Genomic DNA, 72089 nt, shown 5'->3' with positions numbered 1-72089 from the left:
CAGGATAAAAATTAAGATGTACCATATGTGCAAAGCAGCAAAGTGTCTGTGTTTTTGTGTGTGTGGATCATCACCTTTTATTTAAGATGATAATGGCAGTGGGAATTAAGGAGTTTTTATAAGTGCTTTTCATGGCTAGAGGAACTTTATGACGGCAGCCCGATGGAAGTCACTGGAAAGATTTGTGCAGGGGGTGAGTGGGATCTTTTATAATGTGATTTGTAATGTAGATGTCCCAAAATATCTTACGTTGCTCCAATAAATGCAAATATGCAAGAGAGTGATACTAAAAGGTTTTTAATATTAAACTCATTGAGTGAATGCAACTACTGTAAGCCAGAATGCAGAGGGCCCCAAGCCACAAACTGGCGACTACCAAGTATTACTGCAGGCTTTTTCCTCTGATGCTAACCTGCTCTCACTAAAAACTAAGCACCAGCGCTGGGGAGACCGAGCGTTTTCAGTAGCTGCTCCCACCCTCTGAAACTCCCTGCCAAAAACCATCCGTGACCGTACTCACCTGCTCGTCTTTAAAAAACTCATTCAATATGTGACTGCTTTAAGTTGTTTTGTGTTATATTTTTCCTTGTTCTTTTAGTTGCTCCCAATGTGAGACTGTGTTTTTAAATTGTGTTTATTGACCTGTGAGGAGGTTTTGAGTACACGCTCTATGAATAAAATGTACTATAATTTATGGAAACTATTGATTCTGTAGCAGAGTATAGATATGTTTTGCAACAGAGAAGTGCCGATCAAGCCTTGAAAGTTGCTCTGAATGTCTTTTTTGCAAAGGTTTTGGAATTACATCATAAACCCTGTGGTTCTTCTTCATCTGACATGGAGCAACATCTCACTCCACACAAGATAATCCTGATAAACACTGACCTGCAACAACAGTCAGATGTAAAGTGGAGTTATGGCGTCCTCTGCTGTTCTGGGCTTCACAGGAATAATTCCCACTGTGTTCAGCTCTGAAGTCAGTGATGGTGAAGATCTGTCCTGATGCTTTTGCTGAGTCTTCATTCTCCTTGTGCCAGGTAATGTTAGCTGCTGGGTTAGCATCACTGCTGCAGGTCAGAGTCACTGAACTGCCCTCCACTATCTCAGCAGAGGGACTCACTGACACAGAGGGAAGTCTTGGAGGATCTGCAGGAGAACATTGAAAAAATAAATTAATATTAGCATGGGTGATTTTGCAGGACTTTTGGATCATGAAAAATTAAATCGATCTGCTTGACTTACACTGGACATCTACTGACAGAGACGATGATGTGATCGATCCATGTTGATTCTCAGACTTGCAGTAGTAGATCCCTCTGTCCTCAGAGCTGATGGAGGTGAAATGATAACTTCCTCCATGTCTCTGAGGCAGTGTTTGGTTCTCCTTGTACCAGGTAATGTTAGCTGCTGGGTTAGCATCACTGCTGCAGGTCAGAGTCACTGAACTGCCCTCCACTATCTCAGCAGAGGGACTCACTGACACAGAGGGAAGCTTTGGAGCATCTGTATAAGCGTAAACGAAAATTAATTAATTGCAAGATGCATTAGTGCTACGTGCTGCCAGTGTGAAATATTATAGGTGAAAAAATTTATTTTTTTATCATTAATTTCACTCACATTTCACATTTATAAAGACAGTCTGGGATGTTGCCTCGTTCAGCCTATTCTTAGCAGTACAATAATACTCTCCAGAGTCAAAGGACTGGATGGAGCTGAGAAGAAGCTGTGGGGCATGCTGTGTTTGTTCACTGAGAGAAAGGTCTGGAGATCCACTCTTCTTGTACCAGGTAATGTTAGCTGCTGGGTTAGCATCACTGCTGCAGGTCAGAGTCACTGAACTGCCCTCCACTATCTCAGCAGAGGGACTCACTGACACAGAGGGAAGTCTTGGAGCATCTGGAGGAGTCGTGTTAACAGAGATTGGCAGGTTAACTTGAGAAGAAGATAAAACTGAATACAACTTAAAATCTGGAGCTGCTCAGTGAATTACAGGAAGTACTTTTGATCAGTAAACTATTGCAAAGACTGGACAGATTAAATCTGTTTGTTATCTTAAAATAAGCTGTTTTTACTCACATTTCACATCAATAACAGTGTATTTAGATGTGCTCCTCCCCAGCTTGTTCCCAGCTGTGCAGTAATACTCTCCAGAGTCAGAGGACTGGATGGAGCTGAGGACAAGCTGTGTCTTTCTACTGGTAGGGTTTAGGTTCCGATTTCCACTCTTCTTGTACCAGCTATAAGTAGCTGCTGGGTTAGCATCACTGCTGCAGGTCAGAGTCACTGAACTGCCCTCCACTATCTCAGCAGAAGGACTCACTGACACAGAGGGAAGCTTTGGAGCATCTGGAAGAGACGTGTTAACAGAGATTGGAAGGTTTACTTGAGAAGAACATAAAACTTAAAATCTCCTGGAGCTGCTCAGTGAATTACAGGAAGTACTTTTGGTCAGTAAACTACTGCAAAGACTGGATAGATTAAATCTGTTTGTTATCTTTAAATAAGCTGCCTTTACTCACATTCAACATAAAAAACAGTGTATTTGGATGTGCTCCTCCCCAGCTTGTTCTCAGCTGTGCAGTAATACTCTCCAGAGTCAGAGGACTGGATGGAGCTGAGGACAAGCTGTGTCTTTCTCCTGGTAGGGTTTAGGTTCCGATTTCCACTCTTCTTGTACCAGCTATAAGTAGCTGCTGGGTTAGCATCACTGCTGCAGGTCAGAGTCACTGAACTGCCCTCCACTATCTCAGCAGAGGGACTCACTGACACAGAGGGAAGTCTTGGAGCATCTGGAGGAGAAAAGGCTTAAAGATTAGAATATATAGACAATCTATTTTAATTATTATTTTTGGTTCTTTTAGACTCTCTCTGTTATTTGTCTGTTAGATGTCCAGAGTGCTGACCACTTCCTTATTATCTTTCATAAGACTCACTGACACAGAGGGAAGTCTTGGAGCATCTGGAAGAGGACACGTATTTGTTTTAAAAAGCTATGGACATTTCAATGTTTATATTTTCAATCCAAAGTTGGGCTGACTTAGAATCACATATTTAGACAAACAGTAAGGTGGGTTATGAGCCTGTTTCTCTGCCTAATTTTGGAACATGAAACCTTATTTTACAGCTGTGACAACCATTCCTCTCTACATTTTGGCTCCAGGGCGGCAAAATTCAAATCAGAGTATAAAAGAAAATCAGTAAATCATCTGCACCTGAATGGATTAAACTTCAACCTTTAAGTGACTTTATTACTATAATCTCTATATTATTTTACAGTCATCAGATGAAGGTCACTTTTTTAAATTAGCCTTTTTACTCACATTTCACATTAATAGAGATGGATTTAGATGTCCTACTCCCGAGCTTGTTCCCAGCCATACAGTAATACTCTCCAGAGTCAGAGGACTGGATGGACCTGAAGACAAGCTGTGTCTTTCTCCTAGTAGGGTTTAGGTTCCGATTTCCACTCTTCTTGTACCAGTTATAAGTAGCTGCTGGGTTAGCATCACTGCTGCAGGTCAGAGTCACTGAACTGCCCTCCACTATCTCAGCAGAGGGACTCCCCGACACAGAGGGAAGCTTTGGAGCATCTGGAGGACAAAATGTATATGCCGACATTTCATTAAATCAAAAAGAAAAATCACTTCGAGAATATTTTATATCGTGAATAGAGTAGTGCATCTGGTGGAGAAACACTGCCAAGTTTTAACTTTGAAATTATAAGTTTTTATTGTAGAAATGAATATTAAGTAGTCAATAGTTGAATAAGTAAGAGTATGCTAGCTCATAATAATCTATTATCTTGTAAATTAGATGATTTATTAGTGACACTGTGGAGTAAACTCACACACTGCAGCAGAGCGCTGCTCCTCATGTCCTTTCACAGCACAGGAATAGTGGCTGTTACTGTTAACAGAGACTCTGATAGCAGCTGTTTCTTCAGACCTCTTCTGTTCATTATTGTACCAGACATATGAAGGATGATCAGCTACATTACACTGGCTGTGACACTTCAGCTCTAGCTGGTTCCAAGATCCTTTCACCTGCACCTGGAGGTCTGGAAATGTCAAGAAAGATCTGAAATAATTGAATGCACATAAACAGACATACACAAGATTCACTGTCATGTTTCCTGAATGCTGAAGAACTGTAACCAAATATTCCATTTAAATGATTACCTGTAACAGACAAAGTGACTCCAGGTGAACCAGAGTATTTCCCACCTGGTTGGTTTATTATGAACCTGAACTTATACTCAGCCGCGTCGCTCTCTCTCAGGTCTCTGATTCTCAGGGTGCAGTTGTTGTCATCATGGCAATTATACTCCACACGACCTGTGTAGTCAGAGTCTGTTTCCAGATCCACAGGTCCCTTATTAGTCTGTTTAGTAAACCAGAATCTTGTCTGAATTTGATCATAGTTTGACGGGTATGTGTAGTTGCAGCTGATGTCCACTGTTGATCCTTTCAAGGCACAGATCTGAGTAGAAGTGTAAGTCACTCCCCAGCCATCCTGACCCTGTATCACTGTAACACAGATCATATTACAGACAACAATCAGACTCATAACAGAGGAAAGAACATTTTACAGAGGTTCTTTAATAAAAAATAAATAAAAGTCATGAAGTCAAAGCATCAAAAGTTACTTCATGACTTTTCCCAGATCAAACAGTTGTAGTGGACTTCTTTAGCAGGCTTTGTCTTTGAACCCCACCAAATACTTGCACCCCAAACTGTGGTAAATGCTACATATGGAAACTGCTAGATGACCAAAATATAAAAAAATATAAAAAACATTTCCCAAAAAACAACTTAGCTCTAAATATTCTAACTGCAATTATCTATGAATCTGTAATGACAACATATTAATGGGAAAATGTTGTTCTCCTATGGTCATTTCACTTTTATGCACTTTTATACCCTTGCTATTAATTACATTTGTGTGACTGAAAGAAAAGGTCAGAGAAATGTAGAAGAGACATTTGAGCATGCTTTTTCACACTCTGCTGCTGCTGCACGTTATATTTAGATTGATAGGGCCAATTACTGTAAACCACAGAGCCATGTACAAGTAAGAAAATGATTTAGCAAAGTTTGGTTCCCATTTTTGACCTCTTAAGTAGATGTTATCTTGCTCTCTTAAAAAAAGACATTCAAACATTTGCATTTATTGACTCACTCATATGAACCACAAACTACTCCAGTTATAGTTAATTCAAACAAGCATTAACTGATGCACAAAACTTTGATAGAGTGGCTCAACACCTCAACCCCACAAACGCATAAGTCAGGATTTCATTCATACACAGGAAAAACACTTGTGCACCACCTACAAGGACCACAAGTGAACCCTTTAGTTCATATACACAAACAAAATAACCTGCACTTCATAAATAATGCTGCATCCTGGCACAACTTCCTCACAAAGGAAAATCAAGATAAAAATCACAATATTCACATAGCAAGCAACCAAAACCACTAGCACCAGTCAAACGTAGTGAAAAGAACCCTTCATACCCCATTCACAACTCCTTTCAGCCACTTCAAATGCACCTCGGGCCAAAAAGAGGAACTCATAAAAGCCTTTTTATTTTCACAGCTAAATCCATTTTTTTAAAAAGCATAAAAACCTCTCAATGCAATTTTAAAAACATGCTCTTATTTATAATGTTTAAATGTTACGTAAATCTGTGTTTGTTGTTTTGGAGGCTCTAAAAAATTTTTAATACGTTTTTGAATCTTTAATTGCGAATGTTCAGCTAAAAGGATGCAGGGAGATGCTGCAGGTGTGAAAACATTCAACAGATGAATGAAGAACACATCTCTTATTGTTGTTTTGTATTATTGTCCTTTTTGCAGCTTTTATTCTATTGATCATGTGTAACTACAGTGTGGCAGCTTCTCACCCATCTGCCTCCTCTGGAAAACACTTTGGACCAAGTATGTCTGTGTACTTAAATAGAGTGTATTAAATGTAAATATACAGTACCTGGTACAGAGAGAAGGAAGACAACAAATCCAGTTGCTGCTGCTGTTAAACTCATTGCTGCTCCTCTCATCTCTGTGTGACTTCAGGGAAAATTAAACGCATCAGCACATGAATTATCTAAGTAATAAATATTAATCATATCAAACTATTCTGCTCACAACAAAGAGAGATGTCGTCTTTAAGGCTGATGTTCCTCTGTGATCAGCATACTAAGCAGAAAACAGAAGTCGAGCTGTTAAAGTGGACAGACTTCCTTCCTCTTAATATAATCAATATGCATGAAGTCAGTAATAGTCTAAGGAGAGAAAAAACAGCAGTTTAAACTGAGTTCTCGGTTTAGTATTTAAATAAATGCTCATATCTAAAAGTATTCTGGTGTTTAATTTGCATAATGACGAGCAGATGCAGTTAAAGTTCAATTAAGTCAAATACATTTGGTTGATTTATATTGAAGTGTTTCTCATTAACAATTAAATACCTTTCCTTGCCTTCAGAAGGAAGTTATTGCCACCTGCCTCTATAAATGCTGATATAGTGTACTTTGTTTGCATCTGTACCTGTGACCGTTTCTGGATTTAACCATGTAAAATACTCTTATTTGAAGAAGTGATACTGCACTGAAAGTGGAGCATCATCTCAGTTTCACAGACCTGCACACAGGGAGTCTCTTCACTAAAGGGCTCAGGCTGGCACAGTATGTGCAAAAAGTGTCCACTTTTTTAAAGGTATTTTATAGCTATATTTGATCGTGGAGATGTTCAGAGTGAAAGGGTGAGACAGAGGGGAAGACATACGGGAAAGGGCTCCGAGCCAGATTCGAACCTGGGCCGCCGCTTGTGAGGACTGAGCCTCTATTGTATGTGCTCTACGAGGTGTGCCAGCTTTCTAAGTGCAGATACATCTGTCAGTGAAGTCACAGTGAAGTTTAATAGCACTTATCGGCTATATTGTAATATATTATATATTGTATACTATATTGTCAAGTCAGATGTGCCTGTGAGACTGTCAGTTTGCACACACACACACACGCATTTTTTGAAGAGACCAAATTGTTTTTGACCAGTTTTACTGCTGAACAAACTGCTACAGGACTTATTATTCTCTCATTGCATTTCTTAGCTCCATGTTAAACCTGGAAATACTGAGACTGTTGGTGAAACAGCGACTCCATGCGGCCACTGATCAGATACTGGAGCTGTTTGTCAGAACAGCACACTATGAGGAGGAACTGTGTGATTTCAAAGAAAAAGAGCGACAACACAAACTACTGGATGCAGCCTTCAACCCTAGAGTGATATTACACAGATTAGGTTTGTACATTTTTAATGGCATTCTCACTCATTATGACAACTTTATGGGCTTTAGTCACAGTTTTCATGTAATTCATAGTCGTTAAAAGACTGTTTACAATTTTAGCCAAAATGTCATAACACTGATTGTAGTGAGGAACCTTTTCATTGTTTGTTTTTCTGCTTTAGATTTAGCTTTGGTGAAATTTCGGTGGGATTCATATGATAAATGGTGTATCTTCACATCTTTTTTATGGACTCTGGCACCTGTTATACATTCAGAATACATGTCCTGATCATTGAAAAATTTAAATGTGCACCTGAAAAACGGTTGTTTACTTTCTGGATTAATTTTGAATAAACTTAATTTGAATTAAATAATATGAGTATTTGTTAGCAATTAGTATTAATATTGACCAGAAACAGAATATAGGATAAAACTGAAAAAACTAAGATGCTAACTAAGATAATACAATTATGACTTAATAACTATAATACAATCCAAAGTTTAGAAAGAAATATCCACAGTTGTTACATAAAGATTTTAAAACTAAAAACTTTCTACTTTCCTGGTAAATGGGGCCAACAATTTTCTGTAGTATGTTAGATGAAATGAACTGCAGGTATCATCACTGATCTCACTAACAGAAAGCATTGGTGGCAAAAATACCAGTGTGAAGTCACAGTTGTCCATAATGTGCTCCCTGCAGATGTGCAGCAGCTGGTGGTGATTAAAGAAGAGGTCCCCCCTGACTGGAGCTCCAGCCTGGACCGAGAGGAACCAGAGCCCCTCCACATAAAAGAGGAACCGGAGGAACTCTGGACCCTTCCGCTGGAGGAGGAGGCTGAAATCACCAGAAGAGAGGACCGGAGACAATCAGAACCAGCCAGGAACCTAGATCCAGATCGTCATTCACGACTGAATACTGATGAAAAGTCTTCAGACTCTTCTGAGACTAAAGTCAGTAATGATGACTTGCAGGAAACTTTGTCAGTTTCTGGAGCTGCAGAAAGTAAAAATAGTTGTAAGGAGACTAGGGCACCTGAGTCCGAAGCCCCTGTCAGAAAAGACGGACCCAATGCTGGCAAAAAAAAGTCCTTTAGCTTCTTCAAATATAGTAAACAATTTAAATTTCAGGGGTTTCTTCAGAGACAAATGATATGTGATTTAAGAAAAGGTCCTCCAGCGGTTAAGTTAGTAAGAAATGTTTGAGTACAAAGCAAAAGGTAAATTCACAGAAGAGACTCCACACAGGAGAGAAACCCTTTGGTTGTCATGTTTGTGGCAAAAGATTTAACCGCCAGGATCATCTGAAGGTACACATGAGTCCATACAGGAGAGAAACCAATTTGTTGTGACGATTGTGGCAAAAGATTTAACCAGCAGGGAAGTCTGAAAAGACACAATATATTCCACACAGGAGAGAAACATTTTGGTTGTGATGTTTGTGGCAAACGATTTGCACAGAAGAGTCATCTGAAGAAACACATGCATGTCCACACATGATAGAAATGTTTCTGTTCAGTTTTGTTAGTGAAGGACTAATTCACTATGTACAGCATTTTCTGTTATTTTTGTCTTTCTTGTGATTCTTTTTTGTGTGACTAAAAAGTTGGCAACACTTATTTCCCCTTACTTTTAGATCTTAAAGGTCCCATAGCTTTATATAATTTCCTAGAAATAAAGTGATATGCAACTGTCCTGACACCATCATGATTTTCACACCTACATCTCAGAAATGCTGTTAATACAAGAAAAGGAGGACCATCTTAACTGAAGTGCTTCTTTTGAGCATGCAATGCTGTCCCGTGTTTTGGTGAGTGACCTTGTTAACTGGTGACTCAGCTGAATGTGTCGTGGTTGCTCGTGAAGGTTTTGAGTCCAAAAGTTTTAGCATCAAAATAACAGAAGTTGTATTTGAAGTCCACTGGGTACACTGTGAACAGGAATTTGCCAGTGGTCAGGCTTTCGATGCTTACATCACCAGAGAGGTCACTGTAGTTTGTCTATACAGTCTTCTGTGCTTTGTGGACTTTCTGAAGGCCGATGACTTTGTTCCTGGGGAGTGTTGAGGGTGGCACTGCAGGAATATGGGGATGAATCTCTGGTGACTTAAACACACAGATGATATTACAACTACAACAGCAATTTGACTAGAAAAAAAGCAAGCAAGCAGAACAAAGAAGTGAACTAGAAACACAAATATTTACGAGTCAAATATGGCTCTTTGCCACCATCTAGCAACAGCAGTCAGAAACTACAACTATATCAACGAAAAATACATTCTTTAATCTGTTCTGTGTTCTTCTTAATTGACACTTCACTATAAACTTAGTATTTCAGAGAATTTCTGTATTTTTTTCTATTTAAAGTAGGCTACATTAACATGTACACAAACAATAGATTTTACACAGGCAAATAAACTCATATTTCCACTACAGAAATAGAAGCAAGTTTATGTTTAGCTCCTGAGTAACTCAACAACTAGCTAACAAGAGACAACTGTGACATATTATCACCTTATAGCATTACATATTTTATGTTGTTACTGAAGAAAGTAATTCCATGCTTACATTACACATCCAGCAGACACGAGGCAACACTGGAGCTGTGTGTCTGACTCTTTAGCTCTTTCACGATTCTTAAAACAAATATCTGGATCTTCAATGTTCAGATGAGACTTTGGGATGTGACGGAGCATCATGGATGTGCAGCAGACAAATCTGCAGCAACTGTTTGATGCTTTGATGTCAATATGGAACCAAATCTCCGAATAATATTTCCTGAACCTTGTAAAAACTAAGCCATGAAGAATGAAGGAAAAAGGGGGTCTAACCCGGTCCTAGAGTTTACCTAGTAAAGTGTCTTTAACTGTTTTACTCATTTGGAATCTATTCATTTGCATACTTTGTATATTCATAATTAGTATGTTTTTCTCAGTTTTCCCTTTAAGTTTCGCTCATATTTTAGCATTTATTGTTATTTTCTCCATTTTGTAGAAGTCTTTATTTATAGTTATTGTCACTTTTTAGCACACTGTCTTTAAGTCAGAGGCAGAGAAGCACCTGCAGTTTCTTGCCACCTCTGTAGTTAATAAAATCCTCGTGCAGCAGGTGGTGTATCACTAATTAATACCACCTGTAAAGCTTTGGCCTGATGAAGGCCCGAGTTGGCTAAAATAGGCTATGTCAGTTTTGTATCGCTGGCAAATAATTGTAACGTTTTTAAATAAACTCACCACAAAATAAAATACTTTTTAATTTTTTTGCTACCATTAAATCTACCTGAAGTGTATTTTTCCTGAGTGTTAGCTTTAAAAAGAGACCAAAATTACGCATTTACTCCCAAATAGCAGAGCAGAGCAGATTTCATTTCCGCTAAATCGTTGCTAAAATAGTAACATAGCAAGTGAAACAGATCCAAAAGTATTTTAAAATTAACTAAACTTTGCTGGAGGTCTGAGCCTCGACGCTGGTCCGGTCAGTCTGCTGTGGGGCGAACCGGCGGTCCAGCCCGGTGAGGCGTCTCCATGAGCAGCAGGAGACCGTCGGGAACGAGCTGGAGAGCGGCCTCGGAGGCTCCTGAATCCCCGCTACAACTCTGAACCCGAACAGGACCCTCACCTGCTTCTACCTTCCCTCTTGGCAGCCACAGTCCGGTGTTTGAGTGCAAAACACCGAAAACTAACTGGGCTGTGGTTCACCAGAAGCTGCAAAGAACTGCATTTAAAAAATACATTCTATCAACAAACTAACACCTAGATTTAAAGACATTGATAAGATAAGTGGATTTTGTAAAATTGAAGAGGAAATGTGTATTATGACGTAATGTATATTAAAACTGGGCATGCATTCTTCTGGGGAAAAAAGAAAATACATTTTGTCACGCAAACCACGCACGCAATTAAATGAGAAGCCAATGATATGCTGCATTATTATGAAAATAAATATTCAAAAGATCGTCAATTTTTTTTATCTTTATAGGTACATTTCGTATCCATAAATCTATATTCTCCAAAAATCGCCTATCCTTAATAATATTCAGGATCGAATACAAAATGCTTTTTGAATCTATTAAAACTATAACTAATGATAAATGTATACACATATCTATTATAATATAATTATTTAGAAAAACTTGAGTTTGTCTTTTGCCCTTGGTAACTACTTCAGTTTATTTTCATTATTAATTTGATTATTTATTTTTGTTTATTGTTTATTTATTATTGTTTCTGCACCTTATTTGTATCTATTCAATTTGTTATGGAGGGAGTGTGTGTATATATATATGCATATGTATATATATATGCACCTTTAAAATAAACACAAAATTATACAAACATATACATTATTTTGTTGTATTTTGCACCTAAATGTTATTTTCTGAAATCTTTTAATCCTTAGATTTTCCTTTTTTTCCCCTTGCATGTTTTTAAATACAAATTACAATTAGTATTGCTGGAGGAAGCCTGACATCTGAAACTTTCTTTCTTCTTGGTAATTGTGCATATGGCAATAAAAAACTTGAAAATTAAATAAGGTTAAAAAAAAAAAAAAGACAAATGGAGCATGAGAGTTCGCTGTATTTTAACTTTATTTTATCATTAAAATACATGATTTACTATAGAATGCTGATATATTAAAAAGCTGGTTAAATGCTCAGTTTCCCAAATAATCCAAAAGCAATTATTTATTAGTAATTTCATCTTTTTTTCCTTTCTTTTTTTTTACATACACTACATAAATTTTATGTTTCATGGTTGCCTTGATGCTTCACTTGGTCATGTCGGTCCTCAGGAATGTCCTCTCAGTCTTTCTAACCTCATTGTGGCGACCTGCTTAAAGAAGCTAAACAAAACACTCTGAATAAATAGTAGATCCATGTTGTGTTCATTTTGTGACTGTGCTGTACAGCGCAAATAATTCCCCCCTGTCTTCTTGACATCTTGCTCTGTGAAGGGAAAAAATAAAAGCATTTACACTGACAGTTTCTGAACCTGTGTGTATTTTTTGACTGTATTGTATTCAAATGTTCTCACCCTGCGTCGCTGCTGTCATTGCCAGTTTTTACAGCAGTGTATTCAACCTCATCCTCCTCCTCCTCCTCCTCCTCCTCCTCTTCTTCCTCTATTTGCCTGTGGGGCTGAGATGGTCTGATGTTGGAGTAGAGAGCATCTTCCAGGTTCGGAGAGAATCGGATGCTGGAGTAGTGAAGGTCATCCTGCTGTTCTGCTGGATGTATCCGTGCTGCAGCTGACGGGATGTCGTATACTGGACACAAGTTTAGCTGATGATGGGAGAAACAAAATTACCTTTTTAACTGCCATGGTGCACAAAATGATGTTTCAGTACCTAAATACCTGTTTTATTTACAATTTCTTCACTAGGTACTGAGAGATTTTGGGAGCAATTTTTTGATATGTTGTGAAAATAATCAAACTTCTGAGCAAACAACTGGGATCCTGAAGTGCTTCTGTTTTGTTTTTTTGTTGCAATTTCTCCTGCTCACCAGCAGAGGTCATTCAAAGACTGTTCATGCCTCTTTATTGAAGCAAAGCAATCAGGAAGTGTCCGGATTCGGCAGGGTCATTTACATAGGGGCATTTATAAGATTAAGATTAATTACGTTATTAATCCCACAATGGGGAAATTCAACCTCTGCATTCAACCCATCCTTTTTTACACACAAGTGAACACACCATGCAAGGAGCAGTGGGCAGCACATTACTGCGGCCGGGCAGAAGAGCAACCTATAACAACAAATTCACTACCATCACATTTGTATAGCAGTATAAAAGGCATCTAAATAATCTTGAGGGAAACTCAGAATATGTAAATCACTGGATACCACAAGGGAGTACATTTTAGATTATTTTGTGCATGATTTGGGTAAACGAATTATGTTTTATGCAAAAACTAAAAAGATAGGAAGTGAAGATATTAGTCTAACATTTTCCAGATTAACATGTTTTTCTTTTGCACAGGAATCTTTTCCTACCTGTGTTTCGTTGTCGGGTTTCTCTCCCACATTGGACTGTTGCGTAAAGGACTTCTTTTTTCTGCATAGGACAATAAGAGGGAACAAGGTAAACAATCAATTTTCTAGTCTCCCTATCTCTCCATCAGAGACAAACATTCACTCATTCACCACACTGATGTGGTTCAGGGTTCAGTGTCTTCAGACGAGGAGCCATTTGATTAACAGATGACCTCTCTACCTCCTGAGCCATGCCACATGCAGAGCAGATGCATTAGGGAAGATAATCATAGTGACGATTGCTCACCTAATCCACAGGAAGACAGCCAGGACGCTGATAGCCAGGAGGACCGCAGAGATCGATCCTGCAGCTGCAGATGTCCATGCACCTGATAATCAGAAAGGAAATACTGAAGCATCACAAGTGTGTATGTTTGGAGATTTGCACAACTTCAGTATCTTCAACTAGTTTAAAGATATTTCTATCATTATGTAACATTACTAAGACCATACGAGCATGAAAAACTGAAATGTTTTAAAAACACCAACGCTGAAAAAATAAAGTCATTTAAATGATTAGGTCAAGAAAGATGTCTTTTTGATTGCAAAATAATGAGACAGAATGAATGAAAAGTTTTAGTAAAAATCTGTCTTTCTTTCTTGTGGTTTTGAACTACATAATTGTTGTCTTCCCTTCATTGTCAGTGGACCTCTGGACTATTAACATTGCATATTAGCTGTGCAGAAAGTTGAGCATATTGTATATAAATTTAAGAAAAGAAAAAATGTTTGACTGATAAGGTCTAATGGGTCCATTGGTAAAGGGTTGGTTTGAATTGTGTAAATTTTGTTTACTGAGTCCAATAATTCCATCCATTATTATTATTATTATTATTAGCCAGAGGCGGGGTACACCCTGGACAGGTCGCCAGACTATCGCAGGACGGACACATAGATACAGACAATCACACTCCCATTCACACCTACAGGAAATTTTAGAGTAACCAACCTAAGTAATTATAATTTTAAAAAAAACAAAATAAAAGGACATTTGAGTATATTTTGTTTATTGTCAAATGAATTGTTCAGCACACTGGGGGCTGTAGGCCACTGTAAAACTTTGGGTGTCGTGCTCAAGGACACTTCAACATGTGGACAGGAGGAGCCAGGGATTGAACTGCCAACCATGATTAAAGGATGACCACTCTAGCTCCTGAACTACAGCCACCCAAATTATTTAGTATTTAAAAACTTAAAACTTGCACCAAAATGTCCTACAGGTGTTCAGGTTCGTAGAGATCCTTTTCATAGTTTTACTTTGGTAAGTCAAGCATGTGTGAAGGACATCGACAGTAACAGTGAATTTACAGGTAAATGTAGGTGAATCGAAATAACTTACCTGCTAAAAGAGTCAGATGTAAAGTGGAGTTATGGCGTCCTCTGCTGTTCTGGGCTTCACAGTAATAATTCCCACTGTGTTCAGCTCTGAAGTCAGTGATGGTGAAGATCTGTCCTGATGCTTTTGCTGAGTCTTCATTCTCCTTGTACCAGGTAATGTTAGCTGCTGGGTTAGCATCACTGCTGCAGGTCAGATTCACTGAACTGCCCTCCACTATCTCAGCAGAGGGACTCACTGACACAGAGGGAAGTCTTGGTGGATCTGAAGGAAAACACAGAGAGATAAATTAACATTAATATGGGTGATTTTGCAGGACTTTTGTATCATGAAAAATTAAACCGATCTGCATGTAGAGGGAAGCACCGGAGCATCTGGAGGATATACTGTATTACATTTTATAAAATTTTGAGGTCAAAGCAGAAAGTTGTACTTGTTAAATCCATTATGCACTCAGCGGACGTATATGAAGTACAAACTTTATACAGCTACTCTAAAAGTCTGCAGCTGGTGTGAAAAGTGCTGCTTCCTTATGAAATGAGATTGCTTTTTGCAAGCTTATAGTAACTTTATAAGATCCATAGTCTCCTCATTAAAATATACAAAGTGAATTATTATGTTTTCCGCTTACACTGGACATCTAAGACTAAAGACGTAGAGTTGATCTGTCTGTATTTATTCTCAGACTTGCAGTAGTAGATCCCTCTGTCCTCAGAGCTGATGGAGGTGAAATGATACATGCCTCCATTTCCCTGAGGCAGTGTTTGGTTCTCCTTGTACCAGGTAATGTTAGCTGCTGGGTTAGCATCACTGCTGCAGGTCAGAGTCACTGAACTGCCCTCCACTATCTCAGCAGAGGGACTCACAGACACAGAGGGAAGTCTTGGAGCATCTGGAAGAGACGTGTTAACAGAAGTATTTATGTATTTAGGAAGACTGTCTCTTCAACACTGAGCTGCTCAACAGAATGTGAAAAAGCAGGCTAAATCTTTTACTCACATTCGACATCAATAAATACAGATTTAGATGTCCTCCCCAGCTCGTTCTCAGCTACACAGTCATACTCTCCAGATTCAGAGGACTGAATGGAGCTGAAGACAAGCTGGGATTCTTCTCTGGGAAGTTTTTCTTTATTCTTGTACCAGGTGTAGGTAGCTCTGGGATTAGCATCACTGCTGCAGGTCAGAGTCAGTGAACTGCCCTCCATAATGTCACCTGAGAAGCTCTTCAACACCTCGGGAACCTTCGGAACATCTGGAGATAATGTTAACATACATTAATATGAGGGTATGAGGGACATTTGGTTTGTTTTTGTTTGTGAGGGTGGAACTCACACACTGGTAATGTGCGGTAACCCTGGTAAGCACAGGAATAACTGTCTGCAGGATTGACGTCTCCTCCATAAGAAGGAGATGTTTGTCCCTGAATCAAAGAGTCGTTCTTGTACCAAGCGAAGGGAGAACGGCCACTGAGAACACAGCTGCTGTGACAGATCAGCTTTGGACCAGCAGCAGACCAGATCACCTGCACCTCTAAATCTGGATCTGTGGACACGGAACAGGATTGTTACATACCACAAGGATGTTTTTTTTGTAAGTAAAAAAACAACAACACATATACACTTAACTGCAACTAATCACATTTTTCTCATCTGAAGTGTCTGAAGTTCTTTACTGGAGTGATAATTTTCTATAAGGAAGCACATCAACTAATGCTGATTACATAAAGTATATTCCAACAGTATATTACATTTAGCTGCATTAACATCTGATCAGTTTGTGTTCATCAGTACCTTTGACAGTCAGAGTTGTACCAGGTAAACGTCTCCTCCATTCAAAGGTTCCTGATTTGAATTTGAAGTGATACTCGGCTGAATCACTATATCTCAGCTCAGAGATTCTAAGAGTGGATCGTCCTACCATTGTTTCAATAACTTCAACACGACGTTCATACTGGTTGTCCTCGGGGTGTTTGTTAGACCACCAACGATCACTACGTTCAGGACTGAACCAGAACTTAGATGTATATTCATTTCTGTTGTACGTACAAGAAATGTCCACTGATGAGCCTTTGAAGGCACAGATGCTTCTGTCAGCGTAAATCACTCTGTGGCAGTCTAGACCATCAACACCTGAAAAAATATAAAGTTATTGCTTATCATTATGAAAACTGTAGTCTTTACAGCAATTATTTACAGCTGATTGCACTGCTGTGGGCAAGGTCGCTCGTCTAAAAAATCAGTGAATACATGGTTTATTTGTACCAAACTACATTGTGAAGAAAACTCACAGCCTGAAGAAGAGTGGTATTTCTCATGTCTTTTTAGGGCACAGTGATAACTGTCCTGTTTAATGTAGTCTCCATAAGACGTGCTTTCCGTTACACTCTTTTCATTCTTGTACCAGATGTAGGTAAGATAATGACCTAGATAACAACTGCTGTGACACTTCAGATTTCGCCAGGAAGACGGCATATATGATTTGCTTGTCTGCACATGAAGATCTGAGTTTGTGAAAAAAACAAAGATATAATTTTAGACTTAGTCATACACACATGATAATAGACACACACAGATTTACAGCAGTGATTTTGGAAATGTTGAGCTTTTGGAGCAAACTTGCATAGTTTCTAGCAAATATGTTACCTGTGACAGTCAAAGTGACTCCAGGTGAACCAGTAAATCTCCCACCTGGTTCCTTTGTTATGAACCTGAACTTATACACAGCTGAGTCGCTCACTGTCAGGTCTCTGATTCTCAAAGTGCAGAAGTTGTTTTCACAGTGATACTGCACCCGACCTACGTACTCTGGGTGTGTTCTCAGATCCACAGGTTCGTTATCCTGCAGTTTAGTAAACCAGAACATCCTCTCAACTTTAGTATAATTTATTCTGGATGTGCATGTGTAGGTGCAGTTTATTTCAACTGTTGATCCTTTTAGGGCACAGATCTGAGCTGTAGGAGTATAAGTCACTTTCCAGTCACTCTGACAATGTGCCGCTGTAACACAGAGCACATCAGAAACCACAATCAGACTCATAGAAAAAACGACAACTGACTTATATTATGTGGAGGTGCTTGGTAAAAAAGTACAGCTTCACAAATCTTATTCATTGCAGTCAATGTCACATAAGCTTCTTTATTATACACATTTTAAAGCTTGATAAAATATTTTACTTTGGGCTGAGACAATAGTAGTAACTTGTGTAATATGGCTATGGTTATGGTTAGATATTGTAAGATTTTAGCTTTTTACAAATCATACACATTAACTATAGTATGGTATTGCTATGCAAGGTTATGATAAAATATGGTTACAGGTAAAGCTATAATATGTAACATTTCTGCATTAAAATGTCTTAAATATGGACTTATGTTATATGTTTTCTCTAGTAAAATACTTACAATATTGTAATTTTTTCAAGTTATGAAACCCAGAGTTTTAATCAAGAACATGTTGTGTAGCAACAAAGTACCATGCAGTGTTCAGATTAAGTAAAATTACTAATACCACACTATAAAATTACTCCACTACAAGTAAAAGTCCTGCATTCAAAACTTACTGAAGTATCAGCATCAAAATGTACTTAAAGTATCAAATGTAAAAGTACTCGTTATGCAGAATGGACCCACTCAGACTGTTTTCATATATTCCAAATATATATTGGATTATTATTATTGATGTATTTTTGAAAGCTGCATTTCAATTTTCTCAAGGTACGGCTAATTTTATCTACTTAATATACTGTCATGAGGTTTAATTTAAAAGAAATGTCTGATCACTTTAAATTGATCATGTTTTTATATTAAATCTCGACCTGAAAAGTAAGAAGTTAAATGTAGTGGAGTAAAAAGTAAAATGTTTACCTCTAAAATGTATTGGAGTAGAAGTATAAAGTAACATAAAATGGAAAAAGTAAAGTAAAGTACAAATACCTCAAAATGATACTTAAGTACAGTACTTGAGTAAATGTACTTAGTTACATTCCAACACTGGTCTCATGATCACGCGCTACTTCACAACATCATCAAAAATTCTGTTTTATTGTTATTGTTTTGCTAAACGGCAAGAAAACTCCATGAAAAAACAACCATTAACAGAAGTCTGTGACAAGCTGAGGAGCAGGAGTTTTTAATTTTTTTAAATTTTACGTATGGACAATGTAACGCCATTAAATATAACAGTTTCTTTGTGAATGCTTTTATCAGATTGTCTCATTTTTGCAGGTAGTACTTAGAGGAAACATGGAAATGTTCCTGTGTTTCAAAGAAAGAGGTGACAGTCTCCATTAATTATATTTGTAATGTTTAAAAAAAACAACCTGCTGTCTCTCTGTAAAGTTAGAGAGGCGACAAATCAGGAAAGAAAAGAGTTAAGGTTCATACATTTCTACAGATAATATCTAGCGCAATAAAAAAGGGGCATCACAGAGTTTGAAGGAAAAGGGTATAGAAACTTAAATGCACCTTTTTTCCTTCACAGAAGAACAACCAGCTTGTTATTATTAGATGCGTGCAGTATGTAAAAACATTGTTGGTTTCCTGTTTGTGGTCGGGTCAGAAGAATGAAAGTACACAGGACACGGATGTGAAACTTTTTTTTGGCAGTCTCTAGTAGTGTTAACTAATAGAAATATAATCTGAATCTCACTGTCTGGATTTTATACTTATATGATTTTTTATGTAGTTTCTCTCTAAATGAGGCCGTTTTTAATCTTTGATTTTTCAGCATTATATCCATCTCTCATTCACTCTTAGAGATCAGATGACCAATTACACACCATATAGCTCTAAATTAAAGAAACACTTGACTACTGGGAACTTTTTCATTGAGATACACATTTAGTCCAACCAGCTGAGCAGAATGGAGAGGTTTGTCTTTCATTCTCAGACAATTTTAAAGTTTCTGTGTGCAAACAAAGTGGCCTTTAAAACAACATGAATTACTCAAATATGATCAATCTAAAATTTCCAGCAAACAAATATCACATTGTATCACACCACATTGAATCCATTGGTTGACTGATGACTAATTACTAAAAACTACCTTCCTCAAAGTCAATAAAAAAGTGTGCTAAAAGTTTTCAATATAGATGTACAGTACCTGACACAGAGAGAAGGAAGACAACGAACCCAGGTGCTGCTGCTGTTAGACTCATATCTGCTCTGCTCATCTTTCCAGCTGTAAAAAGAAAACATGTCACAAGTTTAAATGCTGTGCATTTTCACTTATTCAAATGAGTTCTTCTTACAGCACAGAAGGAAGTGGTCTTCTTGGGTGACGAGACACAGCAGTTGTTTAAGAAAGCTGATAAAAAAAACTGGCCTGGCTTGCTTCCTCTTTATAATAATAATATGCATGAGCAGACGGTTGTCTGTAAATCCCCAAATTTAAATGAAGAAATGACACCTTCTGTTGTTTTTTAAGTTACGCATTTACTTTCTAATATACTGTAGACTATGAAAAAGCAACTTCTAGTCTCTCACCTGCTTCATTTCTCTGTGATTTTAGATCTTCACTATAGTCACTGCCTCCTGCACATGTTGTGACATGCAGAGAAATTAAAAGCTTGCCTTGTATATTTACAGTGACTAATCTTCGATCAGGTCACGTCTGTTTGGAGGAGGAAAAAAAAGTTGCACTTCTAAGACCGCTGTGCAACTTCCTCTGCTGAGAAAGAGAAGACTTTTGGAGGCCACCACAAGCTGACTGGCAAAGTGTCAGTACAGGCTGGTTTCAGGCGTCTGTTCACACCTTTTCACATCACACATGCTTTTTTGTTGAACTTAGGTCTTCATGGTTCCCTTGTTATTCAAACATTGAACACTGTGCATAAACATTTTGACAGTTGGAACAAGTTATTAACATAAAATCTTTATTTTATATGTAAAAAAAAAAACAACAACAACAACAACTTGTTATTTAAACAATACACAGGGCAATCAAATCAAGTCACATGCATAAAATACAAACAAAACCGCAGTTTAAAAACACATTTAAGCTGCAATGAGTACCTAAACTAAACACTACTTGGGATTCACCAGAATTTAAATTGAGAAGATTAGCCGATAATAGGCAAAGTATAATATGACAATATCTAAAAAGGAAAAAAGAAAAGCTGATAAATATTGTAGTAAGAGTCAGACACACTGGAAATAGCACTGGCAGTAAAATATAAGAAACATTTTTGAACAAATTCTGTTTAAATTACAACCAAGCATTAATTTAAGTAATAACAATGGTTAATAAGGTATTTCCACTCAAACTCAACTGAAAACTCAAACCTCACATTCATACGTGTGTAAACTCTGTTTAATAGACCACAGGTTCCTGTTCATACTCTTGGCTTTTTGACGACTTTGCTGTACAGTTCAGATGAATCTTCCAGGGCCTTTTGACTTCTTGATCTGTGTATGAAAAACACATAATCAGAGAATCATAAACATAAAAAAAGAAAAGAAACGCAAGATATACACTCAGAGCAGGTTTTTAAAAATAACAGACACCGTGCATCAGCAATAAAATGTTTCTGAACAAATAAACATTCCTCATGGACTCACTCTGCTGCAGCACTGGCACTCCTCAAGTTGACAGCAGTGTACTCCACATCCTCCTCCTCCTCCTCCTCCTCCTCCTCCTCCTTGTGTCTGAGGGGCTGAGCTAGCCTGATGTTGGAGTAGAGAGGATCTTCTTGGTTTCTAGTGAAGCTCACGCTGGCATAGCAAAGGTCGTCCTGCTGCTCTGCTGCACTTCTCTGTACTGGAGCTGAAGGGCTGTCATACACTGCATCCATATGAACCTGAAGGGGGAACAACACAGAGAGGGCTCAGCTACTTATGGTGCAACATCCAAGATGGCTGCTCCGTGCATCAACAGTAGTGAAAGCTGTAATAATATAATGTTTATAGGCACTTGTGTCTTCTTTGGGTCTCATTAAATCACTTGTAGACAAAACTGTCCAACTTCTATCTGTGGATGTATTGCTACTGTGTTTGTATGCACAAAAAATATGTGTCGAAAAGGTTAAGTAATATTTTTACTGGCCTGTAACACAAACTGACCATATAGTAAAATATCTGCTGGTTTAAAAGGTAAAGAGCTAATTCTAAATTTACACACCACATGCTACAATTCCTTGGTTTCAACATTTAGTTCATGTTCTCTGTTGTGGTATCAAAAGATGAACCACAGGTTTGAATTCGCTTCAGTTTTTTGTAGTTGTAATTCCTACAAGTCACCAGTAGAGGGCGATAAAATCCAAGGATTGAGGTCAGGTTCAAGGCTGTAGAGGGAGAAGCTGTGGGGATGCCCTAGAGGAGCCTTTGTGTGACCTTTGTGTGGCTTTGAGGAGCCAGAGAGGAGAGGAAAAACTCATGTACATGATTTTCATTTTAGAGGCTGATTTTGCTCATTTAGAGACAAAGACTCAGGTTTAATATTGAAGAGTTTTATACTTTACAATTTTCAAGTTGTACATGCAAATCAAATTCTGTTTTTTTGTTTTGTTTTGTTTTGCTTTGTTTTGTTTTGTTTTGTTTTGTTTTGTTTTGTTTTGTTTTGTTTTGTTTTAAACTGTTATCAGAATCAGAATGAGGAATACTTAATCTATCCCCAGGGAGAAATTGCTTTTAGTTACAGTTGCTGTTTACTTCTGTAAACAAATACAGGTAAAAAGTAAAAAGCCCTCTAAAATAGAATAGTTGATGGAAAAAGATATGTACACATACAAATATATAAAATATAGAATAATCTGGAGTAAAGTAAAATATAAATATGTACAATAGAATAAAATAGAAATATGGAAATATAGGTACAAATATGTATATACGTAACAAATTATTTCATCATTTTCTGACCCTTTTATGGTCCAAATAAACAAAAAAAACAATATATATGAAGAAATGCTAAGGACAAAAGCTGCATCAGCCAAAACACTGACACCAGTGTTCATGTGTCAGCACCGTATAATTAAAGACACAGAATGACTGGGTGAAGGAAAACAAGGCTGTGACACAGACATGTGGGAAAGGGTTTATCAAAAGATAGAGAGAGAGAGAGAAAGAGGAACAGAAGGGTCAAGTGAGAGTGGACCCTCACCTGACCTCTTCCTCCTCACCTGAGCTTTATTGTCTGGTCTCTCTCTCTGATTGGTGGTTTGTTGCGACCGCTTTCGTCTGGAGAGGAGAATTAATGAACAATCAAATGAAATTACTGAATGACTCACTGAGTTTCAGAAGCATTACTGGATGTAGTCAGAGTAAAAGTGAACTGCTCACCTGATCAGTAGGAAGACAGCGAGGAATATGAGCGCCAGAAAAATAGCAGTGAGTGATCCTGCAGCGACTGATTTCATCGAACCTGAGAAACAGTGATCAAACAGAATACAGTAAGCTTGGAATTAAAGGTTGTTCGGGTTCATGAGCGACTGATAATTAAACATAAAATCTTTAACGTCCTGTACATGATCATTCAGGAGTTTCTCTTTACACTCTGTTTCTCTATCAGGTGTAAATCTCCGCCTGTTTCACCGGAGGTAACGTTAATCAGACAACATTTCAGTTGGTTAATGTTAACTTTTTCCAACAACACCTGTGGTCACAGAGAAAAGAGAGACTGTACATATTCAGAGAAGTTCTATTTTCTTCAGCCATTGGAAAAAAACATGCACTGGGATTACTCTTGTCTGTTCTCCGCCCACACGAAATTGCAAAATGTTTTCCAACAGAAAAAGGGTCTAAAGTTCACATATGACCAAAACATGTATATAAAAGTTACCAACTGTAGCTTTGACGTGAATTTAGATCAATGTTATCTGACTAACCATACCCTCTGGACAAACAAAAAATGTTTTAGTGCATTGAAATTAAATAAGGCTTGTAGCCTGCTGTGAATGGGTTGATGAGTTTGATTTACCTGACTCAGCAATCTGATAGAAGGTTGAGTTACGCAAGTCAAGTCAAGCATGTGTGAGGGACATGAAGAGTAACAGTGAATTTACAGGTAAATGTAGGTGAATCCAAATAACTTACCTGCTGCAACAGTCAGATGTAAAGTGGAGTTATGGCGTCCTCTGCTGTTCTGGGCTTCACAGTAATAATTCCCACTGTGTTCAGCTCTGACGTCAGTGATGGTGAAGATCTGTCCTGATGCTTTTGCTGAGTCTTCATTCTCCTTGTACCAGGTAATGTTAGCTGCTGGGTTAGCATCACTGCTGCAGGTCAGAGTCACTGAACTGCCCTCCACTATCTCAGCAGAGGGACTCACTGACACAGAGGGAAGTCTTGGAGCATCTGGAGGAGAACATGAATAGAAATGCAGCTATTTTAAACAAAGGTTGTCATTTTAAGTGCCACCTGCAAACAGAAACATTAAGACATAATGCAAAAACAGGAGATGTCATAATTTATCTGAAGCTCTAACTACTTATTCTCTACTCAATATGAAGTTGTGCTGCAGGTTCTCAATGGAACTAAGTGGAAAAACAGTATTATCATGTTTTTGCCAAATCATTAAATTCGTGAAAATGTCTCAGTCAGTTTGCCACATGATGTTTGGCCTGCTAGTTATGTTTGGGTTTATTGCAAGAGTTGTTTCTTTACAAGAAGAAACCCACATATTATCAGGCCTTTTGTGGCCCCATTTATGATTTTGATCTAAGAAAATTTCAGGACATAAGTGAAATGTCTAATCTAAATGTCAATCTTTAATCCACTTTCAGCATCTTATGTCTTCAAAAGCATTCTCTTGATTCACAGATGATCACTTTGTGCCTGGACAGATAAAATGTTGGGAGCAGAGCCAAAGTTTAAACCCAATATTTTCACAGATTTTGCTCTACTCTTCTCATTTGTTAGAACCAGCAGTTTGTGGGAGTATAAGATTGAAACACTGATTTCGCCCTAGGAAAATAAATACTTTTAGTCTGTTAACTATCTGGATAAACATGAATAAAGGTGTTGTACTAAAACAACTGTAGCTGTGTTGTACTGTAAGTTACAGTTACTGCTGCAGCCTTATATTTCTTACAGTGTTACTGTAAAAAGGTAGCCTGGGTATACCCAGACTGCCTTGCGCTCTCGAATTTAATTTCGAACCTCCAGGCGGTCTGGAAACCACGGCAGTTTCTTAGCCCTGTTTTAGGGATCCAATCACAGAGCGGGGAGGGACAGTGAGACAATGGCGCGTACTACTCGGCACTTGGAAGCTTGTAGTTTTCCGGATCCAACATGGCTGCTGCAGAGGCGAAACTCTCTTTAGCTGTAGATGGTGTTTTAAATAGTTTAGAGCGAAAGTTGAAAGGCGAAAGGTCTCTCGGCGGCTCCGCTGTCCCCCGGCTCGTACCGAGATCACCGGTAGCGGGGGTATTAGCGCCGCACCGGCGGTCCGGGCGGCTCGTTGCGCCGAGCCGGCGAGACCGCTGGTCACCGCTGGTGATCTCGCTACCAGCGAGGGTGATTACAGGGACCAAAACCTCTTTAATGAACAAACAGTAGTAATAATAGTATATAATCTAAATCTATGATTTAAACCTCTTGTGATTCGACTCCAGAAAAAGTTTTCCCAGCCCAAACTCATCACACATTTACATCCACTTTCTCTTCTTTAACACATGTCAGAGTTATTTGCTGATGTTTTGTACTTACACTGGACATTAATGTGAACAGAAGTGGAGTTCATCTCGCCATACTTATTCTCAGACTTACAATGGTACATACCACTGTCCTTAAAGCTAACAGAGCTGATAGAATAAAGGTTTTTTAAGCCGTGATGCAGGGTTTGGTTCTCCTTGTACCAACTATAAGTAGCTGCTGGGTTAGCATCACTGCTGCAGGTCAGAGTCACTGAACTGCCCTCCACTATCTCAGCAGAGGGACTCACTGACACAGAGGGAAGTCTTGGAGCATCTGGAAGAGACGTGTTAACAGAGATTGGCAGGTTAACTTGACAAGAACATAAAACTGAAAATCTCCTGGAGCTGCTCAGTGAATTACAGGAAGTATTTTTTTATCAGTAAGCTATTGCAAAGACTGGACAGATTAAATATGTTTGTTATCTTTAAATAAGCTGCTTTTACTCACATTTCACATCAATAACAGTGTATTTAGATGTGCTCCTCCCCAGCTTGTTCTCAGCTGTGCAGTAATACTCTCCAGAGTCAGAGGACCGGATGGAGCTGAGGACAAGCTGTGTCTTTCTTCTGGTAGGGTTTAGGTTCAGATTTCCACTCTTCTTGTACCAGCTATAAGTAGCTGCTGGGTTAGCATCACTGCTGCAGGTCAGAGTCACTGAACTGCCCTCCACTATCTCAGCAGAGGGACTCACTGACACAGAGGGAAGTCTTGGAGCATCTGGAGGAGAAAAGGCTTAAAGATTAGAATATATAGACAATCTATTTTAATTATTATTTTTGGTTCTTTAAGACTCTCCCTGTTATTTGTCATGGTGGATGTCCAGAGTGCTGACCACTTCCTTATTATCTCTCATGAATAATTTAGCTTAAAGTTCTGCTTGAAGTCTACATAATAAGTAGACTGTTTATAATTATTTGGAGAGAGTGAACCTTGAATTTCATTTTGGAAAAATGTTAAATCACAACATTCAGCATATCTTAATATTTCTTTTCCTACAATGAATTTTGTACTGGTGTGTGTGTGTGTGTGTGTGTGTTTTCCTGACATGGTGGATCAAACTCACACACTGGAGGAGAGGGGAACTCCTCGTGTCCTTTCAAAGCACAAGAGATGTTTTCTGTGGAATTGAACCGGCCACTATAATAAAATGTCTCTCCCTCTCTGAATTTCTCTCCATTCTTGAACCAGATGAAGGAAGAACGACCAGCTGGACTGCAGCTGCTGTGACACTTCAGGTCTGTAAAGGACTGATAGACTCTGATCACCTGCACCTGGAGCTCTGGAGACGAAAACAAGACACAACAGTAACAAATCCAAGAATCAGTAATGAGCAATGCTACAGCAGCAATAAGGCTACATACAACTGATCATTATTAATATGTTGAGTGTTTTTAAATGTGCTGTGTGTGTGTGTGTGTGTGTGTGTGTGTGTGTGTGTGTGTGTGTGTGTGTGTGTGTGTGTGTGTGTGTGTGTGTGTGTGTGTGTGTTGGTGTATTGACTTCAGTTTGTGTTTGTCAGTACCTGTGACAGTCAGAGTTGTACCAGGTGAACTGCTCCATTCAGAGCTTGGTGTTTTGAATTTGAAGTGATACTCGGCTGAATCGCTCTCTGTCAGCTCAGAGATTGTCAGAGTGGAGCGTCCTCTCACTGTTTCAACCTCAGCACGACCTGCATACTGAGAGTTTACCACAAGGTCCTCAGGTTGTAATGGACTCTTCCTGAACCAGAATGTTGATGCATCACCATAATTGTACTTGTTGTACGTGCAAGATATTTTCACTGAAGAGCCTTTGGAGGCGCAGATTCTTTTGTCAGTGTAAGTCAATCTGTTGCAGTTTTTACCATAGACACCTGAAAGAGTCAGTGAGAAGCCAGTTTAAAGAAACATGTAGTGATAAGGCTTCACTTGATGGTGTTATGTTAGTGAAAGACTGCAGAGTAAACTCACACACTGAAGGAGAAGGGAAGTCCACATATCCTTTAAGAGCACATGAATAGCTGTGTCGATTATCAAAGCCGTATAAATAATAAGAATTCTTGTTCTGAATTTCCTGTCCATTCTGGTACCAGACAAAGGGATAACGATAAGGTGAACGACAACTGCTGTCACACTGCAGCCTGTTATAGTGTGTCGACACCTGGAGATCTGCATTTGTGAAGAATAACCAGAAATTATATTTTAGACAAAATTGTTAATATAAATGCACACAAACACTAATAAACACAGCACTCATTCATATTGTGTTGAGCTTTTAGAAATGATCCACATGTGGATGTAAGTGTTACCTGTGACAGACAAAGTGACTCCAGGTTCACCAGTGTATTTTCCATCTGGTTGGTTTGTAAAGAACCTGAACATGTACACATCTGCGTCGCTCTTTCTGAGGTCTGAGATTCTCAGAGTACACTTGTTATTAGAACAACTGGACTGCACACGACCTTTGTATTCTGAGTCTGTTGTCAGATCCACAGGTTCACCTAAATACATTTTAGTATACCAGAATGTTTTAAGAATTTTAATTGAAGGGTAACTTCTTGATGGGTATCTGTAGGTGCAGCTCATTTCCACTGTTGATCCTGTTGGTGCACAGATCTCAGTAGAAGTGTAAGTCACTCCCCAACCATACTGACTCTGTACCACTGTAACACAGAGCAAAAAAACTACAGTCAGACTCATAACAACATCAAGAGACAACTTCATTAGAAGAGAAAAATCTTCAGTGCGTGAAGCTACATCACAACAACCTGCTGTCATGTTTTACCACTTCAGGTCAGTGTGAGACAAAGATAATCTCATAGGAAGAACTTGTCTTGTTTTTTGTGTTGAAGCAGTTTTATCTTTAAACAGACCTGAGTTTAAGAGTTATTGTGTTTTTCTTACATTTTTACTTCTTTGTTATGATTTTAAAAAATGGGATTATTTTATAAATTAAGTTTTCAGTTTATTTCTTTAATTTTACATTAAGAAAACATTTCCATGAGATTTAATAAAGCAGAGAAAAATTCAAAGATGTACACATGATCTGCAGAACATCACACAGACGGTGCAGAGAGGAACCGCAAAGCACTGAACCTGTGTACTTTAGCACATTTCTCTAAAAGAGCCACAAAAAAAGCTGAAAATTACACTTTAGAAGGGTGTGGTACATAAAACATTTGCTTGGTTGCTTTTCTCTCTGTGTTCAGGTTGTTACAGAGTGTAAACTGTCGAGAAAAGCAGAACACTGAGGCGTGGGCAAACAGTGTGACAAGCAGATCACAGAAACAGACGTGTTCCAGAGAGAGAAATAGACACAACTACTGATATTTATAAAGAACACCTGCAAAAATGAACCTTAGTTGATGCACGTTTCTATTTCAAGGGTAGACACTTAGATTACAGCTCTGTAAAACCTTTTTTTTTCTAATTTCACCTCATTCATCCTCTTTAAAATTTATTGAGCTAAATTTCTGAAAATGAAATGTCTCAAACCAAGATATTTGCAGCATCAGCCAGTGAATCTGTGGGAAATTATTGACCTAGATGCTCAACTATGTTCACTAGATATGAACCTTGTCTTGGTGCTGGGCAGGTAGTGCACGGTCTGTTTTTAGAGCTCCACCTTTGAAAAAGCTGCATGAAGCACCTTGGTAGTCAAATGGTTACAGGACATGACACATTACTACAACATCCTGATCTCTCTCTCTCTCTCTCTCTCTCTCTCTCTCTCTCTCTCTCCTCCTGTTTCCAGTCTGCCTCTACACTTCCATCTACCCATTTAGTATTAAAACATTAAATTTATGTACCTCCTGAACAATGAGCTGAAAGAAGCCAAAACATTTTAGAGCTGCAAGAAACAGAATCAGGTGATAATTTACTGTGGCTCAAATACTATAACACCAATCCAAAAATGTTGGGACTTTACTTTGTAAAGGTAAATTATAAAAGACAGACAGCCTCTACATGTACTTTAATGTATAGAAACATTGAAACAGCAGAACTATTCCCAGAGAGAGATACGTTTCATTCAACAAATTAATTAGAGGACTGTTTCTTTGTTAATGCATGTATCATCAGTGCTTCTATCCACTCAGACACAGCTTTACTGTCTTTAAGTGCACAGAAATGCTGCTGGTGGAGGAAACACACACAGATCTCCTGTAACGACTTCATTTTACAGAAAGAGAAGGGATCACACCACAGAGCATGATATCAAAACGATTAATGTATTTTTTTTAAAATCCCCTCCCTCTCTGTATTTCTGAGGTGCACTAACTGATATAAATGTAGACGTGCAGTACCTTGTACAGAGAGAAGGAGGACAACGAATCCACTCGCTGCTGCTGTTAAACTCATCGCTGCTGCTCACGTCTCTGTGGAACCAGCAGGTAGATCCCATACATGAGAAATTCTGTTTATCAGGAAGTCACAATAAACATTTATGCATTAAAAAAGGAAGATGTGGTCTTTATCAACAGTGTTCATCTTTAAAGTGTAGTTGTTACACTTGTGGAAAATACATTTCACACTGTCGAGCCTGTCTTACTTCCTCTTTACATCATTAGTATGCAAATGTAACTCGGCATACTAAGACTGTAAGTTCCCAAGTTTAAATGTGGAAATTATTTGCAAACCATACATTAATTTCCTAAATTGGAAATGTCAGTCAGAACGTCATTTTGTGACCTTAAAGTGCCTCTCAAACTTTCTCTAGAAGAAAATTTAAGGGAAAAATGTCATCTTATGACTATTTTTTCTTGTTTTGTTTTAAACATTTTATATCATATATGACATTAAATTACAAGCCAGGTCCAACTTTAATTACAGGAGGAGAAGCACTAAAGTTTCTGTTTGAGTGTAAATTCAAAGAGGAAATGAAACTTTATTATTAGTTATTATTAGTCTTCCTTTTCCTTCTAGCCTAGCTGCACAGTTGCCCAGCTGTCACAGCTGAGGACTGTAGATTAACTCAAGGCTCTCTGAAGGTCAGACTTGTTTGAGTTAATGTAGTGAAGAGAGTGAACAGTGATCCTCTGGGTAAGGGCAGAGGGACATTAAGTCATGGGCAGATATCACAGCTAGAGATGGTAAGATAGCAGACAGAAAAAGAAAACTTAACAAAAGAAATACAATAACTACAAAGCAAAACGGTGATTTCATAAAAGTAGGTCTGTGCATTTTAACAGCACTAACTAAACTTCAATATTTTACCAAATGTGGAATATGGTCACAGTCTCCCCTTTGGTTTTTGAGTGAGGGTGTTGGATGAAGACAAGTGAAATGACCAAATATGATGATGTCACAGCTGAAGTTGACCTGTTGGATATGAAATGTCATCATGGTAAATGGACCTGCCCTGATATAGCGCTTTTCGACCACTCAAAGCACAGACTGCGCTCATTCACCCATTCACACACACATTAATACTGGTGGCAGAGGCTACCCTAAACGGTCCCACCTGCCACCATTGGGAATTCATTCACACACCGATGAACACAGCATCGGGAGCAATTTGGGGTTCAATATCTTGCTCAAGGATACTTTGACATGTAGGCTGCGACGGTCAGGGATCAAACCACCAACCCTCCGGTCGGGGGCAACCCGCTCAACTGAGCCACAGCCGCCCATTCCATAAATGTGGAATGGGCGGCTAATGTGACATTTTGTCATAATTTGTGCATGAATTATTGTTATTCTTTTTTTGGACATTTTTAGTAGCTTTATCGATAGCAGCAGAGGTACAGAGTGACTGGGAGACATGCAGGAAAGGGTTTCGAGCCAGATTCAGACCAAGGTCTGCTGCTTTGCAAGGACTAAGGCTGAGTGGTACGTGCTCTACCAGTGAGCCTCCGGGACGCCGTGCATACATTCTTGAGTTATGGACAAAAATGTGTTTGTGACCTTGACCTTTAACCACCAAACTCAAATAAGTTCATCCTTGATGCCAGTTGTAATATTAATTTTCTCATGAAGAGGCTGAGATTCTGCACTCACCAGAATGGGAGACACGTGAGGTCACAGCGACCTCAGCCCTTTCTGACATGGAAGTCAGGAGACCTGACTAAAGAATATGCTGAGTAAACGGGAAAAATAATACATTTTCCTATTTTCAATCATCCTGTGATTATAGTATGTGTTTATATCACTGATTAGCATAGTGGAAGTTGTTGGAACTGAACCTGAACAAGCTCTGAGGAAACAGGATTTCCTCTCTTATAAGTCTTTAAATTTGAGTCTCCAGTGTAATTAGATGAGAGGAGTGGCATGATTTAATTTGACTATATGACAAATCCGTTTTATTTTAATTTCTGATCAAAATTATTTTCACCTTTTGTTGAGAGTGCATGGAGGAATAAAGAACAATATGAATATTTTAGTCCTATTGAGAACGTGGGGTAGTGGTGCACTTCAGCATCTGGTGGCCAAAATGAATATTACAACAGCAAACAAAAAGAAAATAGTTAAAAACAAAACACAGGAAAGAAAACTATTGAACCCATTGAAGCCTGGAAAGCGGATACGTCGTTTTGTAGTATTTGTATAAGCTCTCAAATACTTTTTGAATTTCATTTCTATCTGCTACAGAGGCTGAAAAATCTATTATTTAGTAGAAGAGTTGACACTTTTTTTCCCAGAATTTTTCCAGAATTTCCAGAAATTAGAGGCTTATTTTAAAATCACCCAGCGATTTTTCAGGCCTCAATGGGTTAAATGAGACTCTATGTTCTTTTTCAGTGTTTTTTTTTCTTGTCTACAAAAAGGAGATAGACTGTATTTTTTTTAGGAACACCAGCTGTTATATTTGGTATAATCAATGATAAGAAGCATTCCCCAAATATCACATAAAACACACACCAACAGGCCCAACATTAATCTTTACCCTAACTTTAACCAAGACCCTAAAATAACTCTAAACATGTCCTCACTTTGTATAGGACCAGTATGAGTTTAGACAGAGTGTGGACAGAGAAAGCAGCACCACAGATACACATGTTGAGAATAAGTTGCTGTGTACCCTGTGGCAGCTGAGCTCTGCTGTGTTCCTGCAGTGTTGGGGCTGAGGCTGGTGTTGCTCCTTTGGATGGAAGGCATGGTGCTCTGGATCCAACGGTCCGGGTACCTCAGAACCAGCTTGCTGCCCCCCATCTCCACCCCCTGGAGGTAACAGTAGTTAACGGACACAGACGATGAAACCCAAGATGAGAAACATCACATCATGTTTGTTTATCACTCACCTGCAGCTTGTCCAGGGCTTTGGCTTTTTGACGACTTTGCTGTACAATTCAGATGAATCCTCTACGGCCTTTTGACTTCTTGATCTGTGTATGAAAAACACATATGCAGAGAATCATAAACATTTTTTTTTTAAAAAGAAGAAAAAAAAAAAGAAACAAATGACATAAACTCAGAGCAGGTTTTTTTTTAAATAACAGACATCATGAATCAGCAATAAAATGTTTCTGAACAAATAAACATTCCTCGTGGACTCACTCTGCTGTAGCACTGGCACTCCTCAAGTTGACAGCAGTGTACTCCACATCCTCCTCCTCCTCCTCCTCCTCCTCCTCCTCCTCCTCCTCCTCCTCCTCCTCCTTGTCTCTGAGGGGCTGAGCTAGCCTGATGTTGGAGTAGAGAGGATCTTCTTGGTTTCTAGTGAAGCTCACGCTGGCATAGCAAAGGTCGTCCTGCCGCTCTGCTGCACTTCTCTGTACTGGAGCTGAAGGGCTGTCATACACTGCATCCATATGAACCTGAAGGGGGAACAACACAGAGAGGGCTCAGCTACTTATGGTGCAACATCCAAGACGGCTGCTCCGTGCATCAACAGTAGTGAAAGCTGTAATAATATGATGTTTAGAGGCACTTGTGTCTTCTTTGGGTCTCATTAAATCACTTGTAGACAAAACTGCCAAACTTCTATCTGTGGATGTGTTGCTACTGTGTTTGTATGAATAAAATTATATGGCAAAGTGGGTAGGCATGATTTTCTACTGGCTGTAACCCAAAATAACCATATAGTAAAATATCTGCAGGTTTAAAAGGTAAGGAGCTTGTTCTGCAATTCCAGTACATTTACACACCACATGCTACAATTCCTTGGTTTCAACATTTAGTTCATGTTCTCTGTTGTGGGATCAAAAGATGAACCACAGGTTTGAATTCGCTTCTGCATTTTGTAGTTGTAATTCCTACAAGTCACCAGTAGAGGGCGATAGTCCAAGTCCAAGGATTGAGGTCAGGTTCAAGGCCGTAGAGGGAGAAGCTGTGGGGATGCCCTAGAGGAGCCTTTGTGTGACCTTTGTGTGGCTTTGAGGAGCCAGAGAGGAGAGGAAAAACTCATGTACATGATTTCCATTTGATAGGCTGATTTTGCTCATTTAGAGACAAAGACTCACATTTTATTGAGAATAGTTTTATACTTCTCAAATTTCAAGTTTTACGTGCAAAATCTGTTATTTTTACTCTCTAATCAAATTCTGTATTTTTTCATTTTAAACTGTTCAGAAATACTTTATCTATCCCCAGGGGTAAATTGCTTTTTCTTACAGTTGCTGCTGTATAAGAATAGAAAAAGAAATACTTCTGTAAACAATACAGGTAAAAAGTAAAAAGCCCTCTACATTAAATTTACAACAATATAAATACAAATGCCAGTCTTAAGTAAATAAAGATATGTACAAATAGAATTATAAAATGTTGAATAATTTGGAGTAAAATACAATATACCATATGTACAACAGAATAAAACAGAAATATGTAAATACAGGTACAAATATATATTTCACTCGTAAACTGTGCAGTAAATTGTAAATAACTACCAGATATTGGAAGTTTTCTGGAAAAATGGTTTACGATATAAATGTAGACGTGCAGTACCTTGTACAGAGAGAAGGAGGACAACGAATCCACTCGCTGCTGCTGTTAAACTCATCGCTGCTGCTCATGTCTCTGTGGAACCAGCAGGTAGATCACATACATGAGAAATACTGTTTATCAGGAAGTCACAATAAACATTTATTATTTGCAGTAAAAAAGGAGGATGTGATCATTAAAGACAGCGTGTGCCTTCTTCAGTTTGTGCAGTTGTGTTCAATACTTATGAAGTTGTTAAAATGGGGCCTGGTATCCTTCCTCTTTACATCATTAGTATGCTCTGGCAGAGGAATGACTGCTGATTATTAAAATGCTGCAACATGCACGCCTAACGTTCTAACTTTGATCACATCACTCTCTGTTAGCGTTCTAAACACTTCATACACATCTTCGACCCAGCAGCACAAAAGATTACTAAACCCAGATTACTAATCCAGTGTCTGACCAAATGTGAAATATGATCACAATCTCCCCTTCAGTTTCTGAGTTAAGCTGTTGAATAAAGACTGGAAAGTGGAAGGAAAAGTGTTTTTATTTTTACATAGTTTATGGTTTTGTCACAACATTATGATGTCACATCTGTGGTTGACCTTTGACCTTTTGGATATTCAATGTCATCATTTCATTATTGTGTGAAATTTTGTCATAATTTGTGCATGAATTGTTGAGTTATGGCCAAAAAACGTGTTTTGTGAGGTTGCTGGCCACCTGGCTTACCAGGCAAATACGAGGTGGGCTGGCAGGTGTTTTGGACCAAACGACTTGAAACAACAAAACATCAAGTCATCCATAGTCCTGAAGCGCATATCCGCACTCAGGTTGTGGGGGGCTGGAGCCAATCCCAGCTGACATCGGGCGAGAGGCGGGGTACACCCTGGACAGGTTTTCAGTTTTCAGTACAAAGTGTTTCACAACCAGGCCCAAATACCAGATAAACATGGAAATAAGATTAATTGCATGATATTCACAGAACTATTCACTTTGGGTTTTTTTTTTAATTAAAACACCTTTGCATATAGACTGTACAGTAAAATATTACATTATATTAAAATTAAAATGTCTGTTTCCAGTCAGTAATTATACTTCAGGTAGCCTACATTCTAGGGGACCTCAGGTACCTTCTCACAAACTCACAGAACGTTTCACTGTGGAAATTCATAATAAAATGCACTTGGATATTTACTGTACAGTAGAATATTACATTATATTAAAAATTAATTAAAATGAATTGTCTCTTTCCAATTACTAATTCCACTTCAGGTACATTCTAGAGGACCTCAGGTATTTTCTCACAAATTTACAGAAAGTTTCACAGCGGAAATTCATAATAAAATGCACTTGAATATTTACTGTGCAGTAGAATATTACATTATATCAAAAAATAATTTCAATTAAACTGTCCCTTCAGATGTGACATCATAGTGTTCTGTCAAAACCATAAACTATAAAACACTTTTCTTGTCTTTATTCAACAGTTTAACTCAGAAATGATGATCATATTTCACATTTGGTCGGACACTGGATTAGTAATCTGGGTTTAGTAATCTATTGTGCTGCTAGGTCGAAGATGTGTGTGAAGCGTGCACGTTTTAGAACGCTAACAGAGAGTGATATGATAAAAGTAAGAACGTTAGGCGTGCATGTTGCAGCATTTTAATATTCAGCAGTCATTCCTCTGCCAGTGCATACTAATGATGTAAAGAGGAAGGATACCAGGCCCCATTTTAACAACTTCATAAGTATTGAACACAACTGTACCAAGTGCCGAAGACACACACTGTCTTTAAAGATCACACCCTCCTTTTTTACTGCATAAATGTTTATTGTGACTTCCTGATAAACAGTATTTCTCATGTATGTGATCTACCTGCTGGTTCCACAGAGACGTGAGCAGCAGCGATGAGTTTAACAGCAGCAGCGAGTGGATTTGTTGTCCTCCTTCTCTCTGTACAAGGTACTGCACGTCTACATTTATATCAGTTAGTGCACCTCAGAAATACAGAGAGGGAGGGGATTTTAAAAAAATACATAAATAGTTTTGATATCATTCTCTGCGGTGTGATCCCTTCTCTTTCTATAAAATGCAGTCATTACAGGAGATCTATGTGATTTTTCTCCACCAGCAGAATTTCTGTGCACTTAAAGACAGTAAAGCTGTGTCTGAGTGGATAGAAGCACTGATGATACATTCATTAACAAAGAAACAGTCCTCTAATTAATTTGTTGAATGAAACGTATCTCTCTCTGGGACTTCCTTTTTTTGTTCTGCCGTCCTCTAGCCTCTATTAGTTAACATGCCTTCTAACATGCCCTTAAATGGAGAAAATGTGATGAAGTGCATTAAAGTACATGTAGAGGCTGTCTGCTCTTTGGAAGCATCATTAATGCAGGAAATACATGAGTCAGTATCTTTCATGTCATGATATATAAGTTTCATTAGTTGCATTAATGTGCTTCTGTATCTATAGGTTTCATATGACTTTATAATGTGAAAGGAGTTGCTTATACAGCTGATTCTAAAAAAGTTGTGCCGCTGTGAAAAACATAATAAAAACAGAATGCAATGATCTGCAAATTCTTTGTACCTTGAAGACAAGATATCTGATCCTCAGACTGGGGAAGTTGAGCCCTTTTTTACAAAGATATACACTCATTTTGAATTTGGTTTATTCTTTTTTAATTTACTTTTCACAAAGCATCCCAACTTTTTGGGAATTGGTGTCATATTATTTAAGCCACAGTTAATTTTAGAGCTGCAGTTTCCTGCAGCTCTAAAATGTTTTGGCTTCTTTCAGCTCATTGTTCAGGAGAGAGAGAGAGAGAGAGGTAATGTGTCATGTCCTGTAACCATTTGACTACCAAGGTGCTTCATGCAGCTTTTTTAAAGGTGGAGCTCTAAAAACAGACCGTGCACTACCTGCCCAGCACCAAGACAAGGTTAATATCTAGCTAGTGAACATAGTGGAGCACCAGATCAGTTATTTCCCACAGATTCACTGACTGATGCTGCAAATATCTTGGTTTGAGAAGAGCACGTTTATATATCAGAAATGTAACTCAATAAACCTTAACTAGGATTAATTAGGTGAAATTGTGTGTGTGTGTGTGTGTGTGGGGGGGGGGGGGGGGGGGGGGGGGTGGGGGGGTTACAGAGCTGTAATTTAAATGTCTACTCTTGAAATAGAAATGTGCATCAGCTAAAGTTCATTTGGGCGGGTGTTCTTTCTAAATATGAGTAGTTGTGGCTATTTCTCTCTCTGGAACACGTCTGTTTCTGTGATCTGCTTGTCACACTGTTTGCCCACGCCTCAGTGTTCTGCTTTTCTCTACAGTTTCCACTCGGTAACAACCTGAACACAGAGAGAAATCAACCAAGCAAAACACATTTTTTTTTATGTACCACACCCTTCTAAAGTGTAATCTTCAGCTTTTTATTTGTCTCTCTCAGAGAAATGTGCTAAACAGGTTCAGTGCTTTGCTGTTCCTCTCTGCACCGTCTGTGTGATGTCCTGCAGATCATGTGTACATCTTTGAATGTTTCTCTGCTTTATTAAATCTCATGGAAATGTTTGCTTGACATTAAAATAATAAAATTAAAACTTAATTTGTAAAATAATCCCATTTTTTAAAATCATAACAAAGAAGTAAACATGTAAGAAAACACAATAACATCATAAACTCTGTTCTGTTTAAAGATCAAACTGCAACAACACAAAAAACAAGACGAGTTCTTCCTATGAGATTATCTTTGTCTCACACTGACCTGAAGTGGTAAAACATGACAGCATGTTGTTGTGATGTAGCTTCACACACTGAAGATTTTGCTCTTCTAATGAAGTCGTCTCTTGATGTTGTTATGAGTCTGACTGTAGTTTTTTTGCTCTGTGTTACAGTGGTACAGAGTCAGAATGGTTGGGGAGTGACTTACACTTCTACTGAGATCTGTGCACCAACAGGATCAACAGTGGAAATGAGCTGCAACTACACATACCCATCAATGCAAAACCCTTCCATTAAAGTAAATGAGACATTCTGGCATACTGAGATGTATGGAGTTGAACCTGTGGATCTAACAACAGACTCAGAATACAAAGGTCGTGTGCAGTCCAGTTGTTCTAATAACAAGTGTACTCTGAGAATCTCAGACCTCAGAAAGAGCGACGCAGATGTGTACGTGTTCAGGTTCTTAATCGAACCAGATGGGAACTACACTGGTTCACCTGGAGTCACTTTGTCTGTCACAGGTAACACTTACATCCACATGTGGATAATTTCCAAAAAGCTCAACACAATATGAATGAGTGCTGTGTTTATTAGTGTTTGTGTGCGATTAAATTTACAGTTTTGTCTAAAATAACATTTCTGGTTATTCTTCACAAATGCAGATCTCCAGGTGTTGACATACTCTAACAGGCTGGAGTGTGACAGCAGTTGTCGTCCATCTTATCGTTATCCCTATGTCTTCTACCAGAATGGACAGGAAATTCAGAACCAGAATTCTTATCATTTGTACAACTTTGATAATCAACACAGCTATTCGTGTGCTCTTAAAGGATATGTGGACTTCCCTTCTCCTTCAGTGTGTGAGTTTGATCCACCATGTCAGGACAAACACACACACACACACACACACACACACACACACACACTCAGACACAGCTTTAAACCACCTTGACAAATACTATTTATATATTGTAATCTTTAAGCCATTTCTCTTGCAGATGCTCCAAAGCTTCTCTCTGTGTCGGTAGAAATAGTGGAGGGCAGTTCAGTGGCTCTGACCTGCAGCAGTGATGCTAACCCAGCAGCTACTCATAGCTGGTACAAGGAGAACCAAACACTGCTCAGTGAAGAACCACAATTTGTCCTCAGCTCCATTCAGTCCTCTGACTCTGGAGAGTATTACTGCACAGCTGAGAACAAGCTGGGGAGAAGATCATCTAAATACACCGTTATTGATGTGAAATGTGAGTAAAAACAGCTTATGTAAAGATAACAAACAGATTAAATCTGTCCAGTCTTTGCAATAGTTTACTGATAAAAAAATACTTCCTGTAATTCACTGAGCAGTTCCAGATTTTATTCAGTTTTATGTTCTTCTCAAGTTAACCTGCCAATCTCTGTTAACACGTCTCTTCCAGATGCTCCAAGACTTCCCTCTGTGTCAGTGAGTCCCTCTGCTGAGATAGTGGAGGGCAGTTCAGTGACTCTGACCTGCAGCAGTGATGCTAACCCAGCAGCTAACATTACCTGGTACAAGGAGAACCAAACCCTGCATCACGGCTCAAAAAACAATTATCTTTTCAGCTCTGTTAGCTTTAAGGACAGTGGTATGTACCATTGTAAATCTGAGAATAAGTATGGCGAGATGAACTCCACTTCTGTTCACATTGATGTCCAGTGTAAGTACAAAACATCAGCAAATAACTTTGACATGTGTTAAAGTAGAGAAAGTGGATGTAAATGTGTGATGAGTTTGGGCTGGGAAAACTTTTTCTAGAGTAGAATCACAAGAGGTTAAAATTATAGATTCAGATTATATACTATTATTACTACTGTTTGTTCATTAAAGAGGTTTTGGTCCTGTAATCATCCCTCCTCCTCCAGGCTGGCCCTGAAGTCATACCTTTTTACAGTAACACTGTAAGAAATATAAGGCTGCAGCAGTAACTGTAACTAACAGTACAACACAGTTACAGTTGTTTTAGTACAACACCTTAATTTGTGTTTATCCAGACAGTTAAAAGACTAAAAGTATTTAATTCCCTCAGGCGAAATCAGTGTGTCAATCTTCAGTATTGGGTTTAAACTTTGGCTCTGCTCCCAACATTTTATCTGTTCTGGCAAACATACTCCTGTAGTCTAACTGAGACATTTTCACATCTTTAACGATTCAGCAGAAACGTGTTAAAACATGTTAATACTGTATTTTCACTAAGTGCTATTGAGAACCTACAGCACAGCTTCATGACATCGAGTGGAGAATAAGTAGTTAGGGCATCAGATAAATTATGACATCTACTTTTTTTGCATTATGTCTTAATGTTTCCGTTTGCAGGTGGAACTTAAAATGTCAATTTTTGTTTAACATAGCTGCATTTCTATTTATGATCTCTTCCAGATGCTCCAAGACTTCCCTCTGTGTCAGTGAGTCCCTCTGCTGAGATAGTGGAGGGCAGTTCAGTGACTCTGACCTGCAGCAGTGATGCTAACCCAGCAGCTACTTATAGCTGGTACAAGGAGAACCAAACCCTGCATCACGGCTCAAAAAACCTTTATCCTATCAGCCCTGTTAGCTTTAAGGACAGTGGTATGTACCATTGTAAGTCTGAGAATAAGTATGGCAAGATGAACTCCACTTCTGTTCACATTGATGTCCAGTGTAAGTACAAAACATCAGCAAATAACTTTGACATGTGTTAAAGTAGAGAAAGTAGATGTAAATGTGTGATGAGTTTGGGCTGGGAAAACTTTTTCTGGAGTAGAATCACAAGAGGCTTAAAGAATAGATTCAGATTACATATTCTGTGCTCTGTTCATTTTTTGGTCCAGTTCAGTCCAAAATAACGGAATTTCATTGTTCGCTCACAAGAATAGAAAAAAATAGAAATATACCGTATATACTTTATATCTATCTATCTATCTATCTATCTATCTATCTATCTATCTATATATATACATATATATATATATGTATATATATATATATATATATATATTTCTCAGAGTGTCTGGCGCTCTGAGAGAGGAGTTGAAAGTGGTACATCTCGGTGTAAGGAGTCTATCACTGAATGTGCTCCGTCTTTTAGCCATGTCTGAAACTATCTATCATCTTATGGTGTTGGCATGTTGACACGAGCATTGGGCTGTACCTTTTTGGATTTAAAGTAATCAATTTGGTGTGCAAAACCCTATCAGGTCAGGGAACTAACAATCGTCTAATTTTAGCATCCAGTGTGTTAGAAAGTGACCCCACGTGTCCTGACCAAACCTCTGTATATGTCAGTCAATCCTGGCTCAGACTCTGAACTACAGATATCAATATAATTACATACTGTGAAAACTCTTTTGCATTATCTTATCCCAGAACAATCCCAAGTACTTATTGATCCCCATTTTAAAATTATCCTTCCATCTCTTCCAGATGCTCCAAGACTTCCCTCTGTGTCAGTGAGTCCCTCTGCTGAGATAGTGGAGGGCAGTTCAGTGACTCTGACCTGCAGCAGTGATGCTAACCCAACAGCTAACATTACCTGGTACAAGGAGAGCCAAAGACTGGTCAATGAAGAACCACAGCTTGTATTCAGCTCCATTCAGTCCTCTGACTCTGGAGAGTATCACTGCACAGCTGAGAACAAGCTGGGGAGGAGCACATCTAAATACACCGTTATTGATGTGAAATGTGAGTAAAAACAGCTTATTCAAAAATAACGCACAGATTTAATCTGTCCAGTCTTTGCAATAGTTTACTGATCAGAAGTACTAATTCACTGAGCACTGATATTTTAAGTTTTATTCAGTTCTATTTCGTATTTCTTGACCGCCAGATGTGGTGCATAAGCACTGAATGACTTCGTCTTGTGCATGTACAGGTCGAGTAGTTACACCAACATAGTCACCTGTAACCCCCTGATGACCCCAGATAGGTTTTATCTTCCAGTGTCATCAGAGGATCTGTTTCTTTGTTCTTCTCGCATCAGAGATATGCTACAGTTGTCGTGTACATGCTAAAATATCTAACTGAAGCCGCTAAAGCCTAAGCTAAAATGTTAGCAGCTTGCCGCCAGTAGCCTTGTGACCAAACCGTTTCAGTCGGAGCTCGCATCATACATCCAGACAAAGGTTAGCCTCTTGTCTGGGTGAGTATTGTTATCTGTTTTATTACCTTGTTGGTGATGGCAGTGTTTCCGCTCCTTCTCCCAGCATAACGACGCGTCGAAATGGCTTCTCATGGTTAGCAGCGACACGTTCGCTCATGTTTACTTGTTTATCTCAGAACACCTTATGGCTGTTTCATTGATTTAGCGGCGACCTGTTGGTGACTGCGGTGTTTTCGCTCCCTCTCCCAGCATAGGTGGGCTTTACTTTGTTTATGTTATCGTAGACAACTCGGTCATACCCGTGCTGCCTTCAGGTACAGCTCTTCTGTTGGATTTGAGTAAACTTTCATTATGTACTTAGCAGTGCTATTATACAGCATTCCTTGTTTGCGTTAAGTCAGGGGTTTATTTATTTGTTATAGATAAATTAAATAACAAAATAAATGAATTAAAAAATTAAAAATGGGTGCTTTTTTTCATTGTACAGGTGAAGGCAGTGGTGGTGAAGGCAGTGTCCTCGCTCCCACTCCCAGCATAATGCTGCTTTGTAGAGGTGTCATAATTGGCAGTAGCAATTATGATGACCACTCATTGTTGCTCTGCCTGCATGGCTATTCCGCAGCCTGAGGCTGGCCATGACCTTTGCCCCTCATGTCTCGGCCTCAAACACTTGAGGGAGGGCCTTTCAGAGAACCCATGCATGCCCCACAGCACCGTGCAGCCTCAGGTTCACTTTGGTGGCCACCAGAGGCCACAGTGCAACGACCCATTCAGCACACGGCTCAGGACTCCCAGGTCCCTGAATGCCGGCCCCAGAGTGAGAATGAGTTTGGGCTGGGAAAACTTTTTCTGGAGTAGAATCACAAGAGGCTTAAAGAATAGATTCAGATTATATACTATTATTACTACTGTTTGTTCATTAAAAAGGTTTTGGTCCCTGTAATCATCCCTCCTCCTCCAGGCTGGCCCTGAAGTCATACCTTTTTACAGTAACACTGTAAGAAATATAAGGCTGCAGCAGTAACTTAAACTTACAGTACAACACGGCTACAGTTGCTTTAGTACAACATTCATGTTTATCCAGAGAGTTAACAGACTTAAAGTATTTAATTCCCTCAGGCAAAATCAGTGTTTCAATCTTGTACTCCCACAAACTGCTGGTTCCAACAAATGAGAAGAGTAGAGCAAAATGTGTGACAATATTGGGTTTAAACTTTGGCTCTGCTCCCAACATTTTATCTGTCCTAGAAAACATACTCCTGTAGTCTAACTGAGACATTTTCACATCTTTAATGATTCAGCAGAAACGTGTTAAAACATGTTAATACTGTATTTTCACCAAGTGCCATTGAGAACCTGTAGCACACCTTCATGATATAGAGTGGAAAATAAGTAGTTAGGGCATCAGATAAATTGACATCTCCGGTTTTTGCATTATGTCTTAATGTTTCCGTTTGCAGGTGGCATTTAAAATGTCAATCTTTGTTTAAAATAGCTGCGTTTCTATTCATGTTCTCCTTCAGATGCTCCGAGACTTCCCTCTGTGTCAGTGAGTCCCTCTGCTGAGATAGTGGAGGGCAGTTCAGTGACTCTGACCTGCAGCAGTGATGCTAACCCAGCAGTTAACATTACCTGGTACAAGAAGAGTGGAAATCTGAACCGAAACCCTACCAGTAGAAAGAAACCGTTTGTCTTCAGCTCCATCCAATCCTCTGACTCTGGAGAGTATTACTGCACAACTGAGAACAAGCTGGGGAGGAGCACATCTAAATACACCGTTATTGATGTGAAATGTGAGTAAAACAACTTATTAAAAAATAACAAACACATTTAATCTGTCCAGTCTTTGCAATAGTTTACTGATCAAAAGTACTTCCTGTAATTCACCGAGCAGCTCCTGGAGATTTTAAGTTTTATTCAGTTTTATGTTCTTGTCAAGTTAACCTGCCAATCTCTGTTAACACGTCTCTTCCAGATGCTCCAAGACTTCCCTCTGTGTCAGTGAGTCCCTCTGCTGAGATAGTGGAGGGCAGTTCAGTGACTCTGACCTGCAGCAGTGATGCTAACCCAGCAGCTAACATTACCTGGTACAAGGAGAACCAAACACTGCCTCAGGGACATGGAGGAAGTTATCATTTCACCTCCATCAGCTCGGAGGACAGAGGGATCTACTACTGCAAGTCTGAGAATCAACATGGATCGATCACATCATCGTCTCTGTCAGTAGATGTCCAGTGTAGGTAGACTGAAAAAGAGTCTGTTCCCCCAATACCTGCCCTTAATCCAAAATGCATCTTGTGACAAAGCCTTCCTCATCTGATGTCTGTGAATGATGTGAGTCTCTCTAAATCTCCTCCAGATGCTCCAAAGCTTCCCTCTGTATCAGTGAGTCCCTCTGCTGAGATAGTGGAGGGCAGTTCAGTGACTCTGACCTGCAGCAGTGATGCTAACCCAGCAGCTAACATTACCTGGTACAAGGAGAATGAAGACTCAGCAAAAGTATCAGGACAGATCTTCACCATCACTGACTTCAGAGCTGAACACAGTGGGAATTATTACTGTGAAGCCCAGAACAGCAGAGGACGCCATAACTCCACTTTACATCTGACTGTTGCAACAGGTAGCTAACTTTGCATGAATTTAAATCTTCGACTAAAGCTACAGTGCTGTTTATCTAATGACTGTCTGTCTCCATATTTAGATAAATCAGCTATGATAATAAATATCATCAGGTTCATTCTGACGGTTGTGATGCTGATTCCTCTGCTTCTTCTCTGTCTGCGGATGAGGTAAAAAATTAACCCCCACTGGTCTTCTACTGTGAATCTTTACTGTCATAGATTTTGAGTTTGAGCAGTTTTATTTCTTTTTTTTTATCCAGGAAGATGAAAACTCTGACGTCCACAAATGAACCAGAAGAAACTGTGGAGGTGAGAGAGAGAGAGAGAGAGAGAGAAACTTTTTCAACCAAATATTTAACTTGACTCAACTGAATGGACATTTTATATGTAACTGAAATGAGTAAACAAAACAGACATATATTTTTTTTAACCTAGAACTGGATAAGTAATACGAGGCCTCTGACTCTCTTCTCGTTGTCTCTTTTCATCAGTTGGACGATTATCCTGTGTACGAGAACAGGCCAAACGCTGCAGCACAGAGAGAGGACACAGAGGAGCAGGAAGACCTGGTGTGAAGGTCAGCCCAGTTTTAAATCTGCTGCAAAAACCTCAGAACAACTTCCTGCTTCCATTTGTGAGAAATAACTAATTCAAATCTTTCTGTGATTTTCTGCAGAAGCAGCCAAACAGAGGAAGACTCGCCTGAAGTGGATTAATTTACCTTCAACTACAAAAATTATAATTGTCAGTTTTTAGTATGGTAGGAGAAGATCTGAGCAGAATTTAAGCTTTATTTTGTACTTGTGCAGCTACATTACATATGCTCAGGATTGAACTTTGCATGGATAATGTTATTTTAGATTTTAATGCTATGAATTATTACAGTATCATATGACACCTGCAGAGAAAACAGACTTGCAAGCAAATTATTATTATATTATATTATATAACAGCATGTACAGTATTATTTGTACAATATAGTATATTTTAACACTTCAAAGAAAATAACTAAAGTAACGGTCACAGTTTGTTCATTATAACATTTTCACAGTATTTTAGTGGCTGGTTGAAATAAACATCCAGCTTCAGCAACAACTCTGCAGGCTGAACATCGTGTTCTCTCTCACTGCTGCAGAAGGCCACAGTGTGCAGAAAGCTTTTCATTATATATAATATTTTTTGACTTGAGTTTTTAAAGGTTTGTGTTTCTTTTTATTCAGAATAAAAAAATTTTGTTTATCAGGTATGAATGCAAATAAATAGAAATAAATGCGTTTGCTCTGGCTTATTTTCCACATTTCCTTCATTTATGCAGCTATGAAACCTGTAAATGTCAGGCTGGGCTCAAGGCAGGACTCAGACGCAGAGCAGGTGTACTTAGTCCCTTTATTCACTAAAGCAACAAGAACTATCCTCAACAGAGTGAAAAACAAAGGGGCTACAAAAACTCCTGAAGCTGAGCTGAGATTACTAGTTACGAAAAATCGCTCCTAAAGGAGGGAAAGCACAGGAAGCCTAACTACACTAATAAACTAAACTTACGAGTCCTAATCTATGAAACAGGGAAATCTATCTAATCTAACAAGGGGATAAGTAAGAAATTAAAACTCTAACAAACAAAAGACGCTCCAAAGGGGAGGGACCAAACCTGATGGGGAAATAAATAAAGAATCTACAAAACACACTGATTAACCTTGAAAAAGGACTAAAGGGGTAAAATATAAATGAACACAAAATCACTCCAACTGGAGGAAAACAAAACGGCAATCTAGAAAAACTATAAATTGAAATACTAGCACTATGCTATAAAGTTACAAAGAAAAATCACTGGAGAACTCAAAACGGCAAGGCAAGGCAGACTATGGTTGCGGTACAAACTAGAGCACGGGCTGGTATGATGACGAGATCAAACACACTGGCTGTATCCCAAAGTCAAGGATCCTTCCTTGGTAGGTTCCTTCCTTCAGAGTCGGGTCCTCCGGAGGTGAGGCAAGAGTCCTTCCTTCCACTGGTGTAACGCACAAATGGGACAGCCTTCAGAGTGTGCAGCTGTCATTGCGTAATTGGACGTCCTGCTTAAATTCAGCACCGCAATTTCAAAATCAGTTCATAACATGATGTGTCTTTGGCATCAGCACTCTGCCACATATTTGTGAAAATGGAAGAAGATGCTTTAAGATTGAATCTCCACGATTTAGCAAGTAAAAGCCACAAAGTGGATTAAACCTGAATATTTCATTGATCCTGGCTGAATTTGGCCACTACTTTGTTTCATAAAAGCAGCGGCGCATAATTCACCATGGAAATGTGTTCTGTGATTTTTTATTTTACAGTACAGTACAATAACAGTTATTTATAAATAACAATAACGGATAATAGCGGACTTTCGGTCCCTGTAAACACAATAAGATATGTATAACTTTGTGAATGGCATAGCTATATATACTTTGCACATACTACATCATCAGCTGACACATATAAATTAATTAACAATAACTTTAGCGACTGAGACGGCATTAATTAACTTAACCGGCAATGTATCAAGATGACTTTTATTATTTTTAGCTAAATATTCTGGCATTTGTTTATGTATATTTTTTGCTTGACTTTAAACACACGTTTTGTAAGTTATGTGACAACATTCAGTGTAAACTGAAAATACTTATTTAAATGCATATTGTGCCGCCGGCGTTGCTGTTTATATGCTCGCCATTTTTAAATCACCCGGTAGACCGGTGTGAGCAATGCTTTATGGGTAGTTGGAGCGCACGGAGGATACACACATGCATCCTTGGAATTTGGGCAGAAGAAGGACTCTGTCCTCCGGAGGATCCTGGACATTGGGACAGTCTTTCGGCGGATGTCGATGACATAGAATCCTTCAAATCCAGCCGTTTGAGCATCCTTCCTTGACATTGGGCCACAGGCACAAGACAAGGGAAACGCAGACTTTGAACACATGGAGGGAAGGGAGCACCAGGTGAACACAATCGTGATTAGGGGAGACAATCAGACAGATGACACACATGGAAGGGCAAGTGACCTGAAACGAGAGGAGAGTTACTATTTCAAAATAAAACAGGAAATCGCGAACCAGAACACAAAATAAGACACGACCTCACCGCGGTGTGACAGTAAGCTCAGAATGCATCAGTCATCAGAGGGATTTACTTGCACAAATATGTTTGATTGAACCAAAAAGCAAACTATGAATTGCCTTAAAGTCAAGAGTTATTTTCATGTTTTTTAAGAGATGATTTGAAATGAGTCAATGTTTGAACAAAACAATAAATGAATGAAAATCACATCAAAATGTTTTACTCAGCACCTTCTTCAGCTGAATGCAGAATCTCAGCAAATTATATTATTATTTTTATAGCTGGACTCAAAGATGAACTAATTAGAGTTTGCAGGTCCAAGGTCAAGATCACTACAACCTCACAAAACACATTTTTGGCCATAACTCAAGAATTCATGCACAAATTATGACAATATTCCACACAAATGTCCACAATAATGAAGTGATGACAAATAATGTCCAAACGATCAAAGGTCAACTTTAGCTGTGACATCACAATATTCTGACAAAACACTTTTCTGGCATTTATTCAACAGCTTAACTCCGAAGGGGGAGATTGTGACATTATTTCACATTTGTTCGGACACTGAGTTGGAAATCACGGCTCCAAACAAACTGAAGATTTCATGCTGCTGGGTCGAAGATATGTGTGAAGCGTGCACGTTTTAGAATTTTATAATGCTTAAAGAGCGTGATGTGCAATAAAAGTCTGATGAACAGCCAAACAAAGTGAATCAACAAGCTTTACTTTTTTTGCCCCACAACTGTATGTTTTTACATTCTGATTCATGCTGATTCATTTTTGCTTTATTCTGCAGTGAGTTTCTTGTTTTTCAAAGAGAATATTTTTAGAATATTTTATGCCTGCATAGTTGAAGTGAAAAACAACAAAAAATATGGTTAGTGCTTATGGTTATAATACACAAACCTACTTTTATGACAATGGAAATCACTGTTTCTCTTTCTAGTTAAACTTTTTTTTCTGCTATCTTACATTAGACTGCACACATCTTAACTAGCTGTGATAACTGAGTGTGCTTGTAAGAGCACACTATATACTATCCACCGGGCTTCTTCCTCCTTACGTTTCTTCCATGTATTTTTCGGTCGTCTACTCCTCAAATTGACAGGCTCGGCCATGACAAGTGTGCTATGCCTTTTCTAAGGGTTTCGGCAAAAGTTTTTCAAATTATTCGGCAAAAACACGCCAAAAAATCCCCCAAATTGTTACCTTATGGAGAGTGAATGACATCATATCTAGAGGGGAGAGGGAGAGAAAAGTGCAGTGCAGGCACAGGCACAGATGAGCCATTTACACCTTCAACCGGCACAGATGAGTCAGATGCAGCCGCCTCAGGCAGTACAACCAGCACAGGTCCAGTTCAGCTACCGTTGTCAAGTACAGATACAGGGGAAGAACAGGCAGCCTCGGTCACTATTCACACAACCAGGTGTGCACAGCAAGCATCAGAAGCTAGCTCAGACTCTAAAGCAACAGTCTCCGCTCCACCAAATGATCCAGCAGACTGGCCCCCAGTCTTAACGGACTGCATGCGGACTGAGTTAGTGCGCAGAGGTCCATTCAAGCCAGGAGTGGATTTTTCTTACCCCAAAGACAAGTCCAGAAGAGGGTTCCATCCAGGATTGTTTAAAGGGGGGATGAGCACTGGGAGTCAGGTGCAACTGTTGAACATTTTGGGGTTCAGTTAGGAGGGCCCCTTAGCAGAATTTTGCCTAGGGCCCCATGGAGGTCTGAACCGGCTCTGCGGATCGCCTTCGACCTAATCTTTAGGGGTTCCATCATGTCCAGCAACACGGAGCAGTGCTCATTAAAAGACTGTGTTAAAAGCTCAACATCGTTAAAATTTAGAATAAAATCACAGCGGAAGTGCTCTAAAAAGTGATCAGCTGTATTTTCAGTGATGGAAGAACTCAGGATGCTCAAAGTGAATCAATTTTGTTTTTTTCGATTCAATGATAGGAACTACAGTTTGGCCCAAAATGATTTCTGTTTGAGGGGCACTTTCAGCTGTTTTCTCTCTCTCAGCGGCATCAAATGTCACAGGAGCAGCTGTGGTTGATTGCTCTGATTGATGGCGGCCACCTGGCCCTGGTTGCTTGGATACCAATATGTTTTCTCATATGAACACACACATGTATTTTATACAGTCTATGGTTGAAAGCTTGATCTGAAAGCGTGGGGTTGATCTACATAGTCCTCAGCTGTGAGGCAACAGTTGGCTAGATCAACATGAAGGAAAAGAAAGGATTTTGCAAAACGACATGAGAATCATTTCTCCATTTAAACAGGATAATTTACAGTCATTATTTTGCCCATCCATACTGATGATCTGAAGAGGAAGGAAGCCAGGCTAGACTTAAACAGCATGACATGTATTTAACAGGAATGTACCAAAATGAACACGGCCTTTAAAGATCACATCCTCCTTTTTTCACATAGAAATATTTGTTGTGACTTCCTGACAAACAGTAATAAGAATCTCTTATTAGACCCACAATAGGGGAAATTCAACCTCTGCATTTAACCCATCCTTCTTTGTCACATCAGTGAACACACCATGCTGAGGAGCAGTGGGCAGCGCATTACTGCACCCCAGGGAGCTGTGTGAGAGGATTAGGTGCATTGCTCAAGAGCACTTCAGTCCTTAACCTGTCAGTCCTGGGATTCGAACCGGTGACCGTCCGGTTACAAGCCAGGTTCTAGGCCACGGACTGCCCTAATCTACCTGCTGGTTGCACAGAGACGTGAGCAGCAGCGATGAGTTTAACAGCAGCAGCGAGTGGATTCGTTGTCCTCCTTCTCTCTGTACAAGGTACTGCACGTCTACATTTATATCAGTTAGTGCACCTCAGAAATACAGAGAGGGAGGGGATTTAAAAAAAATACATAAATAGTTTTGATATCATTCTCTGCGGTGTGATCCCTTCTCTTTCTATAAAATGCAGTCATTACAGGAGATCTATGTGATTTTTCTCCACCAGCAGAATTTCTGTGCACTTAAAGACAGTAAAGCTGTGTCTGAGTGGATAGAAGCACTGATGATACATGCATTAACAAAGAAACAGTCCTCTAATTAATTTGTTGAATGAAACGTATCTCTCTCTGGGACTTCCTTTGTTGTTCTGCCGTGCTCTAACTCGACGTTGGTCAATGTTTTTATACATTAAAATACATGTAGAGGCTGTCTGCTCTCTGCCAGCATCATTAATACAAGAAATACAGTCTGTATCTTTCATGTCACAATAAATAAATAACTGAAGGATTTGCACGGTGCATAACCAAACTTAAAGTTGCATTAATGTATTTATTATGACACACAATGCAATTATTTGCAAAACCTTTGTATCTTGAAGACAAGATATCTAATCCTCAGACTGGGAAAGTTTAGATTTTTTAAAATAAATAAATATATACACTAATTTTGAATTTGGTTTATGTTTTTTTAATTTTCTCTTTACAAAGCATCCAAACTTTTTTGAAATATCACCTGATTCTTCAGTTTTCGCAGCTCTAAAATGTTTTGGCTTACTTCAGGTTATTGTTCAGGGGGTTTATAGCATCATAACTTTACTGTTTTAGTTCGATCTCACCGCTCTCACCAGCCTTAGTTCTAGCAGCAGCAGGAAGCTTTTTTTCCCCTGATCTCTAATTTTAATTTTTACCCTTGAAATAGAAATGTGCATCAGCTAAAGTTAATTTGGGCGAGTTTCCTTTATAAATATCAGAAGGAGCAGAACACGTCTGTTCCTGTTACCACACCCTTCTAAAATGTAATCTTCAGCTTTTTTTCATCTCTCTCAGAGAAATGCTTCAGTGCTTTGCTCTTCCTCTCTGCACCGTCTGTGTGATGTCCTGCAGATCATGTGTACATCTTTGAATGTTTCTCTGCTTTATTAAATATCATGGAAATGTTCACTTAACATACATTAAAGCTATTACATAACAACTTTATTTACCAAATATACCCATTTTAAAACCGAATAAAGAAGTAAAAACGTAAGAAAAATCTGATACACAAACAGTCTTAAGCTCCTAGTTCTCCCCATGAGATTATCTTTGTCTCACACTGACCTGAAGTGGTAAAACATAAAAGCATGTTGTTGTATTTTTAAAGATATTGTTTGGGCAATTTATAGCTTTATTGATAGTAGAGAGATATTCAGAGTGAAAGGGGGAGACAGAGGGGAAGACATGCGGGGAAAGGGCTCCGAGCCGGATTCAAACCCAGGCCACCCGCTCACGCGGACCTCAGAAGACATCTCTTGTGCTTTGAAAGGACACGAGGAGTTCCTTCTCCTCCAGAGTGTGAGTTTGATCCACCATATCAGGACCAGTGGTCTGCACTCTGGACATCCACCATGACAAATACTAGGGATAGACAAAAAAACTAAAACTAATAATTAAAATAGCCATTGACCGTTCACAGAACTCCTCACTCTAACAGTCCTCGTCCAATCCTACCCTAGTAACGGTTACTAAGAGAAGAATGTCCGTCAAGCTCTGAGTTCTGAGCAACAAGGTGAAACAGTCTGACACCAGGTACCCTCAGAGTTTAGTGAGAGGAGTCAATTTTTCCCCCAATTTCCAGACCAGAGCCTCTATGGTATGCGCTCTACCAGGTGTGCCACCGGAGTCGCCCTGACAGCATGTTGTTTTGATGTAGCTTCACACACTGAAGATTTTTCTCTTCTGATGCAGTCGTCTCTTGATGTTGTTATGAGTCTGACTGTATTTTTTTTTTTGCTCTGTGTTACAGTGGTACAGAGTCAGAATGGTTGGGGAGTGTCTTACACTTCTATGAAGATCTGTGCACCAACAGGGTCAACAGTGGAAATGAGCTGCACCTACACATACCCATCAATGCAAAACCCTTCCAGTGAAGTTCATAAAACATTCTGGTATACTAAAATTAATAATGGTGAACCTGTGGATCTGAAAACAATCTCAGAATACAAAGGTCGTGTGCATTACAGTTGTTCTAAAAACAACTGCACTCTGAGAATCTCAGACCTCAGAAAGAGCGACGCAGATGTGTACAAGTTCAGGTTCTTTACAATCACACCAGATGGAAAATACACTGGTTTCCCTGGAGTCACTTTGACTGTCACAGGTAACACTTACATCCACATGTGGATCATTTCAAAAAGCTCAACACAATATGAATGAGTGCTGTGTTTATTAGTGTTTGTGTGCATTTATATAGGCAGTTTTGTCCAAAATAACATTTCTGGTTATTCTTCACATACACAGATCTCCAGGTGTTGACAGACTCTAACTGGCTGCAGTGTGACAGCAGTTGTAAGCCACCTTATGGTTATCCCTATGTCTGGTACCAGAATGGACAGGAAATTCAGGAGAAGAGCTCATATTATTTTTACAAGTTTGATAATCAACACAGCTATTCATGTGCTCTTAAAGGATATGTGGACTTACCTTCTCGTTCAGAATGTGAGTTTACTCTGCAGTCTTTCACTAACATAACACCATCAAGTGAAGCCTTATCACTACATGTTTCTACCATTATGGCTTCTCAATGACTGTGGTTAAAATGTTGTTGAAAAATGGTTTTATCTTTCAGGTGCCAATGCTAAAGACTGCAACAGATTGACTTACACTGACGAAAGAATCTGTGCCTCCAAAGGCTCTTCAGTGAAAATATCTTGCATGTACAACAAATACAATTATCGTGATGCATCAACATTCTGGTTCAGGAAGAGTCCATTACAACCTGAGAACCTTGTGGTAAACTCTCAGTATGCAGGTCGTGCTGAGGTTGAAACAGTGAGAGGACGCTCCACTCTGACGATCTCTGAGCTGACAGAGAGCGATTCAGCCGAGTATCACTTCAAATTCAAAACACCAAGCTCTGAATGGAGCAGTTCACCTGGTACAACTCTGACTGTCACAGGTACTGACAAACACAAACTGAAGTAAATACACACACACACAGCACATTTAAAAACACTCAACATATTAATAATGGTCAGTTGTATGTAGCCTTATTGCTGCTGTAGCATTGCTCATTACTGATTCTTGTATTTGTTACTGTTGGGTTGATGTGTATGTACCTTTTTTTTTCTAGAAACAGTGATTACATTGTTTCCTGTTCTCGTCTCCAGAGCTCCAGGTGCAGGTGATCAGAGTTACAGTCCGTGGGTCTGATACCACTGTAGACCTGAAGTGTCACAGCAGCTGCAGTCCAGCTGGTCGTTCTTCTTTCATGTGGTTCAAGAATGGAGAGAAATTCAGAGAGGGGGAGACATTTTCTTATAGTGGCCGGTTCAATTCCACAGAAGACATCTCTTGTGCTTTGAAAGGACACAAGGAGTTCCCCTCTCCTCCAGTGTGTGAGTTTGATCCACCATATCAGGACCAGTGGTCTGCACTCTGGACATCCACCATGACAAATACTAGGGATAGATTAAAAAACTAAAACTAATAATCAAAATAGCCAATTGACCATTCACAGAACTCCTCACTCTAACAGTCCTCGCCCAATCCCACCTTAGCAACGGTTACTAAGAGAAGAATGTCCGTCAAGCTCTGAGTTCTGAGCAACAAGGTGAAACAGTCTGACACCAGGTACCCTCAGAGTTTAATGAGAGGAGTCAATTTTTTCCCCCCATTTCCAAAATCCAAAATGCAAGAGAAGCATTGCTGGCTGTGGATTCAACAGTGTAGGAGACCCCATTCCAGTTTAAAATATCCTAATTAAGCTAGCAAGCAAACATGAGCTAACTAACAATTGTATAGCTGTTAGATGTGATCAGTGGTGTAGTCTAGTTTTTTGCAGTGGGTATACTGTCTATACTCGTACTCACCCGTCCCAGAACAACACATCTTACAACAACAACCATCTTGGAGCAACACCTCATAAGCACTATCACGACCTTGTGTCTGATGCTGCATCCTAACATGTTGATAACATATCCAGTCTGTCACAATGCTCTCAAGATGTATACTGGAGGCTATGCATTAGTGAATGTGATTCAGATTCAGATGTTGTTGTATTCTTGAACTAAAAGACATCTGAATCTGAATCACATTCACTAAGGCATAGCTTACAGTATACATCTTGAGAGCATTCTGAAAGACTGGGTTAACCAACATCAACATGTTAGGAAGCAGCATCAGACACAAGGATGCAATGAGACTGGACATATCAGTTAGGAAAGCTGGCTCTGTGATTTGTTGGACACACAACCGTTTACAGTTCTGTGATTTCCCTGATGTTCATGAACACGACATACACTTAGGGGATGAGAAGCCTTTCAGTCATTGTCGTTCCCATGACAACGGGTTGTTTGGAGGTGGGTGGGACCTGGGGATGTCCTGAGAGCTAAAAGTTGGTCAGTTCAAGACAATGACAGAATTTGGTTTGCTTGTTTCGGTGTTGGCTACGGCCCAAAGTAGCCTGATTGTTCATGAATAAAGCACCGTATATATATCGATATATGAAAAATAAAAAAAAATCTAGTGAGTATATAGGGCATATACCAGCGTATCACGCAGAATAAACCACTGGGTATACGCAAATCACTCCCCTTTACCAGTGGGTATACGGCGTATACCTGCATATCACGTAGACTACACTACTGGATCAGATAACCCAAACCGGATTTAACAGTTATAGTTCCTGTCAACTACTAGCGCATAACTAGTACAACTAACTTATGATAATGATGCCGTCTGTAAAATTAGCACGCTAAGCTAGCTTGTAATGACGATAGGAGCTTAGCATAATACAGGGCTGTACAGTGCTACATGTAGTGCATAAAGGGTTGCCAACCGTCCCTTGAAAAACGGAATCATCCCGTATTTAGAAACAAAAGCACCCGTCCCGTATTGAGGTGAAAAGGGACGCACTTTGTCCCGTATTATTGTGACAGTCAAAAAATAGTCAGTAAATGCCAATGAAAAATGAATAACAGGGCGCTTTATATATAAATTTACTGTAAACTTGTTCCCAGGCCCCGTCCTGCTCTGTGACCAATGAGCTGACAGCATATTCACACACATTCAGTATGACGATACAGAATACGCTCATCCTATTGGTCCAGGAGAAGATAGCAGAAGACAAAAAAGCAGCATTCATAGGTGACAGTGACACAGACACCGACACTGCTTTATGGGGCAATACACCTTCAAGCAGCAATACCACTAGTACTCCTCCGAAAAAAATACAGAAAAGGATGCAACAAATACTGAGGAATTGGAAAAAAGAAACACCTGTGTGGGAAAAAGTGTGTGATAACATCTATAAAGCGCTCTTTTTCTGTAGCCCATGGTGGACTGACTGATCTGAAACAACATGCTTCCAATACTGCGGTCACGCCATCGGCATTTTAAATTTTAGTGCGCAATTACATTGCACTTTACGGTAGCCCGTTTGTCAGCTACATGACTCCAAAATAGCCATTTAATTGCATTCATGCTGCTCCAACAAAATAAGTACATCAAATTGTTATCAACAAATTCCAGTGCATTCTTGAAGACCAGGTCCCCATGTGTTCATGACATGAATTTCATGCCTTTTTACTGAACCAATTTGGAATTATGGAATGCCATAATCTTCCAAAATGGCCATTCAATTGCATACATGCTGCATTTTAAAAGCCAACAAAAGGAATAAATCAAATTGTTATCAGCAAACTCCACTACATCTTTGAAAAACAGGGCCTAATTGTTATTTTGTATTAAAGTGAAATGCTGGATAATAATTTGTTTTCGATGTATTCATGTCTGTGCTTATTTACCATCTTAGCACCACTTATTTTACATGTTTTCTCTGTTGTGTAACATAACGACCCAACAGGCCATTATAAACGTATTTTCTTTGAATCTTTTTTTAACAGCCTACCCCGTGGAGATATTACTCAAAAATAATCGCTAACACAAACATCGCTGCTCCGCTCCATAGCAAAAGTAACTAAGGGGGCGGAGCTTTTACAAATGGTCAATAACTGGGTTTCAGTCACGTGATTATGATGACGCGAGGCGGTGGGGCGATTTCAAATGGAGGGCAGAACGTGAACATCGGCTGTGTCCCAATGTCAAGGAAGGATGCTCAAACGGCTGGATTTGAAGGAAACTACGTCATCGACATCTGCCAAAGGACTGTCCCAATATCCAGGATCCTCCGGAGGACAGAGTCCTTCTTTTGCCCAAATTCCAAGAATGCATGTGTGTATCCTCCGTGCGCTCCGACTACCCACAAAGCATTGCGCACACCGGTCTACTGGGAGATTTAAAAATGGCGAGCGTAGAAACAGCAACGCCGGCGGCGCAATATGCATTTAAATAAGTATTTTCAGTTTACACTGAATGTTGTCACATAACTTACATAACGTGTGTTCAAAGTCAAGCAAAACATATACATAAACAAATGCCAGAATATTAAGCTAAAGATAATAAACGTCATCTTGATACATTGCCGGTTAAGTTAATTAATGCCGTCTCAGTCGCTAAAGTTATTGTTAATTAATTGCGTCAGATGATGATGTACTATGTGCAACTATGCCATTCAGAAAGTTATACTTTTCTTTATTGTGTTTACTGGGACCGAAAGTCCGCTATTATCCATTATTGTTATTTATAAATATATTATTGTACTGTACTGTAAAATATTCAGCCAGGATCAATGAAATATTCAGGCTTAATCCACTTTGTGGCTTTTACTTGCTAAATCGTGGAGATTCAACCTTAAAGCATCTTCTTCCATTTTCACAAAAATGTGTGAGAGTGCTGATGCCAAAGACACATCATGTTATGAACTGATTTTGAAATTGCGGCACTGAATTTATTTATTTATTTTTATTAAACTGATAAGAACAGGTGCTACACTTGATCTTAGCCAAAAGGCCGAGAGCGGCGCTGAATTTAAGCAGGACGTCCAAAGGCTGCACACTCCGAAGGCTGTCCAATTTGTGCGTTACACCAGTGAAAGGAAGGACTCTTGCCTCACCTCCGGAGGACCCGACTCTGAAGGAAGGATCCTACTAAGGAAGGATCCTTGACTTTGGGACACAGCTATGGTGTTGCCTAAAAATGGAGGAAACCATAGTCCACATGATAGCCCACTAATATTAGCACGCTAGCTTGCCTAGACCAATCACATTGCTGTTAAACAAATCAGATAAATGAATGATACACGTTTAAGTTGGTCTCTCAACCTCACCGAGTTGGTCTTGGTCTCGCTAGCTCGCTAGCTGGACTACAACAGTTCGTATACTAAAAAAATCGCTTTTCTTTCTCTCTGTTCTGAAATCTGTAAACGGTTGGAGCAGCCGTAAACTGCACAAAACATAGGCATTTTCTCAAACGGCAGTTCAAGCAAATTCACTTCCTGCCCTCTATCTGAATTTTGCACTCTTGCGATTCAGCAATGTGACTTCATGTGAAAGCAACCTATTGTCTCTATATTCGGATCTTGAAGGTATTTGTGATAATTTCTCTTCCAGATGCTCCAAGACTTACCTCTGTGTCAGTGAGTCCCTCTGCTGAGATAGTGGAGGGCAGTTCAATGAATCTGACCTGTAGCAGTGATACTAACCCAGCAGCCACTTATAGCTGGTATAAGAAGAATGAAAATCTACAACCTGAACCTCTCAGTACACAGACACAACTTGTCTTCAGCTCCATCAGGTCCTCTGACTCCGGAGAGTATTACTGCACAGCTGAGAACGAGCTCGGGAGGAGGATATCCAATTACACCATTATTGATGTGAAATGTGAGTTAAAAACAGCTTATTAAAGATAACAAACAGATTTAATCTGTCCAGTCCAGGAGATTTTAAGTTTTATTCAGTTTTATGTTCTTCTCAAGTTAACCTGCCAATCTCTGTTAACACGTTTCTTCCAGATGCTCCAAGACTTCCCTCTGTGTCAGTGAGTCCCTCTGCTGAGATAGTGGAGGGCAGTTCAGTGACTCTGACCTGCAGCAGTGATGCTAACCCAGCAGCTAACATTACCTGGTACAAGGAGAACCAAACACTGCTCAGTGAAGAACCACAGCTTGTCTTCAGCTCCATCCAGTCCTCTGACTCTGGAGACTATTACTGTGTAGCTGAGAACAAACTAGGGATGAGGATGTCTGATTACATCTCTTTTGATGTGAAATGTGAGGCATCTAAAGCACATCTTTTTGCTTCACATTCAGTCTGCTGAGTTAAAAAAGATTTAAGTTTTGTTCTATCGAAATTACAGACTGAGTTGCATATGTATGGTAAAATATCTCTATATTTTATTATGACTTGGTCAGCTGATTTATTTATTCATCTAATGACTGTCTGTCTCCATGTTTAGATAAATCAATTGTGATAAGAAATATCATCAGGGTTATTCCAACGGTTGTGATGCTGATTCTTCTGCTCCTTCTCTGTCTGTGGATGAGGTAAAAATTAACCCCCTGATCTTTTACGTTGACTCTTTACGGTCACAGTTATTGAGTTTGAGCAGTTTTTCTTTTTTTTTTAAATTTCAATCCAGGAAGATGAAAACTCTGAGTTCCACAAATGAACCAGAAGGGACTGTGGTGGTAAGAGAGAGAGAGAGAGAGAGAGAGAGAGAGAGAGAGAGAGAGAGAGAGAGAGAAAGAGAGAGAGAGAGAGAGAGAGAGAGAGAGGCAGCAGTGACAGAACTTATTCAACCAAATATTTAACCTGACTCTCTTCTTGTTGTCTCTTTTCATCAGTGGGACTATTATCCTGTGAACAACAGCCCAAACGCTGCAGCACAGAGAGAGGACACAGAGGAGCAGGAAGACCTGGTGTGAAGGTCAGCCCAGTTTTGAATCTGCTGCAAAAACCTCATAACAACTTCCTGCTTCCATTTGGTAAATGGACCTGCACTTATATAGCACTTTTCCAGTCGCTTTGCGACCACTCAAAGCGCTTTACACTACAGACTGCTCTCATTCACCCTTTCACACACACATTCATACTGGTGGCAGAGGCTACCCTAAACGGTGCCACCTGCCACCATTGGGAATTCATTCACACACCGATGAACCCAGCATCATTCAGTATCTTGCTCAGGGATACTTTGACATGTAGGCTGCGACGGTCAGGGATCGAACCACCAACCCTTTGGTTGGGGGCCAACCAACTCTACCAACTGAGCCACAGCCGCTTTGTTAGAAATAACTAATTCAAACCTTTCTGTGATTTTCTGTAGATGCAGCCAAACCAGATGGAGACTCGCCTGAAGTGGATTCATTTACCTTCAACTGCAAAAGTTTTTATTGTCCGTTTTCAGTATGGTATGAGAAGATCTGAGCAGAATTTAGGCTTTATTTTATACTCGTGCAGCTTTACATATGCTCAGGATTTAACTTTGCATGCATAGTGTTATTTTAGATGGTAATGCTATGAATTATTACAGTAGCATATGACAGCTGCAGAGAAAACAGACATGCAAGCAAATAGTATAGTATAGAATATTATATTTTAACAAAGAAAATAACTAAAGTAACGGTCACAGTTTGCTCATTATAACATTTTCACAGTATTTTATTGGCTGCTTGAAATATACATCCAGCTTCAGCAACAACTCTGCAGCCTGAACATCATGTTAGTTCCCTCTCACTGTAGCAGAGGGCCACAGTGTGTAGAAAGTTTTAATTATGTATATATATCATATAAAATGTTTGTTTCTTATTATTCAGAATAAATACTTTTTGTTTATTGAATGCAAATTAAATAGAAATAAATGTGTTTGCTCTGGCTTATTTTCCACATTTCCTTTATTTATCCAGCTATGAAACATGTAAGCTCAGAATGCATCAGTCATCAGAATAATTTACTTGCCCAAATACGTTTGGTTGAACCAAAAAGCACACTCAGTGACAAACATTTATTTGCCTCAAAGTCAGGAGGTAATTTTCATGTTTTTAAGAGATGATTTGCATTGAATCAATGTTTTGAGAAAAACAATTAATTTATGAAAATCACATCAAAATGTTTATTCAGCACCTTCTTTAGTCAGATGTCTTTCAGACCCCTACTTCCACATCAGAAATGTGTCTCCCATTCTGCTATTTGCAGAATCTCAGCTTCTTCATGGGCAAATTATATTACAACTGGACTCAACAATGAACTGATTAGAGTTTCAGGTCAAAGGTCAAGGTCACTGCAACCTCACAAAACACGCTTTTGGCCATAACTCAAGAATTCATGCACAAATTATGACGAAATTCACACAAATGTCCACAATAATGAAATGATGACATTTAATATCTAAAAGGTCAACTTCAGCTGTGACATAGTATTTTTTTGACAAAAGACATTTTGCATTTATTCAACAGCTTAACTCACTACAGCATGCCCTCTTTGAAATCAAATTGATTTTAAATGCAAGAAAAACAAAGGTTATGTTGTTTTTGCACCCAACACCCCTGGAAGGTACTATAAAAAAGGAAATAAACACACAAGAACTCTAACTTCTGTAAGAAAGTCAGTATTGTAGCTGCATCTCTGAACCTATCAGGCTAAAATATCTGGCTCAGACAGAAGTAACACACGCAAAGCCTACAAAGTAAAGACAGTAGCGCTAATAACACTCAAAATCCACGCACACTTATAGACACACAGTCATACTTTAAAGATGTTAAAATCATTTATCAAAAATGTTACCTGGGGCAATACTTCAGGTTGTCTCTGCAGTAATACACTAATTTGCTTTGCAAAAAAGGTGTATTGTGCTATATTTTTCTGAGATATTTTTCTTTTTGTAGGTTGCAATTATGTTTTTCTGGTACCCTTTCACAAAAAAAGGAGAAACACAGAATGATAAAAATATATGTACATATGTGGGATACTTGTATGTTATTGATGTATGCTTCTCAGATATATTCCAGTAGCTTGTTGTTGCATACAGATGCTGCTGTTTTCCTCTTGACAAGGCTACTGAATTCAAACCGACCAATCAGAGCGAGGTGCATGCAAATTGGCACCAGCACGCCCCGCCTACATTCGTCAAACGACCAATGGTTGGTGAGGTGGGCGGGTCCTAAAGGGCAACAGCGGAGGATTCAAACTGAACATGGCTGCGGGTAAAGATGTCCATGAAAACACAGAAAATAAAAGGTAAGAACAAATCGAGACCGAGAGTAACATGAGTTTTACATTGACACAGTGTTAGCATTCGTACGGCAAAAGATGAGCTGGCGACATTTTAAACGAGTGAGAGTGATGATACGTTAGTCAGACTGATTGACAAGGGCTGTCAACGTTAGCCGTCAGCTCAGTTAATGCTAACGTTAGCCACCGTTAGCTGCTTAACATTAACGGGTACAAAGTTGTACATTTGTTTATTTAGCTAATTTGGTGGTTAGACATTGCTGCTAACAGTTTAAGTGTGTATTTCGGAAATAAGTAAAGCAACCTTAGTGTGAATTCTCAGCTCTTCGCTTGTGTTGGCATACGTTTGGGCAAACTACGCTAAATTACGTTACAGTAGTTAAATTAAATGTAGGTTAGCTTGGTTTATTCAGCTAACGTGAGGTTAACGTTAGTCGATGCTAAGCCTCTGCTCTTATGTTTCTTTATATGTATAACCTATGTAGTTTACAGGCGTGAATAGAGTATAGTAGCCCTGCAAGTCATCCTGCCTTTGTTTGGCTTTTGTAATGCTGAAGCTTTGCTGTAAATGTTAGAGCTGTAATTTAATTGTGATAATTTGAGGTCGTAGAAGACGGGTTAGGTAAGGTTAAAAGGGCATAATGACCCTAACAATGTCATCAGCTAGAGCTGGAGTTGGTTTATTTGTATATCTTTGGCATAAACATTTTGACAGATAATGGCATTGATTTCAGCAGACACACGTACAACAAAGAGCAGTTATTATTAAGGCCCGCACGTATACACAAGTCCATCAAGCAGCAGTAGTCATTTTTTAAGACTTAGTAACCTGTTTTTTTTTTTAACCTTAACTTGTGTATGACGTCTTCCCCCATACTACAAGAGCACAACAGTATAAAACCTGTGTCTGTGTCTCCCCCTCAGAGGTTCAGTGAGAAGGATGGGGATCAATCAGGAGGAATCACCTGGGGGCCCTCACGCTGGCCATCCACCAGTCATCTTCAACCCGGACTTTTTTGTGGAGAAACTCCGCCACGAGAACCCTGATGTTTTCCTGGAGCTGCTGCTTAGTAATATCACTCGCCTTATTGATCTACCTGGGACAGAGTTTGCGCAGCTCCTTGGTGAGGAGGCACCTAAGACCCCAACAGGTGGAAATGGAGGCTTCTTTCGCTCTTTCAACTTCCTCAAACGCAAAGGTAAGAGGTCAACTAGGTGACATCTACAAATTACCACGAGCAACAGCCACAGTAAATGTGCCTCCCTGTTTTTGTATACAATTTGATATTTACACAATTTGAAAGTCCATCATGTCATGTCCGGTATTTATGATTTAGGCTATAAAATTGTCACACCAGGTATCCAGTAATGTAGTAATTCTTAATGTGGTATCTCAATATTGATAATAATATAATATTATTAGTAATACCTTTATTTGTATAGCACATTTCATATAACATTCAGCTTGAAGTGCTTCACAGTCTGGCATTAAAAACACAGAGTCAACTAAAAGTGGTACAGTGTGTCATTAAAAACAAAAAAAACAAGATTAAAAACATTAATTTATATACGAAGAGTAAAAGATATAATTGAACAGCAGGAAAATAAAACTAGTAAAAAACAAAACAAAACAATTTGCTGAGTGCTTGCCTTAATAAGACTATAATACTCATAATACTAATAATTTTGCTTCTTAAAAATATCAACAGATATGAGATAATAGATAATATCTTAGAATTTGGATATGGTAAAATGGCGTAAGGGATGTATTTTTCTGCTCTTAAAAGCTGCATTACCTTTTAAATTGTGTCATTTTAAAAAATGTAAAATATGATGTTATTGCACTTATTTTCTAGTGTCTAATGTTCGCTTTAAACCTGTGTGGCACTGCTCGTTTTTGTAATGAGAAATGTAGCAATTGTTGCATAAAAGGAAGAGCTATTTTAGTAACTGTAGATTCCTATTAATCTGATATCTCCTCTTACTTTCACAGATAAAGGCTTTGTGTTTGGAACGCCACTGACAGAGAGCTGCATTGCCCAGATCTACCAGCTCATTGAGTACCTCAGTAAAAGTGAGTTATCTAAATTAAAAAAAAAGTTGTTTTTACATCCTCACGGCTGTGACTTTCAGATAAGAATATATGAATAATACACCAATGATTGCTTTTAAACAACCAAGTCCATTAGCTCTGATCAGTGCAAAGTGCATTTTACTTCTCATTTTTTTAAGTGTGCATGTCATGTCTCTTCAGCTAGAATTAAAAAAAAAAAAAAAGACATTTCCAACAAGGAGTGAGCACACAATTAAAAATAACTGGTTTGGCGTTATCAGATGTTTTAAGTTTTTACTTGCTGATTCAGATCTGCACGTGGAGGGTCTGTTCCGGGTGCCAGGTAACAGCGTTCGGCAGCAGACCCTGAAGGAGCTTCTCAACAGCGGAGTCGATGTCGACCTGGAGTCTGGAGACTTTCACCCCAATGACGTGGCCACCCTGCTCAAGACTTTCCTGGGAGAGCTGCCCGAGCCCCTGCTCACACACAGACACTTCCACGCACACCTCAAGATAGCTGGTATAAATACACACACACAGGCACACTTTTTGTAATGTTTTTCTCTGTAGTCTAATTTCAGGTAACAAATACTGGATGATACAAAAGACACCTGAGTATAAGGGCTGGGTGATATGGCCAAAATCTTCTATCCTGATATAAATTATTTCATATCATTATCATCATCATATATATCACAATAAATCATGTTTTCTGGTTTTTCAGTTAATAAATTGTCTATATGAATAATGAATATCTATATGAATATCTAAAGTCTATTTTTGTTATTTGTAATTTTTCTAAATGATGTGACCTTGCATTAACACATACGGCCGCTGGCTTTTGACACTGCGATACAAACAAAAATATATACAACAAGCATTTTAATATTGTTCAGGTGATTTTTGGCCAGCCCTAGTAGGGTAGAGTATTCTCTCATGCTTTGGTTAAACTTTTAGAGAAGCAGCCATGTTTGTTAGGCATTTTAGCCTTTCTAGAAGTGCACAGAGTAGTTAATGCAACACTTTTTTTCTAAGAAGGAGATTACTTTATTAATCCCACAATGGGGAAATTTAACCTCTGCATTTAACCCATCCTTTTTTACACACAAGTGAACACACCATGCAAGGAGCAGTGGGCAGCACATTACTGCGTACAGGGAGCTGTGTAGGGGGGGTTAGGTGCCTTGCTCAAGGGCACTTCAGTCCTAGATCTGTCAGTACCGGGATTCGAACTGGCGACTCTTCAGTTACAAGCCCAATTCTATATCAGCTTCCATGACTTCCCCTCTCCCCTCTTCCAGATATCACTCTGTTTGACGAACACGGCAACAAGACCGCGATGCCCAACAAGGAGCGTCAAATAGAAGCCCTGCAGCTCCTCTTCCTGCTGCTACCTCAGGCCAACCGCTCACTGCTCAAACTGCTGCTGGACCTGCTCTACCACACCGCCAAGCAGCAGGACAAGAACAAGATGTCCGCCTTCAACCTGGCCCTCATGTTTGCCCCGCATGTCCTCTGGCCCAGACATGTAAGATCTGCACTTTATAACTACATCATTGAGGTTCAAGGACCAGGGGCTAGACTACTTTTCTCAATTTGAGAGTAGTTCTTTACCACAATTGTTAATAAAGAGAATTTATTCCGAGAGAAATTTGCCTGAAAACTGCCACACTTACACATTATCCTTAATGGCACGATGAGGATTTTTCTAAAAAGCAATCTATGGACTAAATTAAAAAAAATAAATCCTTCTCAATCATCACATGACCCATTAGAAGTGAATGTCTCTATCTCTCAGTATTTTAGCTTTCTTTTGATTTCGCTAGATGGACTAAAAATTGTTAAACTCACTGACTAGGCTTCGCCAAGGCAAAGAGCTGTCGCTTACTTTAAATATTTTGTTTCTGAACAGCAACAGAAAACTCAACTCATTAGGCCATTAAATATAATCTGAGTAGAATTTCAAAATTTCCTTTTTATTGCCCCAAAGTGTGCCCCATGTGGCAGACAGCAAGAAAAACAAGTACACATGTATTGCTAGCTGTTGATGAAACTCAAATAAACAGAGTTTTTAATATGTCTGTGCCATAGTGTTTAAATAAAGTGACTTCTGTTCTCTCCTGCTCCAGATGACAGCTGGCGACCTGAAAGACAATCTGAAGAAACTAAACAACAGCATGGCCTTCCTCATCAAACACTCACAGAAACTCTTCAGGGTGATTATTGACCACACACAAACAAACAAACACACACACACACACACACACACACACAAATGCACACATGTCCGAACAATCAATCTGCTTAAATTGAACAAAAGTCATCTTTTCAGTATTGTTTTCAGTCCGGGGTTCTAGAAACAGAATATGTGTCTACTGAATATGTGACCTGTGGATGAGTGACATGTGTCTGCTACGTGTGTCTGCTGTGTGTTGTCCAGGCTCCCGTCTACCTGAGAGAATACGCCAGAGTGCACTTCACTGGGAACAAGGTTCTGCAGACCAAGGTTAGATAAGGAAGTTCACTTAGAGCACCACTTTTCCAACATAAACACACCTTCCTCACCTCCTGTTTAAATCATTTTATTACACAGATTGAGGTTTTTTAGGGCAGCTACTGACACAGATGTTCGAGGGGAATAATTCACTGACTATGACATGGTTGTGAAATGGTGCATTTTTCAGCTGGAATGAAAATAGATGTTTACTATGTGGATTGTGCAGCAATTTTGCACCAATATAACTATTTAAAGTTCCCACAGACAGCTGTTTTCTTAAACAAATAACTTTCTTAAAGAATATTTAACAAATATTATACATTATAAATACAATGCAAAAATAATAAATGACTGAATAAACAACTGTGCTGTATATTCTGTATAATTCAGTTGCTAAATATTGAAATAAAGAATAAATCAAAAATAAAATAAATGGCTAAATACACATCAGTACTGTATACTTTGTGTCAGTCAGTTGCTAAACATTTAATTAATAAATAAAAATAAATGGTTTTAAAAAAAACATTTTTATAGAAGCGCATATTGGACAACATGCTCATTTATATTGGTATGTTTGTGAAAGGCCAATTTCAGCCACAATAATCAGCTTTTCTTCACACATACAAATACAGCTTTCTTACAAGACAGAGGTAATGTTGTTATAAATGACAAATCTAATTAATTTAAAAGTAGATTAATGCCTCAAAAAGGTTTTTAACAGAGGAAGTACTTTGGTTATAAAGAGGTTGGTTACAGTTAATGAGACTGAAAATTTAAGCAATTAACGTGGCTAGACTCCAAACAATATGGTGATAAAAATCAATGATAATGCCTCTTTTCTCTCACAAACTTTCATTTTCCTGCTCACACACATGAAATAATTCCTATGTGAAGTACACCGCCTGCTTGACCTGCCCTCTCCTCACTCAGGATGATCTGGAGCTGCTGGCGCTGAGCAGCTCTCCTGCACAGCGGACAGTGTTGCCCCTGAAGAGGACGGCTGTTCAGGGCCCCAGCTCTCAGGAGCAGTGCCAGTCACCGGCTCAGCAATACACAGAAGAAGCTCTGAAGGAGCTCTTCAGACACGTCCACCACAACATGCCAGACTCGGCCAAGAAGAAGAAGCTCGTCAGACAGGTCCATCTCACCTTTCACTGTCCTAGAGTTCTGAAATGTAGACGGTTTCTCATTGCAAGTCACTTTGTGTGTTAAAAATGTCTTAAAATATAAGTATGTGTTGTTGTTTTTTTACTTTGTGCAGTTAGTCAAACAGACAACCTCACGAACGCCCACTAATGAGCACCAGGCCCCTGCAGCTCCTAGCAAGAAACATCCACGCTCCCGCTCGTTTGGTGGCCTCATCAAGGTACTAAATAATCTGGGAAAGTGACAAATTAAGTAAAAATAGTCATTGCACATGTTTTGTAAATGCTATAAGTAGTTTATAAGCCTTTGCAGAAGTTGTATTAATTGTATCATCATTTTCTAAGCAAGTATGTGAGTATATAAGGCCACAACAAGAAAAAGTATCTGAACCCTTTGAAACTACCTAGATATCCTCATTAATTTGTCATAAAATGTGATCCGGTCTGTATCTAAGTCATAAGTATAGACAAACACAATGTGCTTAGCCTAATGCCACACAAACAATTATAATATTTCATGTCATAATAGAACACATCCAGGACACATTCACAGTGCTGGTGTAAAAGTAAATGAACCCTTGGATTTAATAACTGCTGCATCACCCAACTTCTACTGAGCTTCAGCTGGCAGACAGCCACCCTTACATTATTTTGTAGGATAACTTGATAAACTTTGAATCATTTTTCCACTTGATGCTTAATGGATGTATTAAATAATGACAATACATTTTATAATAGTTTGTGTGGTATAAGTTAAGCACATTGCTTGTCTATAAATGTAGATTAGATGAAGATCAGATCACATTTTATGCAGAAAACATACTTTTTTTTGCAACTGTCTGTGTATTTTGTAAGATGGGCTTGCATTGAAATTAGTGCTCAAACAATCTGCCAGTATGCTGCAGTCACCAAAGATGCCAGATTAAACGTGATAATGACTTAATAATATTGATAATGACCTGTTATTTATGAATATATATGACTCTTAAAGTTGAATTCTTTGAGAAGTTAGAAATCTGTTTGAAAAATCCTTTGACTGTGATGTTTTGTCAGTAAACCGCTCAACCAAGTGCTCTTTTTTGCAAACCTGCTCAGTTAGTGGCATTTGTTTTATCTGTACGAACGAAACTTACTTTTTTATAAACTTGTTTTTCCCACCTGATTGTCTGATAACAGCGCAGAGCTCGTGGTGAGCAGCTGACAGCAGAGAGGCGGGTCCGACACATCTCCCCTGAAACTGTCACCAGTGCAGGAAGAAAACTTGGTAAAGAAAACGTTGTCCTACAAAGGGTAAGCTGCTTCTTTAAATTATTATTTTAACACCACTTAGGCTGACAATACCTAATACACTTTGTGTCTTTGTTGTGCTTTTTCTCTGTGGTGACTGCAAACTTTAGTTGGCTTTTTATTCCCTGCTTTTCTTGAATAACAGTTTATTCATCTGCCACAAAATCAGCACATAGCCTGAATTTTCTGTCTTTTCATACTACCAATAATAATGTAATATTGTTGTGTGTACAGGTGAACAGCCCATTTAATGATCATGTGTTGGGAAAGGCGGGGCTGGTAGTAAAAAATCCAGACTTTGCTTTCAAGAAGGACAAAGCTCTAAAGGTTTCCAAGGTATGACGCAGCATTCCAACCCTAAAAAAAAAAACACTGTCAAAATTCTGTTCATACATTTATACGACATGCAAACTTCACAGTTGTACGGAAGAGGATTGGGGCCAGGTAGGATAAAAAAATATTGACAGGAGGATTTCTTTTTTCCGTTATGCAGTTCGGGAAAAAGGAGAAATGATATGTTGAGAATAAAGTTGAAATATGATTTTGGAAAAAAAAGTTGAAATGACGAAAATTAAGTAAAGTTTTTGTTTTTCTGTAAAGTTGTAAAGATATTCACAGATACACAATAAGTCATCAGAGTAATATTGTTTCCTATCCAAAAAGTTAGGTAGACTGCAAGCTACAACCTGATTTTCATCAATGTCATAAAATGAGCAATAACCACAATATTTAAGGGTGTAGTAGTACTAAAATCCCCCTACACATAAATTAGATTCTTGGTAGTAGGCTACCATAACTACTGTTTTGGGGAAAATCTGCTTTTAAGTAATTTATGTGAATTTTTTAGACATTATTGTATTATATTATACAGGTTTATCTCAATAAATTAGAATATCATAGAAAAGTTTATTTATGTCAGTAATTCAATTCAAAAAGTGGAAAAGACACATTATATTGATCCATTACACACAGAATGAAACCTTTCATGTCTTAATTTATTTAATTTCTTCTAATTATTATGATTATGTCTTACATTTAATGAAGACCTAAAATTCAGTGCCTCAAAAAATATTTATTATTACAAAAGACCAGTTTTAAAAAAATATGTGTAATATGGAAATGTTGGCTGAAATCTGAAAAGTATGTCCATCTATATGACTCAATACCTGGTTGGGGCTATTTGACTTGAACTACTGGAAATTGACTTTTTCATCATATTCTGATGTATTGAGATGCACCTCTATATTATGTATATTTTATACATATTTTCTCAACATTGCATTGCAAATTTATTCTCAACATTGTATTTCGACTTTATTCTCGTCATTTCAACTTTTTTTTCAAACTTAATAATGATTTATTTTATTCTCCTACGTGGCCCTAATCCTCTTCCGTACAGTTGTAATAACCAATATGTGAAAACAATGCACTTTGCCTTGCAGTATTTCAGTTTTTTAAAGAAGCTGCACACAATGTTGTTTAAAGCACCTTTTTAAATTCTCTCTTATCAAGTGAAACGGAATTGTAAGCAACTGACAAGTAGCTTTTTTTTTATTTATTAGAATCTTGTATTTAAGTTAAAAAAACCTGTTGAATATAGACATTAGTCAAGAAGATTTGATTTTGTTTTGCACAATGACCAAGCGCACAAAAATGTAGCTGTCACATGTTTGAGTCCATCTAAACCTTGTGTTATGTAAAACATTTTTTGTAATTTTTTGGATCACAACACCACAGTTTTTTGTTGTACGCTGTCATTAATTTTATAAATCATTAATTTACAGAAACACAATTGGAATGCCCTAACTTGAAGCTACTTTTTTCCCACATTTGTTTGTTTTCACACAATATTTTTGGACAAATGGCATTGTTGCCAGTGTTTAACTTTTATTTATGAGTCTCTCTCTCCACCCATCCATCCCTCCTTCCATCTCCTGGCAGGACTCTCCCTCTGTGACCAAGATGTGTTTCTCTCCCGCTCAGGAGATCTCACTTTAAAACCTGACAACTCCTCCTTGTCACGGGCAGGACTTGGGCAGTATTAATATTTCTATTCCTCCTGTTTATCATCGTGGTACGTCTATTCTTACTGTGACTAATATAAAGCGGCTTTAGCCTCGGCCAGAAGAGCCAAACCAAGGCCAGGAGCTCACCGCTGGACATTGATCAAGATGTGAGTTATAACCTGGTGCAAACAGTTCAACTAAATCCTCTGCTGTAACATCTAGATCTAAGATGTCCTCAGTTTGAAGTGAGGGCTTCAAATCATACAAAACCTGTGATAACCTTGATATATAATATCTGATAGCAAATGCTAAATGCTTTTTTACATCCAGAAATATTTTTTAAAAGTCCCAAATTTCTCTTAGTTCTGTTTATTAGGATTTCAGCTTTCAGATAATTGTGTATCAACATCGACAATATTTTTTAACATAATTCAGTATTCATATTTGAAAATATTTAATCAAACAAAAGACAAATTTTGTTTTTGTTTTGGGAGAATATGGTATTTGTATTTATTATTTTTTAAACCAATAGTGATCAGCAGAAACATCCCAAAAAACTGCTCAAACATCAGCAGTTTTTTGGGATGTTTCTGCTTTTCACAGTTTTTAAAATTTAATTGGCATATTTCAGACTTTTTTTGTGAATAGAAGTGATTCAATCTAGGGCAAAACAATTAAACGTTAAAACCTCAATATAACAGAACAACCACGAGTATGCATTATGTGATCCGCTGAAAGATCATGTTAATTTTTCCTGTATGAGCATTCATCATATTGCATGCCGCTGTGTTTGAATACACTGAATACTCGCTCTACCTTAATGTGAATAATTCAAACAGTAATCTGTGCTTTGGTTTGGCTTCTCCGACTCAGTTATCACTTGAAACTTGTTTTGTTAGCTACTGTATCAGAGTTTAACCACTAGCGAGCTGAGCTTACAGTCGGCTGTAGAGTGTAGAATATGTATACATGTTGTACAGTGTGTGTGTCTGTGAGTGTGTGTGTTTATGTTTATACTTTTATTTGGGAACTGTGATGTTATGTTTCTGGTACAATGTGTTGTAAGTCTTTGGATGATAAGTTTTGGTGTCACTGATGCTGTTCAGTGAGCAGGTCACTTTATTTTTCACATATTTCATCCGGATATGAAAAAACAGGATTTTTATTGATTATTACCTTTTTACTACTCTCACAGATTTATTCACAATGAAACCATTGACTTGGATCCCTGTTTGTGAATCTGTTAAATATGAAATGTTACAAAAATGTGTCATGGGACTTGGGAATATGTTTTTAAACATTTTATTTTATTTTATTTTTTTTACATTTTCTTCAGCTGTGTGATA

At 38.7% G+C, this 72089-nt stretch overlaps 2 protein-coding genes, 2 long non-coding RNA genes and 1 pseudogene across 4 annotated transcripts in view; 3 read left to right on the top strand and 2 right to left on the bottom strand.

The window, feature by feature from the left end:
• The window catches only part of LOC131972857 (B-cell receptor CD22-like), a 9505-nt gene extending 3071 nt beyond the window's left edge, over positions 1-6434 (bottom strand). The window contains exons 1-10 of the mRNA XM_059334623.1: positions 6147-6434; positions 5989-6068; positions 4179-4526; positions 3848-4057; positions 3321-3590; positions 2520-2789; positions 2077-2346; positions 1618-1896; positions 1243-1503; positions 886-1146 (exon numbers count right to left, since the gene is read on the bottom strand). Coding sequence (XP_059190606.1) covers positions 886-1146; positions 1243-1503; positions 1618-1896; positions 2077-2346; positions 2520-2789; positions 3321-3590; positions 3848-4057; positions 4179-4526; positions 5989-6058 — 2239 coding nt within the window. The 5' untranslated portion in view covers positions 6059-6068; positions 6147-6434. The remainder of the gene's footprint in view (positions 1-885; positions 1147-1242; positions 1504-1617; positions 1897-2076; positions 2347-2519; positions 2790-3320; positions 3591-3847; positions 4058-4178; positions 4527-5988; positions 6069-6146) is intronic.
• Positions 6435-44469: 38035 nt separating this feature from the next.
• LOC131977830 (uncharacterized) lies at positions 44470-45146 on the top strand. Its single transcript, XR_009394919.1, has 4 exons — positions 44470-44575; positions 44657-44744; positions 44837-44885; positions 45068-45146. It is a non-coding gene; the product is annotated as an uncharacterized LOC131977830 (long non-coding RNA).
• Positions 45147-57381: 12235 nt separating this feature from the next.
• On the bottom strand, positions 57382-57552 carry LOC131980092 (U2 spliceosomal RNA; annotated as a pseudogene).
• A 1430-nt stretch (positions 57553-58982) lies between these two features.
• On the top strand, positions 58983-59436 carry LOC131977186 (uncharacterized). Its single transcript, XR_009394866.1, has 3 exons — positions 58983-59069; positions 59165-59213; positions 59370-59436. It is a non-coding gene; the product is annotated as an uncharacterized LOC131977186 (long non-coding RNA).
• A 2270-nt stretch (positions 59437-61706) lies between these two features.
• arhgap19 (Rho GTPase activating protein 19) lies at positions 61707-71127 on the top strand. The gene is made up of 12 exons (XM_059335386.1): positions 61707-61761; positions 62680-62954; positions 63749-63829; positions 64119-64328; positions 65110-65336; positions 65938-66024; positions 66249-66314; positions 67236-67442; positions 67567-67671; positions 68627-68740; positions 68972-69073; positions 70679-71127. Exons 1-12 carry the CDS (start codon positions 61718-61720, stop codon positions 70733-70735), a joined length of 1575 nt encoding a protein of 524 aa, XP_059191369.1. The 5' UTR covers positions 61707-61717; the 3' UTR covers positions 70736-71127.
• The last annotated feature ends 962 nt before the right edge of the window (positions 71128-72089 follow it).

Source organism: Centropristis striata, chromosome 1, assembly GCF_030273125.1.
Source record: "Centropristis striata isolate RG_2023a ecotype Rhode Island chromosome 1, C.striata_1.0, whole genome shotgun sequence".
In the NCBI taxonomy this organism is placed as follows: Eukaryota; Metazoa; Chordata; class Actinopteri; order Perciformes; family Serranidae; genus Centropristis; species Centropristis striata.
The sequence above is the reverse complement of the archived record's forward strand: the minus strand, read 5'-3'. Positions and strand labels throughout refer to the sequence as shown.

Bases quoted from the DNA above. Each gene is read 5' to 3' on its own strand.
- arhgap19 (XM_059335386.1), top strand. From the start codon at position 61,718: ATGGCTGCGGGTAAAGATGTCCATGAAAACACAGAAAATAAAAG. The intron at 66,315-67,235 runs GTTAGATAAGGA...CTCCTCACTCAG, and splicing joins ACAAGGTTCTGCAGACCAAG to GATGATCTGGAGCTGCTGGC. The intron at 67,443-67,566 runs GTCCATCTCACC...TACTTTGTGCAG, and splicing joins AGAAGAAGCTCGTCAGACAG to TTAGTCAAACAGACAACCTC.